Source organism: Salmo salar, chromosome ssa09 (genome assembly GCF_905237065.1).
Source record: "Salmo salar chromosome ssa09, Ssal_v3.1, whole genome shotgun sequence".
NCBI classification, from domain to species: domain Eukaryota; kingdom Metazoa; phylum Chordata; class Actinopteri; order Salmoniformes; family Salmonidae; genus Salmo; species Salmo salar.
This window is the reverse complement of record NC_059450.1, coordinates 28,535,664-28,607,752: the sequence shown is the minus strand read 5'-3', so window position 1 is coordinate 28,607,752 and position 72,089 is coordinate 28,535,664. Positions and strand designations below refer to the sequence as shown.

General features: G+C 43.4%; 2 protein-coding genes and 1 pseudogene across 2 annotated transcripts; 2 read left to right on the top strand and 1 right to left on the bottom strand.

The window, feature by feature from the left end:
• The first annotated feature begins 119 nt into the window (after window positions 1–119).
• On the top strand, window positions 120–734 carry LOC106611150 (G-protein coupled receptor 4-like). The gene has a single exon (XM_014211052.2). It carries the CDS (start codon window positions 120–122, stop codon window positions 732–734), a length of 615 nt encoding a protein of 204 aa, XP_014066527.1.
• A 14,800-nt stretch (window positions 735–15,534) lies between these two features.
• On the top strand, window positions 15,535–16,509 carry LOC106611149 (psychosine receptor-like). The gene has a single exon (XM_014211051.2). It carries the CDS (start codon window positions 15,535–15,537, stop codon window positions 16,507–16,509), a length of 975 nt encoding a protein of 324 aa, XP_014066526.2.
• Window positions 16,510–30,510: 14,001 nt separating this feature from the next.
• On the bottom strand, window positions 30,511–71,639 carry LOC106611147 (potassium channel subfamily K member 10-like; annotated as a pseudogene).
• Between the last annotated feature and the right edge of the window lie 450 nt (window positions 71,640–72,089).

Here is a 72,089-nt window from a genome sequence, read left to right as displayed (position 1 = left end):
CTGTCTGACTCTGCCTGCATTAAAAATGACTGGGTGGACGGGCACATGTCCCCATACTCCCTCTTCTTCATCGTGGCTTCCCAGCTAACTGCCTGTCTCTGTATGTGGCCTGGGTGTTAATGAGGAAAGGAAACAACTTGGCCGTGTACCTGGTGAATCTGTCCATCTCAGACCTCCTCTATACGGTCTCCCTGCCCGTATGGACTGAGCTGGCCCTGGGTCGGCCCGTAGGGGACACCCTCTGTAGCCTGGTGCCTGTGGTGATGTACAACAGCTTCTACACCGAGTCTGGTCTCCTCTGCTGCATCTCAGTGGATCGCTACCTGGCTGTGGTCTATCCTCTCTACTTCAACTGGGTGCGGCAGGTGCGTACTGCAGTGGCAGTTTGCGCTGCATTGTGGTGTGTAGAACTGTCTATCCACATCTATCTTCTTCACCAAACGGGGGCGCTGCAGGACTTCTCCTCCAGGCGGCTGTGTAAGGAGGGTATGCCCACGGCCCAGGCGGACGCCCACATTGCTCTGACCCGGGTGGCTCTGGGGTTCCTGCTCCCCCTTCTCATCATGATCTTCTGCTTCCATCAGATTGTTTTGGCACAGCGCGACAGTGCCTCCTTGCTGGCCCGGGAGCGGAGGAAAGTCAGCCTCCTGTTGCTGCTCCTCCTGGTGACATATGTGATGGCCTTCGCCCCCTTCCAGGCTGTTATGTTCCTCAGAGGGGTGCTGGAGCAGTGACGCTCAGGGACCCATACATGGTGCTGGTTGCCTGGACAACACTCAACAGCATGCTGGACCCTATTATCTACTGTCTCATCAGTCAGAGTGCCAAGAACAAGATGACTAAAGTGCTGCAAAGATGCAATAGATGTAGCAGTCGGTTAAAGAAGTGCAAAAACATTTACACAATTACATAAGCTAAGAAATGATTAATGATAAATCCATTAAAAGTATTTTACTGTGAAAATGTCATGTAAAAATTGCTTTATGCTATAATGCGTGTTAGAAGAAAAAAATTCTGAATTGGGACCTGTAACTAGCTGCTCTTGTATGAGTGACCTTACATTGTTAGTAGACAGTAGGCTCCATTATAGAGTACTGTAACTAACCTTATTTTCAATATATTCAATAGCCTTTGTGAGGCTATTATAGTACTGTTGTTTAACAATCCACTACTCTATAATCTTGTTAAAATGTTTTCTATGCAAATGTATATTCAGACCCTAACATATATTTCTGTGAAGGTACAATGCCTGAATTGTATCTGATAACAAAGTTATGGTATCCTATTTTCTATGGACAACCTACAGGAAATTGCCAAAAGAAAAGAAAACCAACATAACCTGTGTTAGTAGGGCATTGGGCCACCACGAGCTGCCAGAACAGCTTCAATGCGCCTTGGCATAGATTCTGCAAGTATTCTTCCAAGACAAATTCCATAATTTGGTGTTTTGTTAATGATGGAGGAAAACACTGTCTCAGGCGCCGCTGAAGAATCTCCTATAGGTGTCCAATTGGGTTGAGATCTGGTTACTCTCTCTCTCTCACACACACACACACACACACACACACACACACACACACACACACACACACACACACACACACACACACACACACACACACACACACTTTAAACCCCCTATGATCCTTTGAGACCACTCTTTCAAAGTCACAGATCTCTTCTAGCCAAAATATGGAGCAACTGGGCATTTTTATACATGATCCTAAGTATGATGGGATGTTAATTGCTTAATGAACTCAGGAACCACACCTGTGTAGAAGCACCTGCTTTCAATATACTTTGTATCCCTCATTTACTCAAGCGTTTCATTTATTTTGGCAGGTACCTGTAAGTACAGTGCCTTCAGAAAGTATTCACACCCCTGGACTTTTTCTACATTTTGTTGTGTTACAACCTGAATTTAAAATTGATTAAATTGAGAGTTTGTGTCACTGGCCTACACACAATACCCTATAACAGGGTTCCCCAAATAATAATTGATTAACTGTTTTATTGTTAGATATTATAGACTGTAAAAACACCAGGAATTCAGCTCCAAGTGATATTAATTTAAGAAATCTGTTCCCAAGTATTGCCACGCATAATAGCGAGACGTGACTGTATACAAATGTAAGCAAGGTTTTAAATTATTATGTTTTAGTCAAACATTATACAGTATCTGTTTAGGCTTCTTGCGGTCAATTTGCAATATACATATGTTTTGTAATTATGTTTACATTATACATTTTGTCATTTAGCAGACGGTCTTATCCAGAGCAACATACATGAGCAATTAGAGTTAAGTGCCATGTTCAAGGGCACATCTACAGATTTTTCACGTAGTTGGCTCGGGGATTCGAACCAGTGACCTTTCGATTACTTGCCCAATGCTTTTCATTGCTAGTCTACCTGCCTGTTACGGCCCCCCAACCACCCACTGAAGAAAAAAATTTGTCCAGTAGCTGAATCCAGTTGATGATCGCTGCCCTATAATGTCAACGTGGAATTTTCACAAATTAATTAAAAATTAAATTCAAATGTTATTTGTCACATGCGCCAAATACAACAGGTGTAGACCTTACAGTGAAATGCTTACTTATAAGCCCAACAAAGCCCAACAATTCAGTTAAGAAAAATAAGTGTTAAGTAAAAAATGACTATTAAAATAACAAATAATTAAAGAGCAGCAGTAAAATAACAGTAGCGAGGCTAAAAACAGGGGGTACCGGTACGGAGTCAATGTGCGGGGGCACAGGTTAGTCGAGGTAATTGAGGTAATATGTACATGTAGGTAGAGTTAACCTCTATGGGATCGGTGTCCCTATACCGGAACAGATGTTGGTAATGTGCGCTAATCAAATCAAACTTTATTTGTCACATGCGCCGAATACAACAAGTGTAGACTTCACCGGGAAATGCTTACTTTTTTTTATATATATTTTGTTATTTCACCTTTATTTAACCAGGTAGGCCAGTTGAGAACAAGTTCTCATTTACAACAGCGACCTGGCCAAGATAAAGCAAAGCAGTGCGACAAAAACAACAACACAGAGTTACACATGGGATAAACAGAGGTACAGTCAATAACGCAATAGAAAAATCTGTATACAGTGTGTGCAAACGAAGTAAGAAGGTAAGGCGATAAATAGGCCATAGTGGCGAAGTAATTACAATTTAGAAATTAACACTGGAGTGATATATGTGCAGATGAGGATGTGCAAGTAGAAATACTGGTGTGCAAAAGAGCAGGAAAACAAAAACAAATATGGGGATGAGGTACAGTGAGGGAAAAAAGTATTTGATCCCCTGCTGATTTTGTACCTTTGCCCACTGACAAAGAAATGATCAGTCTATAATTTTAATGGTAGGTTTATTTGAACAGTGAGAGACAGAATAACAACAAGAAAATTAAAAAAAACGCATGTCAAAAATGTTATAAATTGATTTGCATTTTAATGAGGGAAATAAGTATTTGACCCCTCTGCCAAACATGACTTAGTACTTGGTGGCAAAACCCTTGTTGGCAATTACAGAGGTCAGACGCTTCTTGTAATTGGACACCAGGTTTGCACACATCTCAGGAGGGATTTTGTCCCACTCCCTCTTTGCAGATCTTCTCCAAGTCATTAAGGTTTCGAGGCTGACGTTTGGCAACTCGAACCTTCAGCTCCCTCCACAGATTTTCTATGGGATTAAGGTCTGGAGACTGGCTAGGCCACTCCAGGACCATAATGTGCTTCTTCTTGAGCCACTCCTTTGTTGCCTTGGCTGTGTGTTTTGGGTCATTGTCATGCTGGAATACCCATCCATGACCCATTTTCAATGCCCTGGCTGAGGGAAGGATGTTGTCACCCAAGAATTGAAGGTACATGGCCCCGTCCATCGTCCCTTTGATGCGGTGAAGTTGTCCTGTCCCCTTAGCAGAAAAACACCCCCAAAGCATAATGTTTCCACCTCCATGTTTGACGGTGGGGATGGTGTTCTTGGGGTCATAGGCAGCATTCCTCCTCCAAACACGGCGAGTTGAGTTGATGCCAAAGAGCTCCATTTTGGTCTCATCTGACCACAACACTTTCACCCAGTTGTCCTCTGAATCATTCAGATATTCATTGGCAAACTTCAGACGGGCATGTATATGTGCTTTCTTGAGCAGGGGGACCTTGCGGGCGCTGCAGGATTTCAGTCCTTCACGGCGTAGTGTGTTACCAATTGTTTTCTTGGTGACTATGGTCCCAGCTGCCTTGAGATCATTGACAAGATCCTCCCGCGTAGTTCTGGGCTGATTCCTCACCGTTCTCATGATCATTGCAACTCCACGAGGTGAGATCTTGCATGGAGCCCCAGGCTGAGGGAGATTGGCAGTTCTTTTGTGTTTGTTCCATTTGCGAATAATTGCACCAACTGTTGTCACCTTCTCACCAAGCTGCTTGGCGATGGTCTTGTAGCCCATTCCAGCCTTGTGTAGGTCTACAATCTTGTCACTGACATCCTTGGAGAGCTCTTTGGTCTTGGCCATGGTGGAGAGTTTGGAATCTGATTGATTGATTGATTGATTGCTTCTGTGAACAGGTGTCTTTTATACAGGTAACAAGCTGCAGTTAGGAGCACTCCCTTTAAGAGTGTGCTCCTAATCTCAGCCTGTTACCTATATAAAAGACACCTGGGAGCCAGAAATCTTTCTGATTGAGAGGGGGTCAAATACTTATTTCCCTCATGTAAATGCAAATTCATTTATAACATTTTTGACATGTGTTTTTCTGGATTTTTTTGCTGTTATTCTGTCTCTCACTGTTCAAATAAACCTACCATTAAAAATATAGACTGATCAGTTCTTTGTCAGTGGGCAAACGTACAAAATCAGCAGGGGATGAAATACTTTTTTCCCTCACTGTAGTTAGTTGGGTGGGCTATTTACAGATGGCTGTGTACAGCTGCAGCGATCGGTAGCTGCTCTGGCAGCTGATGCTAAAAGTTAGTGAGGGAGATATAAGTCTCCAACTTAAGTGATTTTTGCAATTCATTCCAGTCATTGGCAGCAGAGAACTGGAAGGAAAGGTAGTCAAATAAGGTGTTGGCTTTGGGGATGACCAGTGAGATATACCTGCTGGAGCGCGTGCTACGGGTGGGTGTTGCTATGGAGACCAGTGAGCTGAAATAAGGCAGAGCTTTACCTAGCAAAGACTTATAGATGACCTGGAGCCAATGGGTTTGGCAACGAATATGTAGCGAGGACCAGCCAACGAGAGCATACATGTCGCAGTGGTGGGTAGTATATGGGGCTTTGGTGACAAAACGGATAGCATTGTGATAGACTGCATCCAATTTGCAGAGTAGAGTGTTGGAGGCTATTTTGTAAATGACATCGCCGAAGTCAAGGATCGCTAGGATAGTCAGAACCGTCCAGAGTGGTGATGCTAGTCGGGCAGGCGGCAGCGATCGGTTGAAGAGCATGCATTTCGTTTTACTTGCATTTAAGAGCAGTTGGAGACCACGGAAGGAGTGTTGTATGGCATTGAAGTTCGTTTGGAGGTTTGAACCTCTCTGGGATATGTGAGACGCTAGCATTCCACCCCGCCAACAGCCAGTGAAATAGCAGGGCGCCAAATTCAAAACAACAAAAATCTCATAATTAAAATTCCTCAAACATACAAGTATTATACACCATTTTAAATATGAACTTCTCATTAATCCAACCACAGTGTCCGATTTCAAAAAGCCTTTACGAAGAAAGCATACCTTGCGATTATGTTAGGTCAGGGCTTAGTCACAAGAAAACATACAGCCATTTTCCACCCTAAGAGAAGAGTCACAAAAAGCAGAAATAGAGATAAAATGAATCACTAACCTTTGATGATCTTCATCAGATGGCACTCATAGGACTTCATGTTACACAATACATGTATGTTTTGTTCGATAAAATTCATATTTATATCCCAAAATCTCAGTTTACATTGGCGCGTTATGTTCAGTAATGTTTTGCCTCCAAAATATCCAGTGATTTTGCAGGGAGCCACATCAATTTACAGAAATACTCATCATAAACATTGATATAAGATACAAGTGTTTTACATAGAATTAAAGATACCGCTGTGTCAGATTTCAAAAAAGCTTTACGGCAAAAACACACCATGCCATAATCTGAGTACAGTGCTCAGACACCAAAACAAGCCATACAGATACCCACCATGTTGTGGAGTCAACAGAAGTCACAAATAGCATTATAAATATTCACTTACCTTTGATGATCTTCATCAGAATGCACTCCCAGGAATCCCAGCTCCACAATAAATGTTTGTTTTGTTCGATAAAGTTCATCTTTATGTCCAAATACCTCCATTTTGTTTGCGCGTTTAGTCCAGCATTCCAAATTCACAAAGCACGCGCATTTAGTCCAGAAGAAAAGTCTAAATAATTCCCTTACAGTTCGTAGAAACATGTCAAACGATGTATAGAATCAATCTTTAGGATGTTTTTATCATAAATCTTCAATAATATTCCAACCGGACAATTTCTTTGTCTTCAGAAATGAAAAGGAACTCAGCTCGCTCTCACGGCCGTGCGCATGACTGAGGTCATGCCATTTTTCCAGACACCTGATTCCAATAGCTCTTATTCTCTCCCCATTCACAGTAGAAGCCTGAAACAACGCTCTAAAGACTGTTGACATCTAGTGGAAGCCTTAGGAAGTGCAATATGACCCCACAGACACTGTATATTGGATAGGCAATCATTTGAAAAACTACAAACCTCAGATTTCCCACTTCCTGGTTGGATTTTTCTCAGGTTTTTGCCTGCCATATGAGTTCTGTTATACTCACAGACATCATTCTTCAGAGTGTTTTCTATCCAAATCTACTAATAATATGCATATCCTAGCTTCTGGGCCTGAGTAACAGGCAGTTTACTCTGGGCACCTTATTCATCCAAACTACTCAATACTGCCCCCAGATCCCAAAGAAGTTAAGACAGTGTCCAAAGAAGGGTCAGATGTATACAGAATGGTGTTATCTGCGTAGAGGTGGATCAGAGAATCACCCGCAGCAAGAGCGACATCATTGATATATATAGAGAAAAGAGTCAGCCCGAGAATTGAACTTTGTGGCACCCCCATAGAGACTGCCAGAGGTCCGGACAACTTGGCCCTCCGATTTGACACACTGAACTATATCAGAGAAGTAGTTAGTGAACCAGGCAAGGCAGTCATTTGAGAAACCAAGGCTGTTGAGGCTGCCGATAAGAATGCGGTGATTGACAGAGTCGAAAGCCTTGGCCAGGTCAATGAAGACGGCTGCACAGTACTGTCTTTTATCGATGGCGGTTATGATATCGTTTAGTACTTTGAGCATGCCTTAGGTGCACCCGGTACCAGCTTGGAAACCGGATTGCATAGCGGAGAAGGTACAATGGGATTCGAAATGGTCGGTGATCTGTTTGTTCATTTGGCTTTCGAAGATTTTAGAAAGGCAGGGCAGGATGGATATAATCTGTAACAGCTTTGGTATAGAGTGTCTCCCCCTTTGAAGAGGGGGATGACCGCAGCCACTTTCCAATCTTTAGGAATCTCAGATGATATGAAAGAGAGGTTGAATAGACTAGTAATAGGGGTTGCAACATGGCGGCGGATCATTTTAGGAAGAGAGGGTCCAGATAGTCTAGCCCAGCTGATTTGTAGGGATCCATATTTTGCAGCTCTACCTTAAAATCAACTGTCTGGATTTGAGTGATGGAGAAGCGGGGGGGTTGGCGGGGGGGTTGGGGGCTTGGGCCAGTTGCTGCGGGGTGTGCGGAGCTGTTGGCCGGTGTAGCCAGATGGAAAGCATGGCCAGCCGTAGAGAAATTATTATTGAAATTCTCAATTTATCGGTGGTGACAGCATTTCCTAGCCTCAGTGCAGTGGGCAGCTGGGAGGAGGTGCTTTTATTCTCCATGGACTTTACAGTGTCCCACAACTTTTTGGAATTAGTGCTGCAGGATGCACATTTCTGTTTGAAAAGGCTAGCCTTTGCTTTCCTAACTGACTGAGTATATTGGTTCCTGACTTCCCTGAAAAGTTGCATTTCGCGGGGACTATTCGATGCTAGTGCAGTACGCCACAGGATGTTTTTGTGCTGGTCAAGGGCAGTCAAGTCTGGAGTGAAACAAGGGCTATATCTGTTCTTAGTTCTACATTTTTTAAATGGGCATGCCTATTTAAGATGTTGAGGAAAGAACTTAAAGAGCAACCAGGCATCCTCTACTGATGGGATGAGGTCAATATCCTTCCTTGATACCTGGGCCAGGTTGATTAGAAAGGACTGCTCGCAGAAGTGTTTTAGGGACCGTTTGACAGTGATGAGGGGTGGTCGTTTGACCGCGGACCCATTACGGAGTCAGGCAATGAGGTAGTGATAGCTGAGATTCTAGTTGAAAACAGCAGAGATGTATTTTGAGGGCAAGTTGGTCAGGATGATATCTATGAGGATGCCCATGTTTACGGATTTGTGTTTGTACCTGGTAGATTCCTTGATAATATGTGTGAGATTGAGGGCATCTAGTTTAGATTGTAGGACGGCCGGGGTGTTAGGCATATCCCAGTTTAGGCCACCTAACAGTACGAACTCTGACGATAGATGGGGGGAAATCAATTCACATATGGTGTCCAGGTCACAGCTGGGAGCTGAGGGGGGTCTATAACAAGCGGCAACCATGAGGGACTTATTTCTGGAGAGATGGATTTTTAAAAGTAGAAGCTCGAACTGTTTGGGCATAGACCTGGATAGTATGACAGAACTCTGCAAGCTCTCTCTACAGTAGATTGCAAGCCCGGTACCGAGTCAGTGTGCGAGGGTACAGGTTAGCTGACGTAATTTGTACATGTAGGTGGGGGTGAAGTGACTATGCATAGATAATAAACAGTGAGTAGCAGCAGTGTACAAAAGAGGGTGGGGTTAATTTTAAATTGTCCGGAGACAATTTTATTAGTTGTTCAGCAGTCTTATGGCTTGGGGGTAGAAGCTGTTGAGGAGCCTTTTGGTCCTAGACTTGGCTCTCCGGAACCGCCTGCCGTACGATAGCAGAGAAAACAGTCTATAACTTGGGTGACTGGAGTCTCTGACAATTTTATGGGCTTTCCTCTGACACCACCTATTATATAGGTCCTGGATGGCAGAAAGCTTTGCCCCAGTGATGTACTGGGCTGTTCACACTACCCTCTGTAGCGCCTTACGGTCAGATGCCAAGCAGTTGCCATACCAGGCGGTGATGCAACTGGTCAGGATGCTCTCGATGGTGCAGCTGTAGAACTGTTTGAGGATCTGGGGACCCATTCCAAATCTTTTCAGTCTCCTGAGGGGGAAAAGGTTTTGTTGTGCCCTCTTAACAACTGTCTTGGTATGTTTGGACCATGACAGTTTGTTGTTGATGTGGACACCAAGGAACTTGAAACTCTCGACCCGCTCCACTACAGCTGTTCGGACCGCCTTTTCCTGTAGTCCTGGATCAGCTCCTTTGTCTTCCTCACATTGAGGGAGAGGTTGTTGTCCTGGCACCGCACTGCCAGTTCTCTGACCTCCTCCCTATAGGCTCTCTCATCGTTGTCAGTGATCAGGCCTACCACTGTTGTGTCGTCAGCAAACTTAATGATGGTGTTGGAATCGTGTTTGGCCACGCAGTCATGGGTGAATAGGGAATACAGGAGGAGACTAAGTACACACCCCTGAGCGGCCCCGGTGTTAAGGATCAGCATAGAAGACGTGTTGTTGCCTACTCTTACCACCTTGGGGCGGCCCGTCAGGAAGTCCAGGATCCAGTTGCAGAGGGAGGTGTTTAGTCCCAGAGTCCTTCGCTTAGTAATGAGCTTCGTTGGCACTATGGTGCTGAACGCTGAGCTGTAGTCAATGAACAGCATTCTCACATAGGTGTTCCTTTTGTCCAGGTGAGAAAGGGCAGTGTGGAGTGCGATTGAGATTGCGTCATCTGTGAATCTGTTGGGGTGGTATACGATTTGCAGTGGGTCAAGGGTGTCCGGGAGGATGCTGTTGATGTGAGCCATGACCAGCCTTTCAAAGCACTTCATGGCTACCGATGTGAGTGCCACAGGGCGGTAATCATTTAGGCAGGTTACCTTCGCTTCCTTGGGCACAGGGACTATGGTGGTCTGCTTGAAGCATGTAGGTATTACAGACTCGGTCGGGAAAGGTTGAAAATGTCAGTGAAAACACTTGACAGTTGGTCTGCACATGCTTTGAGTACACGTCCTGGTAATCCGTCTGGCCCAGCGGCTTTGTGAATGTTGACCTGTTTAAAAGGTTTTGTTCACATCGACTGTGGAGAGCGTTGTCACACAGTTATCCAAAACAGCTGGTGCTCTCGTGCATGCTTCAGTGTTGCCTGCATCGAAGCAAACATAAAAGGCATTTAGCTCATCTGGCAGGCTCGCGTCACTGGGCAGCTCGCATCTGGGTTTCCCTTTGTAGTCCATAATAGTTTTCAAGCCCTGCCACATCCGAGCCGGTGTAGTAGGATTCAATCTTAATCTTGTATTGATGCTTTGCTTGTTTGATGGTTCGTTTGAGGGCATAGCGAGATTTCTTATAAGCGTCCGGATTAGTCTCCCACTCCTTGAATGCGGCAGCTCCAGCCTTTAGCTCGATGCAGATGTTGCCTGTAATCCATGACTTCTGGTTGGGATATGTACGTACAGTCACTGTGGGGACGACGTCGTCGATGCACTTATTGATGAAGCCGATGACTGAGGTGGTGTATTCCTCAATGCCATTGGATGAATCCTGGAACATATTCCAGTCTGGGCTAGCAAAACAATCCTGTAGTGTAGCATCCACGTCATCTGACCACTTCCGTATTGAGCAAGTCTCTGGGACCTTCTGCTTTTGTTTTTGCTTGTTAACATGAATCAGGAGGATAGAATTGTGGTCAGATTTGCCAAATGGAGGGCGGGGGAGAGCTTTGTGTGCATCTCTCTGTGTGGAGTAAAGGTAGTCTAGAGGTTTTTTTCCCTCTGGTTGCACATTTAATATGCTGGTAGAAATTAGGTAAAACACATGAGTTTCCCTGCATTAAAGTCTCCAGCCACTAGGAGCGCCGCCTCTGGATGAGCGTTTTCCTGTTTGCTCATGGCCGTAATTAACTAGGAAGCCGGGGCACCAAGGAAGAATGCTTATATAGCTGTTGTCTTCCGAATAAACTCTTAAAGACCTGGTAATCTTTTATATCAATAGCAGTCAATTATTAATCGTCACCTTATTCAGTCTCATCTGAACGTCGTAAAATTCTTGGTTATCTTCACAAACCCTGGCTAACAAGTTGAATCAGCAATACAAAATGTGGTTTAATTATTTATTTACTAAATAATCACATAGAATTACATATACACAGGATGGATCATACATTGATTACTAATTATGTCATAAAATAAAAACATCCTTAATGGACGAAACTGATATGACGGCTGGTTACACAAAGAAAGGGGGTTGGGTTTGAATGAAAGCGTGGGAAGACTGAGGAACAAAAGGATTGGGTTTCTATCGGACCTTATGAAGCTATGCCATCGTAAATACAGAATCTTATGCATTCTAAATAACCGCCCATTCGGAAAAGGAAAATGCAAAAAATACATTTACTCTGAGCTGCGCTTCAATAGGTTGGTCAAAGATGGAAGGCTGGGTTGACCAGCAGAGATCTCCCTTGTCCTTGGAAGAATATCTCTGGGCAGATACGTCGTAGTCGGTTGTGTGGTAGAATGGATACGTTGTAGAACCGTCATTCTGAAGAGATTGTCCGTCCTTTCCTAGGCCACGCACAACTCGACGTCTAAGATGTATCACTTCTTTAGTGAATAAGAGTTCCAAAGTTCATACCAAGTTGCCATACTATAAGCTCATGCTATATTCTGGCTGGTGTAGTCAAATTCATCCTTCCAGCATGGCGATCGTCACCTCCACCTTGAAATTTGCCCTTCTAAACAGATGGACATCAGTCCTCATGTCATTGGGAACACAATGTTAATTTCATTAGGTTGTAGTCATTCAATCATTCACAACCAGAGCTCACGCTGAGTTTGGCTTAGTTCGCCGTGTATTGGGTCACGGGGGCCCTTATAGAAATGTAGAAAAGGGGTTGGTTCATCATTTCCAACCAATTCACGTGGGCATGGCCACCGATTGAGCATATTCTTTCATATTCTCATTTTAAAAACTCCAATTTCATTTAATCTTTTCACAAATAGTTTCGTATTTAAACATTTAAATTGCACAACAATTCCATGTGAATCTGATAAGTAGAATGTGTAGACTTGCCAAGATACAGTTTGTCATCCAATCATCAGTAAAAATGTCTCAGACGACAACTGATCTGACATCATATTCTTTAAGTACCAACGGATACATTCAACTGGTTGGATTACTGAAATATTGTTCGGTTCACAACCTTTTGATGTTACCATACTCTCTCTATGTTAACAAAGGGCTTTCCAAGAGTCCATTCTGTAGAGTAGAGAGAGAAAAGAGGGAAAGGTATTTATGGGGTCATAAACCTCACCAACAGGGCAATGTCATGACAGTGGTCTACAGCTTATCATGAGATACTCTACCTCAGGCGAGCAAAACCTTGAGACTTCCTTAGATTTCGTGCACCAGATGTTGTTTACAAATATACACATGACCGCCACCCCTTGTCTTACCAGAGGCTGCTGTTATATCCTGTCGAAACAGCGTAAAACCTGCAAGCTGTATGTTATTCATGTCGTCGTTCAGCCACGACTTGGTGAAACATAAGATATTACAGTTCTTAATGACCCGTTGGTAGGATATATGTGATAATTTTCCATTGATTGTACGTTGGCTAATAGGACCGATGGTAAAGGGAGATTACCCGCTTGCCGCCGGATCCTTACAAGGCACCAGGACCTTTGTCCTCCATATATCCGTCTCTTTCTCCTGCGAATGACGGGGAGGAGGGCCTTGTCGGGCGTCTGAAGTAAATCCTTCCCATCCGTCTCGTTAAAGAAAAAGTATTCCTCCAGTAAGGGGTGAGTAATCGCTGTCCTGATATCTAGAAGCTCTTTCAGTCATAAGACACAGTGGCAGAAAAATTTGGTACAAAATAAGTTACAGATAACGCGAAAAAACACACACAGTAGCACACTTGATTAGGGGATTGTAAAACGGCAGCCATCTCCTCCGGGTGTGCAAAGCTCTTAGAGACTCACAGGTGTAATAGCTGCCAAAGGTGATTCTAACATGCATTGACTCAGGGGTGTGAATACTTACGTAAATTAGATTTTTCTGAATTTATTTTTCAATAAATTAGCTAACATTTCTAAAAACACATTTTCATTATGGGGTATTGCGTGTAGATGGGTGAGAAGAAAAAAAATCTATCTAATCCATTTTGAATTCAGGCTGTGTGGAATAAGTCAAGGGGTATAAATACTTTTTGAAGGCCCTGTATCTATATGTACACACTATGGATCATTATCCGTTGTTTGACTTTCATATAAAAGTCCAATTAGAATATAATGAGGATGTTCTCAATATGGCTTATTCATTCTCCTTTATCACACCCAAACAGTAATGTCAACACAAGCTAAAAATAATAACCAGTCTAAATTGTAAAACCAATACTGTAGGCACACAGACAGTTGAAGTTAATGGCTCAAATGGTGATTGTAACTAAAGCTACAGTGTAGTCCACCAGTCGACTAGCCCTCTCTCTCTCTTTGTTTGTCATGTTATTGGTTGTCACATCTTCATTGTAGTAAAGGTCTCACGAAGCAGTGGTTTCTTTCTTCCTGTTTTTTGGAGCTTGTTGTCCAAGCCTATGAATGACATTACATGTGTGTACCGAGTCTGTCCAGAGGGTTATCGTTTGGGAGAAACAAACTAATAATTGGATTTCTATAATCAATAACTAAAAAGTCTATTGAGTGCTCTCCTGTATACGGTCAACTGTGAGTACTGCTTTTTACACGTTACTGTATGGGCATAGAGTCAGGTCGAAAATTAGTGTCACCTTTGAAAAATATTAGCAAAAAAGACTATAAAATAAAAGCTATATTGTATGCTCCAAAAATATTGACAATTATACATTTTCTCAGAGAAATACACTTTGTTTAACAAGTAAGATATATTTTTCAAAAAACTACAGTGGTCAAAATTATTACCACCCCCGTTTTCAATCCCTCTCAATACCTCACCTTGCGAGGATAACAACATTGAGCCTTTTTCTAAAATGTTTTAGTAGAAAACATTGGGAGAGATGTTAGACCATTCCTCCATCCAGAATATTTCAAGATCCTTGATATCCATCTGTGCTTATGGACTGCACTTTGTAATTCAAGCCAAAGGTTTTCAATGGGGTTCAAGTCCTGACATGGCCATTGCAAAATGTTGATTTTGTGGTCAATTAACCATTTCTTTGTAGGTTTTGATATGTGCTTGGGGTTAATGTCTTGCTGGAAGATCCACACGCGGCCAAGTTTCAACTTCATGGCAGAGGCAACCAGATTTTTGACTAAAATGCCCTGGTACTGGGTAAAGTTCATAACGCCATTGACCTTAACAAGGTCCCCAGGACCAGTGGAATCAAAATAGCCCCATAACATCAAAGATCCACAACTATATTTTACAGTAGGTATGGGGTTGTTTTCTGCTTAATCCTTATTATGACACCAAACCCTTGTTAAACGCCAAACCCTTTAAAAAAAACTATAATTGAGCATACAATACAGCTCAGTATTCGTATTAGTTATTTTAAAATTCCCAGCGGAGTCAAGATTGTTAAATGTATCCTTTATTTAACTAGGCAAGTCAGTTAAGAAGAAATTCTTACTTACAACGACGGCCTACCCCTGCCAAACCCTAACAACGCTGGGCCAATTGTGCGCCTCCCTATGGGACTCCCAATCCCGGCCGGTTGTGATACAGCCTGGAATCGAATCAGGGTCTGTAGTGACGTCTCTAGCACTGAGATGCAGTGGCTTAGACCGCTGCGCCACTTACTGTGTTTTATAGACATATTTCCATATTATGAGATTGGAAAAGACTGCCTGAAATGAGTTAACAGACCAATAAGAAAGAGTTCCAAACATCTCTGCCAATAACAGCTATTTTTCAGTTTTCCACACCCCGCTCAGACTACTCCTGGACAGTCCTAGCAAAATTATTGCTTGAGAAAATAATCTTTATATATAGATGCCATTTTTGTTTCTTGTTGATCATTTTCATTTAAAAATAATTACAGTAAGGTACTTCATTTTTACCCAGACATTATTTGGTATTGAGATAAAAATGGCTCCATTCCACCTTTAGACGGTCTTTTTTGCTCATCTTTATCAAGGGTACCAATAGTTTTGGACCTGACTGTACTTGATATGGTACTTACTGTGGGTTACTTCAGCAAGATATCCAATAAGTGGATGTTTACTAATAAGTGGATGTTTTATGTTTAAATGATGCAGTCTTGAAATTATCTTTGCTACACTTCAGAAATCGAGTCATGTTGTGTTGTATTGCTTTGTTTCCCGAAAGGTGAGGGACCATGAACTCCACAGTTGGGATGGAGAATTTCAGCCTGAGCACCACATATGATCCAGACAAACTGTGTAATCCAGCTGACTACCCCAAAGAGAGGTGGCCCTTTCTCTTTATGTACCTGGTCATCATTATCATCGGGATTCCCTCCAACTCCTTTTTCCTCTATGTGTCCTGGCAGCACATCAAAAAGAGGAACACCCTGGGCATCTATCTGTTGAACCTGGCCCTGTCTGACCTCCTATTCACTGTGGGACTGTTTCTTTGGGTGGAATTTATGTGGCATGGTGTCTGGTTTCACGGGGATGCAGTGTGCATTCTCTCCGTCATAATCCTCTTTACTAACTTCTACACCAGCGATGGGCTGCTTTGCTGTATTGCCCTGAACCGTTACCTGGCTGTGGTCCACCCGCTAAAGTACCCCATCCTGAGGAGGCTCGACACGGCCGTGATGATCAGCGTGGCTATCTGGGTGCTGGTGGTCTCCTTCAAGGCCTCCACCATCATCTGGATCGACTCGTACAACTCAGAGGAGCAGAGAGCCATGTGTTTAGACATGTTCCCCTTGAGGGACAGTCTGCTACAGGTCAGCGTGGCTCGTTTCGTCCTGGGTTTCCTGTTTCCTGTCCTGCTGGTGTCGTTCTGCTGCCGGGGGATCTGTGTGGCAGTACGTGCCAACCAGGCCACAGAGGAGGAGGAGAGGAGACATGTGTCCCAACTCCTGGCGATGGTGCTGCTCTCCCTGGGGCTCTGCTTCGGACCCATCCACGTTATGATGCTCTTGCGGGGGCTGCTGGAGCACTGTGGGAGCCCCTCCTGGCTCTTCCTGCCCTATAAGCTCAGCATGGCGATATCAGCACTCAACAGCGTGGCTGACCCCTTCCTCTACTGTTTCATCACCAGGCTGGGCAAGGCAAATGTCACACAGGTGGTACACTACCTCCAGCAGAAAATAAAGGGGAATGGTCAGGAGGTGGTGTAATGTAGTAATGTAACCTCAAACCAGAACATTGGAGAGAGACAATCCCATTACTGCCCAGTTGATGGTCTCAGATACCTCAGTTTACATGCTGCTGTTCAGTCATTGTTACATTTCTAACATGATATAGCACAAATACTGGGACTGCATGAAGGTGGACAGTTAAACTTTGATTTGATTAGATTTTATCAAATAGCAATGCTGATGTAGTAAAGTGGTCAAGGTCTATTTTTGTGTGCTATTGGTATATTTCAGGTGTATTCAACCGGGGCAGCGGACCCCTGAGGTACTGCAGCAGGTGCGCGAAAATATCAATATATATATATGAACATTGCTAGCAACAGAAAACGCATATTTTTAATTACAGTAGAAAACTGGAGAACATCTTCTTTCTAATGTTGTCAGCTATATTTTTTAACTCCTAATATTGAACAAATTACACTAATTTAAGCTAATTACACTTACTGGAGTATTTAACATAGGCTTTGAAAAAGCACCCGCTAGTACCAGTCGCAGCAAGTGCACATGGCTAACAGCTGCTATTAGCGAAAATGTGTTTTGGAGTTACTTTTCTATCTAATAGGCTGTTAGAGTTTACACTTCCTCTTCATAATGTGGGGAGATCAAAATAATAAAAAACTATCTACCAAATCTATTCATTTTAAAACGTTGATTACTTTACATTGACGTTCACCTGATAATAAAACGTGAATTATAATTGTTTTGCTAACATATGATGGGGGTCCCTGCATTGCCGGTTTACCTGAGAGGGTGTTCCTGGGCAAGAAAAGGTTGAAGACCCCTGCTATAGTTGGTTACCTCTGAAACACTAGCCTGTAAATAAATGGCAAGACAAACCTGAAAGTAAAGAACTAAATTCATCCTTCTGTAGTGCCACAAGGAGGGATGAAATGACTAGTAAAAGGTTAATGTGATTGCTATCAGAAAATCATGTCTTAGTAATGATTTCCTGGCACAATGATCGAAACCACAACACAGTATGTGTCTTCTTGACAAAGCATGAGTCCATATCTGTCACTCACAATCAGAAAGCAGTGGGATCTCATTTTTGTTTCAATGTATTTGGCACCCTCTTCTGTTCTATATGTGCAGCCACTACACACTGGAACCAGACTAAAACAATCACTCCTCCTCTCTCTCTCAGCTTGCTGTAATACAAACACATAAAAATACCCATAGTGTAGTTGTATTGGCAGGCTTCTCTGTACAGTGTGCATTGGTTTCTATTTGAGGAGTGACTAGATGCCCAAACAAAAATAATTATTTCCTACTAATAAACGTTTAAATAAGAGTGATAACTCAGTTTTGCTCTAAATAAGAACTTGGTATGGATAATTAAACATGGAACATTAACAGAATATTTACAAGGATTTGTTTAGTCATTTCCATTACTTAGTTAATTAGCTATCTTCACTTTCCTTGTGTTGTATTAAATGATAGTAATAGCTCTATTTGTGTTGTTGCCCTTGGAGTTGTCTTTGCCTTCTTAAATTGTGTTGGGAAATGAAAGTGCACCAAGAAGAGGTCTATCACCTGCCAGAACTGCTTTTAGCATTGGCTGGCTGACTTAGCCTATTAACAGTGTCCTTTATCATTGCAGAAGAAGTTCCTGATCTTTCTGTTTGTGTAAGTTATCTCATAGGTTTGTATATAAAAGTGTCTGGTAGCCTACAGTTGTATGTACTTTACCAATACACACACACACTCATAACTCATTGGTCGTGCACAACCATTCCTTTTTTTTCTCGTTTTGGCGCCAAACATTTTGTCTGCAGCTCAAGCCGTACTTATCCATGCTATGTTATCTTCCCTTCATGCATTTGTTGATTAAAGGTATAATATCAAGGTGATCATGATTAAGAGTTAAGCTAAAGAAATGTAAATACATACTTTGTTTATCCTCATAATTGTATTGGGGTTGCTCCTGGATGGAGATTTTGTCAGTCAAAGTGAGATAGACTACAAGAGAGCGCCATGTTTTGACTGTGTTGTGGTTCATGCCAACCTATTGATTGTCCCGGGGGAGGATAATTGAGTAACATTAAAATGTGTAACTTAAGGCATGGTTTATGAGCTTGACTGCAGTGTTTGCTATTGGTAATATGTAGCCTATATTTATTGCCTACATATATTGATATTGTCAGAATGCCTATTTTGAATTAATTGGTCATTTGTGTAGGAATGGATTGTTCCATGGTGAAATTCACTGTGGGTAAAATGTATTTAAACCCACTCATTCCCTGTTGTGATTGACCAGTCATGGGGTCATGGCTATACTATGCTTGTGCATGCAAATTGTTATCAGGAATTATAGGCATGTGTTAGCCTGTCAGAGCATTGACCTGTGTTGCTCTTTGTCCTGTTTAATATTTTGTAAATATTATAAGTGCTTTCGGTCACTATTTATTCTTTACTATGCAAATAAAAGCATTTACCTTGGGCAGAAAAACTGCACTATCCTTATCTGCCTCTTTTCTGCACATCCACGTTTGTCCAAAAGACACCATTTGTTGTTAATTTCATAAAAATCACATGGCAGTGATGTATTGGTTTCCGACTGTAGCAAGGTTTATGTGTGTTCAGCTTGTATCTTTCCTCTCCATGCCTGCCAGACAGCGTGACAGGCAGGTCCCTCAGCAATCCTCCTGGTGAGCTGACCCCAGCTCTACTCGGCTCTACCCAGCTCTAGGCTACTCAGGGATCCAGTCTCAGTCTCAGAGGAACACTCCCTCTCACCTCTCTTAATCATTCATCCTTCCTGTGCTCCCAGCACTTTTACTGCACCTCTTCCTCCCATTCTTTAGCTATCCCGCAGAGTACTTTGAAGTATTTTGGTGGGGGAAAACATTTGAATAAAATTGTCAGTCTATTTCTGTCTGTGTTTCCTGCCTTCGGAGTAGCCTACTGTAACGTTTGGCAGAGGATGTTCCTGTTCTTGATCTTCGTTCACAATGTGTACCTGGCTGTCTATATTAATTACTACTTGTCTATTTCATTGCGAACTTCTTATACGATCATTATCAGCTCAGATTTATATGTTTCAAATAAGTTTAAAACCCAACCAGTCCTTCATTGTCTCTTATTTTCATCCTCGCAATGTTTTATTGACATAGTACATTTGAAACGACAGTTCAGAAAGGAAACACCACATAGAAATATGTTTAACCATTTATTATATCTTGGCGATATAGGCACTGCTCCTTCAGGGTAGCACACTGTCCAAGCAAAGCGTCAATATATAAAATGATCTACAAGCAGTGACCACGGTAAGCTATGCCAATCTCCCAAAACAGCAGAAACATACGCCAGATGACTTTGTGTAGCTACGACAGAAAGCATTGTTTACGTATGATCAAATAGACCAGTTAAAGTCATCTTGCCGTAACAAGACTGTATACTGTGTGTGAATATCAACCATGTGTAGATTTGTTTTGCGCCCCAAGTGGGATTCGAATTTATACCCAAGTGACAGTAGATGTCCACCTTACCACTGTGAGCTAACTGTCCAGAGCCATATTTTCTTGTGAAGCTCATCATTTTATTATCAGAGTGTGCCAGTGGACCTCTGATAAGTATGCTTTAGTGAGAAAGTGTTGGGATCAGGTACAACCATGTTTACCCACCCCCAAAATGAATATTTATGGGCATTTCCCCCCACCCACAACTTCTCACCTGAATGCATTTTTGGAAAATGTGGGTTTGGGCAAAGACTGAAATTGTGGTTGAGACCTCAGGAGGAATACCGTCCCATCCATCTACTACTTCACCCTCAAGATCATGGGCCCATGATCCTCTGCTGCTGCGACATTACATTTGATTGATTCTGAGATTGTGGCGCCTACCTCAGTTCCTGCAGTATTGCTGTCTGATCATGATTGTGTCAGCTCTATGATCCAGTAGCTATCTACGTTACATTGGTAGAATATCATATACCAAGATGACAGCTCATCCTGCCTCAGCGAAGCTACCCGGCGGTGCATTAATATTGCAGGTGGTTGGCTATGTTCATGGCAGGCGGGTTCATACTACTTACGGTTGCTTAGTTAGATAGGTAGAATATTTTCCATTTGCCAAGATGACAGCTCATCTTGCCCCTTTGCTATGAGACTCGAAATTGAGATCAGGTGCCTCCTGTTTCCATTGATCATCATTGGAATGTTTCTACAACTTGATTGGAGTCCACCTGTGGTAAATTCAATTGATTGGACATGCTTTGGAAAGGCACACACCTGTAAATATATACGGTCCCACAGTTAACATTGCAAGTCAGAGCAAAAACCAATCCATGATGTCGAAGGAATTTTCTGTAGAGATCCGAGACAGGATTGTGTCGAGGCACAGATCTGGGGAAGGGTACCAACAATTTTCTGCAGCATTGAAGGTCCTCAAGAGCACAGTGGCCTCCATCATTCTTAAATGGAAGAAGTTTGGAACCACCAAGACTCTTCCTAGAGCCCCCGCCCTGCCAAACTGAGTAAAAAGGGGAGGTCAGGGAGGTGACAAAGAACCCGGTGGTCACTCTGACAGAGCTCTAAAGTTTCTGTGGAGATGGGAGAACCTTCCAGGAGGGCAACCATCTCTGCAGCACTCCACCAATCAGGCCTTTATGGTAGTGCGGCCAGATGGAAACCACTCCTCAATAAAAGGCACATGACAGCCCTCTTGGAGTTTGCCGAAAGGCACCTAAAGACTTTCAGACCATGAGAAACAAGATTCTCTGGTCTGATGAAACCAAGACTGAACTCTTTGGCCTGAATGCAAAGTGTCATGTCTGGAGGAAACCTGGCACCATCCCTACGGTGAAGCATGGTGGTGGCAGCATTAGGCTGTGGGGATGTTTTTCAGCAGCAGGGACTGGGAGACTAGTCAGGATCGAGGCAAAGATGAATGGAGCAAAGTACAGAGTGATCTTTGATTAAAACCTGCTCCAAAGCAATAAAGGACCTCAGACTGTGGGCGAAGGTTCAACCTTCCAACAGGACAACGACCCTAAGCACACAGCCAAGACAACACAGCCAGAGCCCGGACTTGAACCCGATCGAACATCTCTGGAGAGACCTGAAAATAGCTGTGAAGCAACTCTCCCCATCCAACCTGAGAGAAGAATGGGACAAACTCTACAAATACAGGTGTGCCAAGCTTGCAGCGTCATACCCAAGAAGACTCATGGCTGTAATCGCTGCAATAGGTGCTACAACAAAGTACTGAGTTAAGGGTTTGAATACTTATGTAAATGTGATATTTCAGGTTTTTATTTTTAATAAATTAACACATTTCGAAAAAATCTGTTTTTGCTTTGTCATTATGGGGAATGGTGTGTAGATTGATTAAATTGTTTTTCCTCATCAATTTTAGAATAAGGCTGTAACATAACAAAATGTGGAAAAAGTCTAAAGGTCTGAATACTTTTCGAAGGCATTGTACTTGACTCTCTAAAGAACTCTCTCAGCTAAAACCCCACACATACTTTCTCTGCCTATGGGGGGTATAAGGGGATACACAAGAGATGGATGGGTGAGAAGGGGACTGATAAGCAACCTCGGTTGCTGGGTGGAATTGTCAATTTTTTTCTCAACGATCTACACAAAATACTCATGTCAGTGGAAGAAAAATTCCAAAATTCTGTAAAAAGATTCATGAAAAATAACACTATCTTCATTAGTTAAGTATTCAACCCGAGCCAATCATCTTTGGCAGCGATTGCAGCTGTAAGTCTCTAAGAGCTTTCCACACATGGATTGTGCAACATTTGCACATTATTCTTTTCAAAATTCTTCAAGCTCTGTCAAATTGGTTGGTGATTATTGCTGGACAACCATTTTCAGGTCATACCATAGATTTTCAAGTAGATTTAAGTCAAAACTGTAACTCGGCCACCAGGGGCGGAAATCCCAGGGGGGGACGGGGGGGACACGACCCCCCCATCCTGGGAAAAATATGATTTGTCCCCCCCAATATATCACTGTAAACATAACTATGTAATTTAAATAATATTAATAATACGCAATGAAAGCAATTGTGCTGATTATAGACACTTAATAGCGTGTTAAGTTTCAAAAGATTGCGACCCCCCACCCTTTGCCTCACAATGGTTTGATCCACTGCCAGTTCCTTAGTTGGCAAGGTAACAGAGGGTTCGTATCTACTGTCTGAAAGGCACTCAATGCACATAACTGACGTGAGGGTAATCGAGTCAATCGCGCCATAGCGATGTTTTGTTTTATGTTGGCAGGGTTCACACACACACTAGCTGAATTTGCAGAGCTAGCGCGCAAATATGAACTATTAAGCTAGCTACTACCTATTCCATTTATGTGGCGTCGTCAAAGATGGAATCTTTGCTATCGTCAATTTATTCCAAGTGCTTCAAAGTCCCTGTGATAAGGTTAGCGATAAACTTAAGTCCACACTGAACAGAACTACACTCTCTTCTACCATTGTCTTAAATATATTTAATGGTCTCGTTGCAAAATCTAAATTGTCGCAAGGGAACTTTTATTTATTTATTTTTTCACCTTTATTTAACCCGGGTAGCAAAGATTATAGCAAACACCACTGAAACGGAATTGGTGCTCGCTAGCTTTGCAAATTCAGCTTTTGTTGGAAGCCAGCCAATATGAAACAAACAAACGATTAAAATTACAAAAGGTTGCAGCATATGTTGTGTAAATGGTGATCTCATACAGCTGTCAACTCTTGTCACTGCAATCCGTTTCACATTTGCTAGCTACCTTTTAGATCGAAGCCCATATAGAATGATAGAAGATAAGATGATAGAAGCCCATCTCCTACTGTAAATAACCTACACATTGTGTGTGTGTGTGTGTAGCCAGCCAGGTAGAAAAATGGCAGAAAAAAGAAAAAAGACGGACATCAGAGTATTTTTCAGTACACCAAAACGCAAAGTAAGAACCCTAGTAGCCTAATATCTCAAAGACTAGTTGATAAAATGTTCATAAGAAAGAAGTGAAATGCTAATGGAAATGTTTCACAATGATGTCATTAGGCAGAGCAGGAAACAGATTACACACAGACAGCAGAGTTGGGGACAGATATGCAGGGACAGACTGGCAGAGTCAGGGAGTCTCAGGTAAGTTTGTTGAGTCTTTGTTTGGCAACATTATGAAAGGTTCTCAATTTTTTTGACTTGTAAAATAGGAACATAATTGGAAAATGCCATGGATACCCCCACTCTCAACTTAAACTGGTGACTGAACTAAGATTTGTTAAAGGCAATGGTATTGCTGTGATTAGTTGTGTAGTTTTGGGTACCGGTAGTTAGGAGTACGGCAAACACCTTATTTCTTTGGTTCCTCAATATACATTTACCATATTACAACGTAGTCTATGTGTTACAGCACTACTTTTGGTGTCCCCCTCAGGAATTGCTCTTTAGAAAATGTCATGTAATTGTCCCCTCCAAAGTTGATATCCGATTTTCGCCCCTTTCGGCCACTAACATTCACTGTCTTCTTGGTAAGCAACTCCAGTGTAGATTTGGCCTTGTGCTTTAGTTTACCGTCCTGCTGAAAGGTGGATTCATCTCCTAGTGTCTTGTGAAAAGCAGACTGATGCAGGTTTTCCTTTCCTCTGCTTAGCTCAATTACTTTTATTTTTTATCCTGAAAAACTCCCCAGTCCTTAACGATTACAAGCATACTCACAACATGATGCAGCCACCACTATGCTTGAAAATATGGAGAGTGGTCCTCAGTAATGTGTTGTTTTGGATTTTCCCCAAACATAACACTTTGTATTCAGGACAAAAAGTCATTTTTTGCAGTATTACTTGTTGCAAACAGGATGCATGTTTTTGATTTTTTTTGGTTCTATACAGGCTTCCTTTCACTCTGTCAATAAGGTTAGTATTGTGGAATAATTACAATGTTGTTTATCCATCATCAGTTTTCTTCTAAACACAACCATTCAACTCAGTAATTGTTTTAAAGTCACCATTGGCCTCATTGTGAAATCCCTGAGCGGTTTCCTTCCTCTCCAGCAATTGAATTAGGAAGGACACCTGTATCTTAGTTGTGAGGGGATGTATTGACACACCATTCAAAGTGTAACTTCACCATGCTCAAAGGGATATTCAATGTCCACTTCTACCAATAGGTACCTTTCTTTGAGAGGCATTAGAAAACCTCCCTGGTCTTTTTGGTTGAATCTCTGTTGAAAATGCAGTGCTTGACCGAGGGACCTTACAGATAATTGTATGTGTGGGGTACAGAGATGAGGTAGTCATTCAAAATTCATGTTAAACACTATTATTGCACACAGAGTGAGTCCATGCAACTTATTGTGTTACTTGTTAAGCACATTTTTTCCCCTGAACTTATTTAGGCTTGCCGTAACAGAGGGTTTGAATACTTATTGATGCAAGACATTTCAGCTTTTCATTTTTAATTAGTTTGTAAAAATGTAAGATATGTTTCCAAAATCATACTGCAAATGATGCGTTTCAATGTTCAACAAAACTCTCCTGGTCAGAAGATACTATCATCAGTATGTATGTATGTGTGACGGCCCCTCTCTGCTCTGTCTACTGGGTTTTGCTTCCTGCAGGAGATTGGTGGGCGGAGCTGGGAGAGTCGTCAGTGCTGATGGGTCACACCTGTGAAAGCTCAGCTGTGGCAAAAAGACACTGTTTCCCCATCCAGCAAGAGATTCCTCTCTCCATGCATACCTTTGGCAGTTCATGTTACCTGTTGGTGCTAGGGGGCAGTATTGAGAATTTTGAAAAAAATATGTGCCCATTTTTAACTGCCTCCTACACCAACTCAGAAGCTAGGATATGCATATTATTAACATATTTGGATAGAAAACACTCTGAATTTTCTAAAACTGTTTGAATGGTGTCTGTAAGTATAACAAAACTCATATGGCAGGCAAAAACCTGAGAAAAATACAACCAGGAAATGAGAATTTTGTGGCTGTATTATTTTTCGAGTCATTGCTAATAGATCACACAGTGACAAAGGATTCATTTCGCACTTCCTACGGCTTCCACTAGATGTCAACGATCTTTATAAAGTTGTTTGAAGCATCTATGATGATCAGAGACCGGATGACAAGGAAGAGAAGTTGACGTCCCTGGGATGTCGTCACTTCATTATTGCCCGCACCTGCGCATTCATGTGAGTTCATGTGAGGCGAGACATTTTTCAAAAACGTTTTTCAAGACACAGGAGAGGTCGGGTTGAAACATTACTGATGTTTCACGTTAAAAATGGCCCTAAAGATTGATGCTAAACAACGTTTGACATGTTTGAACGAACGTAAATAGATTTTTTTTTTACTTTTCGTCGGGACTTTCCCCCCCCCCCGCCCTACTTTTGAGTAGCCTACCGAAGCGCTAACAACATGGAACAACTTGGAGTTATTTGGACATAAATTATGAACTTTGTCTAAAGAAACCACATTTGTTGTGGACCTGGGATTCCTGGAAGTGCCAATGGATGAAGATAATCAAAGGTAAGGGATTATTGACAATAGTATTATTGATATTAGATGGTTACAAGATGGTGCTAACCTGTATATCCTAGCCCGTTTTTTGCAAAGTGTGATTTCCCAGTAAAGTTATTTTGAAATCTGGCAGTAGCATTTACGAAATGTTAAACTATAATTCTTTGAATGACAATATTATAATTTACCAATGTTTTCGAATAGTAATTTTGTAAATTGTAACGTTGATTCACCGGAAACATTTGAGGGGGAAAAAATTCTGAATTTCACCGCTACTGTAAAATGTTGTTTTTGGATATAAATATGAACTTGATGGAACAAAAAATGCATGTATTGTCTAACATAATGTCCTAGGAGTGTCATCTGAGGAAGATTGTCAAAGGTTAGTGCATAATTTTAGCTGGTTATCTGCTTTTGGTGACGCCTGTCTTTGAATTGACAAAACATTACACACAGCTATTTTCAATGTACTCTTCAAACATAACCTAACTTTATGCTTTCGCCGTAAAACCTCTTTGAAATCGGACAATGTGGTTGGATTTAGATGTTTATCTTTTAAATGGTGAAAAATAGTTGATTGTTTGAGAAATTGAAATTATTAGATTCTTGCAGTTTTGAATTTCCTGCCATGGTCTCTTGACAATAAATCCCAATACCGGGATCAGGTCCCCAACAGGTTAATTTACTGACCGTCATGCCTCATCTGATTGCTGCGAGTGTTTATTTATTTATGGAATAAATTCATTTTGTTATTCCTTTACTCTGTGTGTTTTCCCATTGTTTGTTACAATCTTGAGCCAGGTTGTAGTAAGTGGGGCCTCATCTGGGATCTCTGGAGTTAATCCCTGGAATTGCATTTGTTTGGTAGCATTTGCTAACTGGTTAAGGTGGTATTTCAAAGTAAAGTGCTTTGATTATTTCTTGGCTAACCCTTTTGTCTATGGGGTTATGTTGTGAGAATTATTGATTTGGAGTTACATACTGAGGTGCATGTACAAAGTATTTGACATTTGGATACTGCCTGTTGCTACTTAAGTTACACGCCTGTGGTTGGTGTTAAAGTAGTGTTGGTTTGTGCTGCAGTGGAGAAAGGAATGCATTTAATCTCCATTCCCTGTTCTGGTTGGAGATCCTGCTTTGCTCATTGTTGGGACATCAGGTTTGTGTTTGTGCAGTGCTAGTGTGGATTGGCTACCTGGACTCTTCTCCCCTGGTTGGGTTAGCGACGTGTGTCCCTTTCAACACGTTGGGCAGTGTTAGCTCTATTTATGGTGACCGTGGCTGGAGCAGTTGTCTCAGGAACACATCCATGGCTCAAAGTAATCCCCTTGCTGGGAGCTTTTTCAGTGACAGCGGGCTGAAGTGCATAAATACCCACCGCCAGAAACAGCAAGAAGACCACGGTTGAGCTGGTAACAGGTCTTGGAAGCGCCATTTGTATTTTTTTCCCCTCTCCTGTGGTTGACACTGCTTCTGTTTTTGTTTGGTCTCCATTATTTGTCTTTTGTTGTCTTTTTTTATTTAACTAGGCAAGTCCGTTAACAAATTCTTATTTTCAATGAGGGCATAAGAACAGTGGGTTCTGTTCAGGGGCAGAACGACAGATTTGAACCTCGTCAGCTTAGGGATTCGAACTTGCATTATGTCAACAGTCCTTTGAGGATGTTAACTCTTCTCATTACTGCTCCTGTGTTGGCCACTCCGCAGCAACCTTTTACACTGCAGGTGGGGGCCGGGGCGGTTCTGCTGCCGTCAGAGCCAGGAAATTGAGCATCCTGTGGCATACTTCTCCAAGAAGTTCAACAGTTATCAGCTACACTACTCTGTGGTGGAGAAGGAGGCTCTTGCACTGATCTGGTCTCTCCAACACTTCAATGTGGGTACGGGTGTAGTGCCTCTAGTTGTACATACTGATCACAACCCACTCACCTTTTTACACTCGATGCAGTGTCTGAACCAATGGTTGATGCGGTGGTGTCGGTACATTCAAGCTTTCCCCCTCGAGATTTGTCATCTTAAGGGGGCAGATGTGTTGTCCCGTGTGCCCTCTCCTTAGCCGTCCTGTTTAATACTGTTGTCTGTTCTCCAACAATTTGGTCTCGTCTCTCTTCCTCTCCTTTTCTTAATTTGCATCCAGGTGCCATGCTTGGTGTGGGTTGAGTAAGTGTTGGACCTGGGTGGTTGGCTGTTCAAGGAGTGCAAGTATATTTGGATTGTTTATTAAAACATCTTGGTTTTGTTTCGGGGACATGGGAGGTCCCTGTTTTTATGGATGGGGGTGTGACGGCCCATCCCCTGCTCTGTCTACTGGGTTTTGCTGTGCTTACTTCCTGCAGGAGATTGGTGGGCGGAGCTGGGAGAGTCGTCAGTGCTGATGGGTCACACCTGTGAAAGCTCAGCTGTGGCAAGACGACACTGTTTCCCCATTCAGCAAGAGATTCCTCTCTCCATGCATACCTTTGGTTGTTTCGTTGTGGCTTTGGCAGTTGACACCTAATTTACTGACCTTCATGCCTCATCTGATTGTTGCGAGTGTTTTACTTTATTTATGGAATAAATTAACTTTTATTCCTTTACTCAGTGTGTTTTCCCATTTTTACAATCTTGAGCCAGGTTCTAACATATGGGTTAGATGATTACCTGATAACAAGAAGATATATATACCCTGTGGAGACTGACATATGTCTGCATATTAGTGTCTGAAACAAGATCTTAACAGAATGTTTCCATTAAGGGCAATGAACTCTTGATCGCCAACAGCTGATCACCATGTGGGTGTCTAGCAAGCCCATGACATGCTAGGTAATGCTAGTATCAACAGCCAATACAACACAGCTGGAAGCTATAACTAGCCCTGGTTGGTCATTGCAATGCGATACAGCATCAGCTTCCCTACTAAGTTCAAAGGTGATAACCGAAATCTGATGAAAAAATATTAGGGTCAGTGGCAGCCCATCACTTAAGGCAGGTGGGGCAGAGCCCCACCAGTTTAGCCCCACATGTTTAGCAAAAATAAAACAGGCTTGCCAGTTTCGCATGTTATTTAGGCATTAATACGTGTCACATATCAGTTTGTAAAAAATATAATTGCGTTAACAAAGCCACATACAAACATGGTCTCTTTGTTTTCTTGAGTATGGCAGCTCGAAAATGCAGGTGTTTCAGCCTAGCTCAGTGCTTTCTGTGGTGGTGGGGCACGCCAGCAGAAAACACGGAGCGTTGCGTCATGATTGGCTCAGTGTTCTGTCACTCATGGGGACTTTATGTCACTGCCAAGTGTAAAATTCGAGCCCTTCAGCTACTGCCATAGAAGTGCCCATCCAAGAAGGCTCAAGGTCATTGGCCACAGATAAAATGTCAAATCCCGTTATAGCTACAGTAGCTTTGATTGGACTGATCATGTCAACATCATACTTTCACAATCTTAGCTAGCAGTCATCATCATGAATCAAGTCGACAATCTACTGGCAAATCTTTTTAATCCTTGTCATATGAAAATAAATTATAGATCAAACGTATCGGTGCTTATTGGACACAGACATTACACAAGTTGTTTATCACAAATTCAACAATGAGTGGTTTGGAAGGAATCCATGACAGTGTGTTCCCAAATCTGGGATTAAGGGGCTCTTTTCCAAATTTAAAATTATACATTCAGCATTGGTCATGCTGTCTACATTTGTGCCGTGCTCAAAACAACTTAACTCGGAGGCCCGCCGAGCACAATGTGAGTCCAAAAATATTTTGTGTGTTGCTTCATAAATGATGTAATATGTCAGGGAGAAATGTATACTGTAGCTAAGAAAGTAATACTTAGTGTATGTTGTGTAGTAAGATTTTAGTAGCCCATGTGCCTCATGCTAATGGTGTGGACAAGAAAAATCATATTCCATTTACTGTGAAAGAAAACATTAAACTGCAGGAATGGATACTACTGTACATACATAAATATGCTGTCTAAAATAATTCATAATCAAATAATCTTCAAGCAAAGAACAAAGTAACAAAATGTCATACTAATAAATCATTCTTATGATGTACAGAAATGAATTTGGTTCAATGGCCATCAAAACCTCAGAAGTAAAAATAGTTTAAATGTAATTGTTTTTAAACCCCAGCCCTTAAAATCCCTTACTTTTCTAGTAGTTCCACTTAAACAGTACTAAATTGTGAATGTAGTACATTTCATTTGGTTGAAATTATAACAGGACAGCTGGCCCTAAACTTTAAAGTTTCTATACTTCATATCGACAGCTTTAGAACACCAACTTAGTGTCAAAACCATACACAATCAGAGGGTTTTGTTATAAAAGACTAGTAGATTATCCTAGGGCTACATTTCATAACCAATGTACGAATAATTTTACACATCATTTCAGTAAATGCACACATTGTATATCGATCCAGTTCCCCCTCAAGTCATATTTGTTCAGCAGCCTGGGCAAAAAATAGCTGGTGTGAAATGAATAATAATAATAATAATAATAAGTGAAGATTTATATAGTTGGTGCCAATTTAATTGGGATGGTTCACTGGGTTCCTTGCTTACATAAGCCTCAGGTAACAAAGAGAAGATATATCCCACGTTGCATCTTTTTTGTTGGGATATTGTTAAAAAGGAAAGGAGATTCTGGTAGGTCCAGTACTATCCAAGAGAAAAGAGGTCTTCACCAAATTAGACCATAGCCTCTGTCTCTTTTCTCTCCACTTTACTAGGGCACAGTGACTGTTGATTTTGAACAGAACAGTCCTATTTACTCAGAACAGTCTAAGCATAGAAAAAACAGCAATTTGAGACATAAAAACAGGCTTCTTCTCTCTCACTCAGTCTCTGTATCTGCACACTCTAGCTGGGACTCAAGCTCTCTTCCTTCCAACATTCTATCGTTCTCCCTCTCTTTGGCCTGAGCCGGTACAAAACCGTTCAGTTTAATGCGCTCGTCTGCATATTCCAAATTTGTCAAGCTGGTGTTGCCCTTCTTCCTCTCGCCCCCTTCCTCCTCCTTCACGTCCTCCTCTCTCTTCTCCATTGCCTCACAGGCCCCCCGCACAACATCGGGAATGTTACTCTTCAGGTCACAGTTCTTGTGTCTCTTGGTTAGCTTGGTGAGGGAGCGGAAGCGGAGGTTGAAGAGCTTATCATCCTCTGATGAGGCCTGCTGGGTCTGCTCGCTGCCTCTCCACTGCTCATAACAAAGCTCCCCTGCCCCTCGCAACCTCAAGTTATTCAGCTTGGTGTCAATGCTCTCCTGGGAGGAGGTCTTGAAGCGGCCCTGGTCCAGGCTGACAAACATGGCCCTCTTCTCTGGGGAGAGCATGTCCGAGTGTGGGTCCTCTGCTCCAGGCCCAGCTGCCTGCGCTCCATGCTGCGGATGGTGGCGGCCCGCTGCAACTTTTCGTGGATCTCCACACTCAGTCGCCGACGCGTCTCCCGGAACTCGACCTGCACATTGGCCTTCCACTCAGCGGCGTGGACCTTGAACTCCCCCACCTGAAATCACACAAAGATGGAGATTGAGGCATGAGGGTGGAGGGGGTGCTTTGGAAATCTAATTGATTAGATCTTGTACAACTTCCCCCTCAGACAAAAGCAAGGCACCTTCCATGGAAAGTTAATATCACAGTATCCATCCATACTGTACTTACAGATAAATAGCTCAGTAAGCTCACTATTCACTCATCAGCCTAAACACTACCCACCGGGCAAAAACTGGTTGAATCAACGTTCTTTTCACGTCATTTCAACAAAAACATTTAATGTGATTTATGTTGAATCAATGTGGAAAACTGATTGGATTTTAAAAAGTCATCAACATAAGGGAATTTCATATTTTTTTTCACAACTTTTAACCTACAGTAAATACAATGACATGGTGACATGGTGGTTGAATTCACGTTAGTTGACAACTCAACCAAATGTTAATCAAAACTAGACGTTGAACTGACGTCTGTGCTCAGTGGGTAGTGGATATCTAACCACTTCTCCCACACAGCTGTCTGTCTGTCTGTCTGTCTGTCTGTCTGTCTGTCTGTCTGTCTGTCTGTCTGTCTGTCTGTCTGTCTGTCTGTCTGTCTGTCTGTCTGTCTGTCTGTCTGTCTGTCTGTCTGTCTGTCTGTCTCAGGGGCTCCAGACAGGGGCATCAACGAGACATAATAACAAAACAGTCACTGAAGGAAGGCAGGGGAGGGAAAGAGTGACCTTTTAGTTTCCACTGCTTTAGATAATGTAATGACAGGCACTTTAATTGAATGAGCAGCACCCACCTCCTCTTTGGTCTTTTTAGAAAGCACTCTGAGCCAGTCTCCGATCATGCTCAGGACCGCAGCGAAGTAGGCCAGACCGACCAGGATCCAGAACCAGACCAGGGGCTTGTACCACTTCATGTACTCGATCTTCCGATCCCCACCTGGGACAACAGTGGAAGAGTTGTTACATTGGATGCCAACTACTGGATTATCTATGTATATACATTGATGCCTGCTACTGCCAAATTATTGTCAACAATAAAAAATGTAGCACAATTATTATTTTTTTTAAATTAAAGCCAGATTAGTAGGACCAGGGAGGCGGAAAGTTTCAGTTTGACAAACACAAAGTTTGTAATTGGGTTTTGAATTATTTTGGATTAGTCTTTCTCTAATATTCCCCTAGGCAGTCAATTATAGCATCATTATTCACGGGATTATCAAATGCAATGACGACACAACAAAACAAGTACATAACCTCTTGGGTTGATGGAGACTCCATTAGCTCATTTCATAGAGATAATCTAATTTCACATTACATGGATTGAATGCAAATGCGAGAGAGGAGAAAATGGTGAGTCGAAACAGAGGACTAAACAAATGTATGTCTAAGGCACAGTACATTAACCTGTTACAACACTATCATACCTGCCACATAGTCCCCGATGCCAATCGTTGTTAGCGTGATGACAACAAAGTAGATAGCATCCAGAGTCGTCCATCCCTCGATATGTTTGAAAATCATCGCCGGGACACCGACGAAGACTATGCACCCGGCCAGGATGAAGAGTATGGTGGAGGTAAATCTGATTTTGGTCTGGCTTATTTGTTTCTGTTTTTGCTTCAGGACAAAAAAAGTCAACAAGAACTCAAAAGATAAAACTGTTTACTAAATACATATTAACTACATTTCTCGCTGAAAGACACAGTATGTTTGAAGAGAATTAGTTTAGTCAATGGCCCTATGCATCAATATCCATTAGCCAAATCACTCCAGAGACCAAAGAGAAAAGCATCCAAAACCACCCTCCATTAATCCAGTAGGAAAAGCCCGATTCCCAAATTCCCCCTTTGTCACAAAAACTCAGAGTAGGAGAGCTGATTTAGGATCAGTTTTAGCTTTTAGATCACAATAAATATGATTATATGGACAGGGATCAGCAGTCCTACTCTGAGACATTTGATACATACAGCCTGCTCACAGAATCTCAATCAGGTCCTGGCCCTCTACCTTCTCAGCCTCCATCAAACACCTCTGCCCTCACTACAAAGAGCACATCATAATCTCAGCCTCAGCTAGCCTGACTCATGTGTTAACTCCTTGGGGGGGAACAAGAGTTCAAATCCATTCACCGAGCCTGGCCTAATACCTGGATAACAGACGTATAGCCTTTACAGGGATAACTGTATCAAAGGCATTGTGCCGTTTACAATGAATAGGGTCATTATGGGGTGGAGGTAACATGCTTGGTTTTCACTGTGGGAAGCATATTGCCTCTTTAGAGTCAATGGAACATTTTATGTTATTATAGGTGCTATTATAGTTACTGCTCGGTTACATAGCAGGCGCCAAATACTCATTTTCAAATACCCTTTTCTTCACCAAATAATTCATCAAACATGGTGTGTCTAAATGAATTTAACATTCTGATCGAAAGTTGCTGATAGTTAACTTGAATCACCTCATAAAGCATCCTGTGCTCATCTGCAGTTTCAGTAAATTCCCATGTACATAACCTTAAATTCTCAAGTAATCCAATTTACCCTGTATATCTTCTCCACCCTCAAGACGCTCTTGACAAATATGGTCCCCAGCTGGTCTCCGATGCCAGCCAGGAGGAACCCAAACAGTGGGATGCCAAATAAGGAGTACAGGATGCAGAAGATCTTCCCTCCCTCCGTACTGGGAGCTATGTTCCCGTAACCTGTCACAGTGGTGTTTTGTTATGCAAGGCCTGTGTTATGTTCCAGGAGTTGGAGGTTAGAGGTAAATAAACACCAAGAGAGGAAATAATCAGGTTGGACTCAGAGAACATGACATTAATTACAACCTGCAGTGAACGGAGAGATTGAACATGGGCGGGGATGACTAGAGCACAGCTTCATCTGAACCAGCACGGTGGGATGTGTGTCCCTATCCACAGTGAGAGAAGCAGAGTAATTGTGTAAACAGATGAAATAGAATTCATATGCTCTGCTAAAAACACATCATAGTGACACGGTTCCTTCCCACCTCCTGATAGAAAGCTATTATCATCAGTAAATGATGTACTGTGAAGACACGCTGTGAGACTTGAACAGTAAACACACACACACACACATTAGCATGAAGTACATCCTGTGAACGATGCATTCTTTTTCCAGTCTTTCTTTTATCCATTTCCCTGCTAGCTGTCACGGCCTGACCAGCAGAGGGAGGTATTGTATCAGTTTTGGTCAGGATGTGGCAGGTTTTTTGTATGTTAAGGGTTTGTGTTGGGGATTGGACTCCCAATTGAAGGCAGGTGTGTTGAGTTGCCTTTGATTGGGAGTCCTATATAGAAGGGGTTGTTTTTCTTTCCACACTTATCCACATTCCCGCTGCGCCTTGGTCCATTCCTGAAGACAGCTGTTACAGAACTACCCACCACAAAAGGACCAAGCAGCGGAAGAGGAGGAAGCCACAAGAGAACAGCGTGGATGAATGGACATGGGAGGACATCCTGGATGGCAAGGGATGCTACACCTGGGAGGAGATCCTGGCCGGAAGGGATCGCCTCCCATGGGAACAGGTGGAGGCACTGAGAAGAGCGGGGCAGCAGGAGAAGGGAGCGAACGTTATGCTGGAACACGGCTGGCGAGGAAGCCGGAGAGGCACACCCAAGAAATGTTTTGGGGGGGGGCACACGGGTAGTTTGGCCAGGCCAAGGAAGAGCCGTAAGCCAGCTACCCGTGATTACAGGGAGGTGCGTATGAGGTGGAGGGCGCCATGTTACGCTGAGGTACGCACCATCTCGCCTATACGTACGCACAGGCCAATCCGCCCTGTACCAGCGCCCCGCATGTGCCAGGGTGAGGTGAGCATCGAGCCGGAAGGGGTGATGCCAACCCTGCGCTCAAGACCGCCAGTGCGCCTCGACGGTCCGGGGTTTCCCGCTATACGCACTAGCATGGAGATGCGTGTGTCTCCAGGCTGGCACGTCCAGTACCAGCCCCACGCATCAGGCGTCTAGTGCGTCAGTCCAGCCTCGCCAGTCAAGAGTCGCCAGAGCCGCCCACCAGTCAAGAGTCGCCAGAGCCGCCCGCCAGTCAGGAGTCGCCAGAGCCGCCCGCCAGTCAGGAGTCGCCAGAGCCGCCCGCCAGTCAGGAGTCGCCAGAGCCGCCCGCCAGTCAGGAGTCGCCAGAGCCGCCCGCCAGTCAGGAGTCGCCAGAGCCGCCCGCCAGTCAGGAGTCGCCAGAGCCGCCCACCAGTCAGGAGCCGCCAGAGCCGCCCACCTGCCCGCCTGCCCGGAGCCGCCAGAGCCGCCCGCCTGCCCGGAGCCGCCAGAGCGGCCCGCCTGCCCGGAGCCGCCAGAGCGGCCCGACTGCCCGGAGCCGCCAGAGCGGCCCGACTGCCCGGAGCCGCCAGAGAGGCCCGACTGCCCGGATCAGTTAGAGCGGCCCGACTGCCCGGATCTGCCAGGGTGCCCCGCTTGTCCTACGGCCCAGCCCGAGTGGCCCGCCTGTCTTCCGGCCCAGCCCGAGTGGCCCGCCTGTCCTCCGGCCCAGCCCGAGTGGCCCGCCTGTCCTCCGGCCCAGCCCGAGTGGCCCGCCTGTCCTCCGGCCCAGCCCGAGTGGCCCGCCTGTCCTCCGGCCCAGCCCGAGTGGCCCGCCTGTCCTCCGGTCCAGCCCGAGTAGCCCGCCTGTCCTCCGGTCCAGCCCGAGTGGCCCGCCTGTCTTCCGGCCCAGCCCGAGTGGCCCGCCTGTCCTCCGGTCCAGCCCGAGTGGCCCGCCTGTCCTCCGGCCCAGCCCGAGTGGCCCGCATGTCTTCCGGCCCAGCCAGAGTGGCCCGCATGTCTTCCGGCCCAGCCAGAGTGGTCAGTCTGCCAGGGTCAGCCCGAGTGGCCCATCTGCCCGGCGCAGCTATCGGCGCCACCGAAGTGGGCGACGCCGAAGGTGGAGCGAGGTCCACGTCCTGCACCTGAGCCATCTCCAAGATAGGTGGGTTGGGGAGGGAGGGTGTAGCACAGTGCCGTCGGTGACGGCAGCCACCCTCCCTTCCCTTCCTTAGTGTTTAGGGGTTATTGTTTATTGGTTTTGTTGGGGTATTGGGGATTTTTTTGTGTTTTCTTTTTTTAGGTGCATTCCGGGGTCTGCACCTTGAGGGGGGGTACTGTCACGTCCTGACCAGCAGAGGGAGGTATTGTGTCAGTTTTGGTCAGGATGTGGCAGGTTTTTTGTATGTTAAGGGTTTGTGTTGGGGATTGGACTCCCAATTGAAGGCAGGTGTGTTGAGTTGCCTTTGATTGGGAGTCCTATATATAAGGGTGTGTTTTTCTTTGGGATTGTGGGTAGTTGTTTTTGCACTGCGTTTGTATAGCCTGTAAAACTGTTGCTGTCTTGCTTATTGTTTTTCACCGTGGATGCTTTACTCTTTTTTTAATTAAACTATGAGTATCCACTTTCCCGCTGCGCCTTGGTCCATTCCTGAAGACAGCTGTTACACTAGCACACATTACATTACAGTTGTGTAACGTTGACAGAGCTGCACTTGAATACATTGAGTCACAGCACCTGTAGGTTACCTCATAGCCTACACGTCAAAGTAGACTAGTGCTATTGCTTTATTGTACTCAGTTAATCAGAGGAGCGAGTCACGAGTTAATAGGTTTGGTAGTGGAGGATACCTATCGTTGTGATCACGGTCCCAGCGAAGAAGAAGGCACTTCCCAGGTCCCAGTGACTGGAGTTGTAAGATGTGTCTCTGATCGGACTGACTCCTGCACTGACAGCGTCTATGGCATGCTGGGAAAGAGGACGAGAGAAACAGACAGAGCATAGAGTCAGTTATCTTAACCTGTTGAGGGTAGGGGGCAGTATTTGCACGGCCGGATAAAAAAACGTACCCGATTTAATCTGGTTATTACTACTGCCCAGAAACTAGAATATGCATATAATTATTGGCTTTGGATAGAAAACACCCTAAAGTTTCTAAAACTGTTTGAATGGTGTCTGTGAGTATAACAGAACTCAAATGGCAGGCAAAAACCTGAGAAGATTCTGTACAGGAAGTGCCCTCTCTGACCATTCCTTGGGCTTCTTGACTCTTTTTATTGAAAACTTAGGATCTTTGCTGTAACGTGACACTTCCTACGGCTCCCATAGGCTCTCAGAACCTGGGAAAAAGCTGAATGATGTCGAGGCAGCCCCTGGCTGAAAAACATTAGCGCCTTTGGTAAGTGGTCTATCAGAGGACAATGAGACTGAGGCGCCTGCACGAGGCGACCCCATGTTTTTATTTTCTCTCTCTTTGAACGTAAACACGGTTTCCCGGTCAGAATATTATCGCTTTTTTTACGAGAAAAATGGCATAAAAATTGATTTTAAACAGCGGTTGACATGCTTCGAAGTACGGTAATGGAATATTTAGATTTTTTTTGTCACGAAACGCGTCGGGCGCGTCACCCTTCTTTACACTTCGGATAGTGTCTTGAACGCACGAACAAAACAGAGGATATTTGAACATAACTATGGATTATTTTGAACCAAACCAACATTTGTTATTGAAGTAGAAGTCCTGGGAATGCATTCTGACGAAGAACAGCAAAGGTAATAACATTTTTCTTATAGTAAATCTGACTTTGGTGAGGGCTAAACTTGGTGGGTGTCTAAATAGCTAGCCCTGTGATGCCGGGCTATCTACTCAGAATATTGCAAAATGTGCTTTCACCGAAAAGCTATTTTAAAATCGGACATAGCGAGTGCATACAGGAGTTCTGTATCTATAATTCTTAAAATAATTGTTATGTTTTTTGTGAACGTTTATCATGAGTAATTTAGTAAATTCACCGGATGTTTGCGGGGGGTATGCTAGTTCTGAACGTCACATGCTAATGTAAAAAGCTGGTTTTTGATATAAATATGAACTTGATTGAACAAAACATGCATGTATTGTATAACATAATGTCCTAGGATTGTCATCTGATGAAGATCATCAAAGGTTAGTGCTGCATTTAGCTGTGGTTTGGGTTTATGTGACATTATATGCTAGCTTGAAAAATGGGTGTCTGATTATTTCTGGCTGGGTACTCTGCTGACATAATGTAATGTTTTGCTTTCGTTGTAAACGCCTTTTTCAAATCGGACAGTGTGGTTAGATTAACGAGAGTCTTGTCTTTAAAATGGTGTAAAATAGTCATATGTTTGAGAAATTGAAGTAATAGCATTTCTAAGGTATTTGAATATCGCGCCACGGGATTACACTCGCTGTTGCGTAGGTGGGACGATTTCGATACAGAACTCCTCTATGCACTCGATATGTCCGATTTTAAAATAGCTTTTTGGTGAAACCACATTTTGCAATATTCTAAGTACATAGCCCAGCCATCACGGGCTAGCTATTTAGACACCCGGCAAGTTTAGCCTTCACCAAAATCAGATTTACTATTATAAAAGTTTGATTACCTTTTGTTGTCTTCGTCAGAATGCACTCCCAGGACTGCTACTTCAATAACAAATGTTGGTTTGGTCCCAAATAATCCATCGTTATATCCTAATAGCGGCGTTTTGTTCGTGCGTTCCAAGACACTATCCGAAATGGTAAATCAGGGTCGCGCGCATGGCGCAATTCGTGACAAAAAAATTCTAAATATTCCATTACCGTACTTCGAAGCATGTCAACCGCTGTTTAAAATCAATTTTTATGCAATTTATCTCGTAAAAAAGCGATAATATTCCGACCGGGAATCTCCTTTTCGGGCAAACAGAGGAAAAATCACAAAGACGGGGGCGGCCAGGGCACGCGCCTAAGCCCACAGTCCCTTGATCGGCCACTTGACAAAGGCGATAATGTGTTTCAGCCTGGGATGACGACATTCAGGTTTTTCCCGGGCTCTGAGCGCCCATGGAAGACGTAGGAAGTGTCACGTTAGAGCAGAGATCCTTTGGAAAAGATAGAGATGGCAAAGAAGTTCAAGAAATGGTCAGACAGGCCACTTCCTGTAAAGGAATCTCTCAGGTTTTGACCTGCCATTTGAGTTCTGTTATACTCACAGACACCATTCAAACAGTTTTAGAAACTTTGGAGTGTTTTCTATCCAAAGCCAATAATTATATGCATATTCTAGTTACTGGGCAGGAGTAGTAACCAGATTAAATCGGGTACGTTTTTTATCCAGCCGTGAAAATACTGCCCCCTAGCCATATCAGGTTAAAATGCCTGTCTATGGGGAAATCAATGGAATACCTCCCAGATTGCAGTTCCTAGGGCTTCCAGCAGATGTCAACAGTCTTTAGAAAGATTTTCAGGCTTGTTTTTTGAAGAATTAGCGAGAATTTGTAGTTTTTCTAGGTGGCTCCCATTTTAGCTGATGTGTTGTTGCGCGCGTCAGTGAGGGCGCACACTTCATTATTTATCTCCGGTAATGAACATACTATTCTCCGTCTTAAATGTTAGCGTTTATTTACATATTAGGGTACCTGAGGATTGATTAGAAATGTTCTTTTACTTGTTTGGACGAAGTTTATTGGTAACTTCCGGGAAACCGGTGGATTACTGAGTCAAGCGCGCCAACTAAACTGACTTTTTTGGGATATAAAGGACTTTATCGAACAAAAGGACCATTTGTTATGTAGCTGGGACCCTTGTGATTGCAAACAGAAGAACATCTTCAAAGGTAAGTGATTTATTTTATCGCTATTTCTGACTTCCGTAATGCCTCTGCTTGGTTGGAAAATGTTGGTAATGCTTTTGTACGCGGGGCGCTGCCCTCAGATAATCGCATGGTGTGCTTTCACCGTAAAGCCTTTTGAAATCTGACAAAGAGGCTGGATTAACAAGAAGTTAAGCTTTTAAACAATGTAAGACACTTGTATTTTCATGAATGTTTAATATTACGAATTTTGTATTTTGAATTTCGCGTTCTGCAATTTCACCGGATGTTGGCCAGTCCCACCTAGCCCAAAGAGTTTTAACTGCCTTAGAATAAACGGCAGTTCTGCTGAAGTAGAGCCATTTCAGAGGAGGGAATCGTGGATTAGAATGAACATTCAAATTAAATTGCCTCAGCACTTGTAGCCTTCTTGATGGGAATATACAAATACAAGACCAAGACACGCCTGCTTAGTGAACACCTCACTTGTCCTTCATGCTGTCAAGTGGTGGTGATGTGTACTCCCTCATGAAATATGGATATATCTACCCTCCTGTCACAAATACGGAGCGAGATGGACTGAACCGCATATCTTCAGCAAAGGAGCATTACTTTCTACACATCACTGAACATGCCCTCTCATATACACTGAGTATACAAAACGTTAAGAACTCTGCTCTTTCAATGACAGACTTACCAGGTGAAAGCTATGATCCCTTATTGATGTCACTTGTTAAATCCACTTCAATTAGTGCAGATGAAGGGGAGGAGACAGGCTAAAGAAGGATTTTTAAGCCTTGATACAATTGAGATATGGATTGTGTACGTGCCATTCAAGTGCCTTTGAACGGGGTATGGTAGTAGGTGCCAGGTGCACCAAATTGTGTCAAGAACTGCAACGTTGCTGGGATTTTCACACTCAACAGTTTCCCATGTGTATCAAGAATGGTCCACCACCCAAAGAACAGCCAGCCAACTTGATACAACTGTGGGAAGCATTGGAGTCAACATGGCCAGCATCCCTGTGTAACGCTTTCGATATCTTCCAAGCCCCGACAACTTGAGGCTGTTCTAAGGGCAAAAGAGGGGGGTGGGGGGGTGCAACTCAATATTAAGAAGGTGCTCCTAATGTTGGTATTAAAAAGTAGGACATCAAGTACGGTGTGTGTATCTAATTGGGCTGTTTAACTGTTTATTTTATAAACCTGATTACCTGGATTGGTTGAATAGGGCCGTCGGTTTTGATAGCATGATAGAACATGCTGTTTTCAGGCATACGTGTACTGTTTTCCAATGAATCTGGAAATCACCTATACAGTTAACTGCTAAAATAAAGGAAACAACAAAGTGTCTTAATAGGAGGCGTATGGTACTGTTTTCATGCTCATCAACCCATTCAGTGACCACTCGTTCCCTGTGGATGCTGACACGGTGTACCCTCTACAACCACTGTGGTTCACCACTCTGCTTCACAGAGTTCAAGTAACAGACCCATCTCAACATCAACTGTTCAGAGGAGTGAATCAGGCCTTCATGGTCGAATTGCTGCAAAGAAACCACTACTGATTTATTTTGAATTCAAGGCACAATTACCCAGCATGGCTACCACAGCATTCTGCAGTGATTCGCCAACCCATCTTTTTTTGCGCTTAGTGGGACTTGCGCTTAGTGGGACTATGAATTCTAAATAAATCTCTGACAGTGTCACCAGAAAAGTACCCCCACACCATCACACCTCTTCCTCCATGCTTCACGGTGGGAACCACCCATTCAGCGATCATCCGTTCACCTACTCTGCGTCTCACAAAGACATGGCGGTTGGAACCAAAAATCTCAAATTTGCACTCAACAGACCAAAGGACAGATTTCCACCAGTGTAATGTCGATTGGAGTTCCTTCTGAGAAGCCGGAGGCGAGCGAGGAAACTCCCAATGCCTTCCATTCTGCTTGCTAATTGTTAGAAAATAAAATTGATGACCTACTATTAAGATTATCCTACCAACGGGACATTAAAAACTGTAACATCTTATGTTTCACCGAGACGTCGCTGAATTTAGAAAGGGACAATATAGAGGTGGTGGGATTTTCCATGCACCGGCAAAACAGCAACGCTACCTCTGGTAAGACGAGGGGTGGGGGTGTGTGTCTTTGTCAATAACAGCTGGTGCGCGAAGTGTAACATTAAAGAGGTCTCAAGGTATTGCTCACCTGAAGTAGAGTGCCTCAGGTGATGCAACGACAATCTACCAAGAGAGTTCTCATCTGTATTATTCGTAGCCGTCTATTTACCACCACAAAGCGAAGCTGGCACTAAGACCGCTCTCAACCAACTCAATAAGGCCTTTAACCTGTCTGGGCCAGTGTCCCACCCTAATCAACAGCCAGGGGAATCGCGTCGCGCGAAATGCAAAACCTCATAAATGCTATAACTTCAATTTCTCAAACATATGACTATTTTACACCGTTTTATAGATACACCTCTCCTGAATCGAACCACGTTGTCCGATTTAAAAAAGGCTTTACAGCAAAAGCAAAACATTAGATTATGTTAGGAGAGAACCCAGCCAGAAATAATCACACAGCCATTTTCAAAGCAACTAGATGCATCACAAATACCCAAAACACAGCTAAATGCAGCACTAACCTTTGACAATCTTCATCAGATGACAATCCTAGGACATCATGTTACACACTACATGCATTTTTTGTTCGATAAAGTTCATATTTATATATAAAAACAGCATTTTACATCGGCGCGTGATATTCAGAAAATCTTTTCCCTCAAATGCTTCCGGTGAATCAGCGCTACAATTTACAAAATAACTATTCGAAAACATTGTTAAAATGTAATATTGTCATTCAAAGACTTATAGATTAACATGTCTTGAATGCCACCGCTTTGCCAGATTTAAAAATAACTTTACTGGGAAATCACACTTTGCAATTAACGACGTGGTATGCCCAGCAACATAGGCTAGGCTATACATGTTGGAGCCATCTTGGAACAATCAACCATCAAAAATACTATTGTAAATAAAACCTTACCTTTGATTATCTTTATCAGAAAGCACTTCCAGGGATCCCAGGTCCATAACAAATGTAGTTTTGTTCGAAAAAGTTAATCATTTATGTCCCAATTGTTAGCGCGCTCCGAAGGCTACTGAAAATGTACCGTGGTGAGTCGGACTTGTCGTCACGAATGTACAAAAAAAATGTATTTAAGTTCGTTCAAACATGTCACACGTTGTATAACATAAATCTTTAGGGCCTTTTTCAACCAGAGCTTCAATAATATTCCATGGGGACGTTTGCATTGTCTTTCAAAAAGTTTCGAAAGGGAAGGGTAGCCATGGGCGGCCACGTAATAATGGTAAATGGCCCTCCACCTGTGACCACTTTCCACAGCCTCTCTTTCAGTCAGTTTTGATAGTAGGACACTCAAACCACTTTGTAAAGACCGGGGACATCTAGTGGAAGCCTTAGGAAGTGCTAAATGATTCATAAGCCCCTGTGTGTTTCAATGGCAAATGTTTGAAGTGATATCCACACATCAGATTTCAGTTTCCTGTCAGGATTTGTCTCAGGGTTTTGACTGTCATATGAGTTCTGTTATACTCACAGACACCATTCAGTTTTAGAAACTTTAGGGTGTTTTCTATCCAAATCAAACAATTATATGCATATTCTAGTTACTGGGCAGGAGTAGTAACCAGATTAAATCGGGTACGTTTTTTATCTGGCCGTGCAAATACTGCCCCCTATCCCCAACAGGTTTTAAGCAAAGAAGAAAATGCTCACCGAGAAGTGGCGCTCCTAGTGGCTGGAGACTTTAATGCAGGCAAACTTAAATCAGTTTTACCAAAATGTCACATTTATTTAACTAGGCAAGTCAATTTAGAACAAATTCTTATTTTCAGTGGCGGCCTAGGAACAGTGGTTTAACTGCCTTTTTCAGGGGAAAAAGAACAGATTTTTACCTTGTCAGCTCGGGGATTTGATCTTGCAACCTTTTGGTTACTAGTCCAATGCTCTAACCACTAGGCTACCCTGCCGCCCCATATGCAACCAGGGGGGAAAAAAATGCTAGACCACCTTCACTCCACACACAGAGATGCATACAAAGCTCTCCCCCGCCCTCCATTTGGCAAATCTGACCACAATTATATCCTCCTGATTCCTGCTTACAAGCAAAAACAAAAGCAGGAAGTACCAGTCACTTGCTCAATACGGAAGTGGTCAAATGACGTGGATGCTACACTACAGGACTATTTTGCTAGCACAGACTGGAATATGTTCTGGGATTCATCCAATGACATTGAGGAATACACCACCACAGTCATTGGCTTCATCAATAAGTGCATCGATGACGTTTTCCCCACAGTGACTGTACGTAAATATCCCAACCAGAAGCCATGGATTACAGGCAACATTCGCACTGAGCTAAAGGCTAGAGCTGCCGCTTTCAAGGGCGGGAGACTAATCCGGACACTTATAAGAAATCCCGCTATGCCCTCAGACGAACCATCAAACAAGCAAAGCGTCAATACAGGATTAAGATTGAATCCTACTACACCAGCTCTGATGCTCGTCGGATGTGGCAGGGCTTGAAAACTATTCCGGACTACAAAGGGGAAGCCAGACGCGAGCCTACCAGACAAGCTAAATGCCTTTTTATGCTCGCTTCGAGGCAAGCAACACTGAAGCATGCACGAGAGCACCAGCTGTTCTGGATAACTGTGTGATAACGCTCTCGGAGGCCAATGTGAACAAAATCTTTAAACAGGTCAACATTCAAAAAGCCGCTGTGCCAGATGGATTACCAGGACGTGTACTCAAAGCATGCGCAGACCAACTGTCAAGTGTCTTCACTGACATTTTCAACCTCTTCCTGACCGAGTCTGTAATACCTACATGTTTCAAGCAGACCACCATAGTCCCTGTGACCAAGGAAGCGAAGGTAGCCTGCCTACATGATTACAGCCCTGTGGCACTCACGTCGGTAGCCATGAAGTGCTTTGAAAGGCTGGTCATGGTTCACAGACAGCATCCTCCCAGACACCCTAGACACACTCCAATTCGCATACCGCCCCAACAGATCCACAGACGACGCAATCGCACTCTATACCGCCCTTTCTCAACTGGACAAAAGGAACACCTATGAGAGAATGCTGTTCATTGACTACACCATAGTGCCCACAAAGCTCATCACTAAGCTAAGGATCCTGTGACTAAACACCTCCCTCTGCAAATGGATCCTGGACTTCCTGACGGGCCGCCCCCAGGTGATAAGAATAGGCAACAACACGTCTGCCACACTGGTCCTTAACACTGGTGCCCCTCAGGGGTGTGTACTTAGTCCCCTTCTGTATTCCCTATTCACCCACGACTGCGTGCCCAAACACGACTCCAACACCATCATTAAGTTTGCTGACGACACAACAGTGGTAGGCCTGATCACCGACAACGATGAGACAGCCTATAGAGAGGAGGTCAGAGAACTGTCAGGACAACAACCTCTCCCTCAATGTGAGCAAGACAAAGTAGCTGATCGTGGACTACAGGAAAAGGTGGTTCGAACAGGCCCCCATTAACATCGACGGGGCTGTAGTGGAGCGGGTCGAGAGTTAAGTTCCTTGGTGTCGACATCACCAACGAACTATCATGGTCCAAACATACCAAGACAGTCATGAAGAGGGCACGACAAAACCTTTTCCCCCCCAAGGAGACTGAAAAGATTTGGCATGGGCCCCCAGATCCTCAAAAGGTTCTACAGCTGCATCATCGAGAGCATCCTGACTGGTTGCATCACCGCCTGGTATGGCAACTGCTTGGCATCTGACCGTAAGGCGCTACAGAGGGTAGTGCGAACGGCCCAGGACATCACTGGGACCAAGCTTCCTGCCATCCAGGACCTATATAATTGGTGGTGTCAAAGGAAAGCTCATAAAATTGTCAGAGACTCCTAACTGTTTTTTCTGCTACCGCACGGCAAGCGGTACCGGAGCACCAAGTCTAGGACCAAAAGGCTCCAACAGCTTTTACCCCCCTTGTAAACTGTTGCTACTCGCTGTTTGTTTGTTACCTATGCATAGTCACTTCGCCCCCACCTACATGTACAGATTACCTCAACTAGCCTGTACCTCTGCATACTGACTCGGTACCGGTGCCCCCTGTATACAGCCTCATTATTGTTATTCTTATTGTGTTACTTTTTCGTATTATTTTTTATTTTGACCTAAATATTTTCTTCTTCTTGAACTGCACTGTTGGTTAAGGGCTTGTAAGTAAGCATTTCACTGTAAAGTCGACACGTGTTGTATTCGGCGCATGTGGCAAATAAAGTTTGATTTGATTTGTTTTTCAACAGGACAATGACCCAAAACACACCACCAGGCTGTGTAAGAGCTATGTGACCAACTCTACCATTCCAATTTACAATATCATTTAAAAACAAAATACCCCTTTCAAACATCTTTTCCATAATTACTGGTATTTTATCAACCAGCACATTTGAGTTCAGCCATAATATCTGTTGAACATGAGTTTAATCAATTGCATATTTTGCTAATCAAATTAACAAATGACTAGTGCCACAAAGAGGTAGTGACTGCAACTTCACCAAGGTCATTGCAGGAGTGTGTTTGTGCATGCCTGCAGAAGGAATATCTTGAGAAGCTGGTAATACAACCCATTATAGTTGTGCAGTAAATTACAGCTTTTCCACCCGTTAAAGACAGTATAGGGCAAATAATATACTTGCTTACTATAAAAAACTGCCTCTGGACAGTTCAGAAGCTCTATTTTCGAGCTAAGAGCTGATATGAAAAACAACAGGTCTTGATTGGAGTGGATGACACCATGAAGTTACATTGTGCCAAACGCACTGAGTCATACCAACCCTTCCAGGCACTGCCAATTAGGCCCAACATCCCAGTGGGCACACAGTGGGTGGGCAGCAGAAACACTTCAGACACACACTCTGTTCTCAAAAGTGCCACATCGCAGCTGATGCCCACGTCAAACAGTTTGACAACATAGGAGGCTTGACACAACATTAATGGCCAGGATATAGAACCTGTTAGGGGAACAGATAAATCCCAGACATTTTGATGGAGTGCTTGTTTTAAAAGTGCACACCCCAAGGGCCATCTCTCAGGCGAGTACAGTTACTGGTTTTGCTGTAACTTCCTTTAGCTGCGCTTTGGAATATGGTTTGCTCTCTCAAATGAAGGCTGATATATGTATACGGGTTGTTATAAATTAAAGAAGCTGGACAAATGGCAAAATATCGATGGGTTCTTCGCTCTCAACATCAATTAAAGAGTGACAAACTGAACATCATCCAATTCACTGTTTTATAGAGTGGAGGGTGTTGAGAGGAGGACGGCTCATAATAACGGCTGTAACTAAGTGAATGGAATGGCATCAAACCATGTGGTTGATGTATTTGATATCATTCCACCTATTCCACTCCAGTCATTACCACGGGCCTGTCCTAGCTCGTGGTGCGACCAACCTCCTGTGGTTTTATACTGTAAAAAAAGAAGCAAAAAAGGCAAGAGTGCCACTTGTTCTAAATGCTTGATATCCCATGGATACTATGGAATTCACTTGAAAAAATAAACTAATGTTCTAGTTGCTCAATACCATAATAATCTAAAAGTAATGCTAGAGAATTGGCTCTGCTGGTTCAGCTGCTTATGGAGGAGTTCTGTGACTGGCGGGCCATGCAATGAATAATATATTCCCCAAGGAGCCCCTAGGCACAAAGGTTTTTATTTCAACCCCTCCTTCATGAAACACTGCCATGATTTCTACAAACACTGCAGTTGGTTGCAATAGCCTGTATTTTCCCTCTGAAATATCGGCCACCGCAGGGATAATGCTCCATTAATAGGAATGAAGCTTGGTGTGGGGATAAAAGAAAGAGGGAGAGAAAGAAAGAGGGCCACTCAGATATTCACTGGAGCAGTGTTGAAGATGCTACCATCAAATGGAGTCTAATGGAAACTGGAGCAAATCAAATGCTTTGGCTGCATGGGTCTTTGGGTTCATACCTGAATGCTGTGAAGCTTGCCTCTACCATTCTCATTCATCACATGAATTACACAGCTTGGCACTATATGCTTCTACAAGGCTCTGTAGGCTTGGTGCCCATTTCATAGTATGTTGGAGGTTGGATTCACATATAGTAGTAAACTGGCTGCCACGAGGGTTGGATCCACATACAGTTGAAGTCGGAAGTTTACATACACCTTAGCCAAATACATTTCAACTCAGTTATTCACAATTCCTGACATATAATCCTAGTAAAAAAATCCCTGTCTTAGGCCAGTTAGGATCACCACTTTATTTTAAGAACGTGAAATGTCAGAATAATAGTAGTGAGAATGATTTATTTCAGCTTTTATTTCTTTCATCACAATTCCAGTGGGTCAGAAGTTTGCATACACTCAATTAGTATCTGGTAGCATTGCCTTTAAATAGTTTAATTGGGGTCAAACGTTCCGGGTAACCTTCCACAAGCTTCCCACAATAAGTTGGGTGAATTTTGGCCCATTCCTGCTGACAGAGCTGGTGTAACTGAGTCAGGTTTGTAGGCATCCTTGCTCGCACATGCTTTTTCAGTTCTGCCCACACATTTTCTATAGGATTGAGGTTAGGGCTTTGTGATGGCCACTCCAATACCTTGACTTTGTTGTCCTTAAGCTATTTTGCTACAACTTTGGAAGGATGCTTGGGGTCATTGTCCATTTGGAAGACCCATTTGCGACCAAGCTGTAACTTCCTGACTGATGTCTTGAGATGTTGCTTCAATATATCCACATAATTTTCCTTCCTCAATTGGCCCAATGCCGTCCGGGTTAGGGGAGGGTTTGGCTGGCAGGGATGTCCTTGTTCCATCGCGCACTAGTGACTCCTGTGGCAGGCCGGGAGCAGTGCACGCTGACACGGTCACCAGGTGTACAGTGTTTCCTCCGACACATTGGTGTGGCTGGCTTCCGGGTTAAGTGGGTATTGTGTCAAGAAGCAGTGCGGCTTGGTTGGGTTGTGTTTCGGAGGATGCACGGCTCTCGACCTTCGCCTCTCCCGAGTCCGTACGGGAGTTGCAGCGATGAGACAAGACTAACTACCAATTGGATACGACAAAATTGGGGAGAAAAAGTGGGTAAAAAAATTATATATATAATTTTTTTTACCCACTTTTTCTCCCCAATTTCCTGGTATCCAATTTAAGTGGCACAATGCCCACTTAAACCATTAAGAGTGGATTCGGGAGATAGCCGCTCTATATAAAACGAATGCTTCCGTGGTTCCCCAGGTTATTAATGGTTTAATTGTTGTATGGTTTAATTCAATCACGTAATCAATTAAATGTTAGGTAATCGATTTGATAAAATAGCATGTCATCTCACTTAACCATAGTAAAGACACAATACTTGCTTCATATATGGAACCCTTTTATAGGGTTCTTTGATTTGAACCCTAGAGGTTCTTATTCACTGAACCCTGCATGGCTCCATACAGAACCCTGTATGGTGCCATTTATGAATTATGGTTACTACTATTAAATAGCAATATTTTGAGTTAAGAAAATAATTGAATAAACAATTAAATAATGGACAAAAGAATACAACCATTATACACACACATAGTTTGGAAATATGCACTGGTTGCCAGGGAAGTAGCTCTGTTTGAATGATGTCACAGTCAACTCTGGCTGACTTCTTTACAATATAATATACACTGAGTGTACAAAACATTAACAACACGTGCTCTTTCCATGACAGACTGACCAGGTGAAAGCTATGATCCCTTATAGATGTCACTTGTTAAATCCACTTCAAATCAGTGTAGTTGAAGGTGGTGGAGATGGGTTAAAGAAGGATTTTTAAGTCTTGAGACATGGATTGCGTACAGTATGTGTGCCATTCAGAACAGGGTATGGTAGTAGGTGCCAGGCATAGCGCTGTTGCGGTGACCGTATTACTGCCACAACAGCTGTCAGGAGTCATGAAGGCAGTCAAATTCCACATGACCGTTTTAGTCACAGGTAATTAGGCTTCTCCAAGCTCAGATACTGCTGCTGGTCATTAGTAGCCTACCAAACTTGCTAACTGCCAGGTATTCCACATTCTATTGTACCTCTAATCACTCTAACATCAATGCAAATGTTTTCAAAAATCTAATCAAACACTTTATGAGAGCCCATGAGCTCATGCCCCTGTTTCGATACAGGCGCATGATAATGGTCAATTCTAAATCAAAACAAATGTCACACTTATATTATTTAGTATATGTAAAGATTAAATCAAGAATAGTCTTATTGGTGACAATATTAGCCTATTACTTTTTAATAAAAGCATTACATGCATAATTGCATTTGCGGTCACTTTTGATAATGGTGTTTTTCACTAATGGAACATTTGCACTTATAGCCAACTACCACGTGCACATTGCTGCACTTCTAATGTGAAGAAATAGCCTAGTAGTTTATCAACATTTTAAACTAAAACGTTCTGATCTGTTGCATCAGCCACATTGCATTTTTTTTATGCTAGTGGTTGTATTCATTTGGGATCGATCACATCCCACAACTGTCCCAGACTGTTTGGAATATTTATTTCTCGCACAGAATTGGTCAACTTTTGTACTATGGGGGATAGTAGATTGACATATGCTAGTGCTTTTGCTGTTCGTTAGACCTGCTCATCTTGTTGGCTGATGAAAAGTAAATGTGAACAGTTCATCCAATATCTTCAATATGGGCCTCGGAGTTGGATAAGGACAAGCGCAGTTGCATCCCCGATGTGTCTGTCTTAACTTGTAGCCTGTGAGAAAGATGCGATGTGAGTGAGAGACGCTATGGATTGCTCAGCACACTTAGGGAGAAGGGCACAACGCAGCACTCCGGGCCACAAAAGGCATACATTTTTTTAGGGTGCATTACGGCCACAAAGGGAATGCCGCCATGGATTTCGAGGCATTATCAAGTGCTTGTCAAATTGTGAATGAGAGACTATTGGAGTGTGTACAGCCTGTGCAAAAAAACAAAGCAGAGCTCATGCCTTTCAAGATACTTTTTTTCAAATCATCATTAGAGTCTCATCATGCAGCCTTACAATGTATTAAAAATCTAAACATGTAGAACAACTAAAGTCACATTAATAACTCTAAATTAAGCATATAGGAGTACCTATTTATTTGTTAACCGCTCAACACAGAATAGCCGCCCGCATGTGCGCATTCCCTCAAAACGTTTGGAGAAAATATTTATATTTTATTCAGCTTAGTTCAATTGTATTCTTCCTACTATAAAATAATATAAAATGCCACAGAATTAAGCAAATATTGTCTGCTAAATGAACTAGTGTATCTCACATCCATTTAGCATAGCCACATCAGGGCCTAACAAAGACGTATCAGAGTATGCTATTCTTTTCTTCATATCATGCTTCTTTAGACCTGTCTAGAATAAATAATGGATTTATTGTGAAGGTGTAGGCTATATTACATGGATTTATTACACTTTTTAAAATGGCTTGTAGGCTATGTGTGGAAGCCAGGAGATGCTAAATGTGTTTGTTAATTAACGGTCAATTACCGTGAGACCGACAGTTATTTGCTTGACAATCACCGGCTGACAACATTTTGTGACCGCCACAGCCCTAGCCAGGCGCCCCAGTTTGTGTCAAGAACTGCAACGCTGCTGGGTTCACGCTCAACAGTTTCCTGTGTGTATCAAGAGCGCAACGTCGGCCAGCAGCCCTGTGGAATGCTTTCGACACCTTGTAGAGTCCATGGCCCAACGAATTGAGGCTGTTCTGAGGGCAATGAGGTGGGGGGGTTGAGCACAGGTTCAAGCTGCTGGATGGCGATCATGTTACAGGGTTAAGGACCTTGCTCAAGGGCCCAACAGTAGGGGAAGTTTTGAGGATGTGAACCCTCCAGTTGTTAGATCAATTCCACCCATTTTTCCCCCAGTGCCCGGCCCGGGATTCAAACCAGACACCTTTCTTTCACAGATCCAACTCCTGCAACAGCTCCAACTCCTTAGCCGGTGGGCTACCTGCTTGACTGGTTCCAGAGAATAATAAAAAATTAGCAAAAACATGAGTTTAGACAAAATGCAATGCAGACATATAATTATTATGACGTAGAAGAACAACTTCCATGCAGTTGTCAGCAACAAGCCAAAAGACAGATCCTCTGCCTCTGATAGTTCTGGGTTACTGCCAAACTGAGCAAAATAAGTCATGTAATGATTACAGTGGCTTGCGAAGGTATTCACCCCCCTTGGCATTTTTCCTATTTTGTTGCCTAACAACCTGGAACTAAAATAGATTTTTGGGGGGTTTGTATCATTTGATTTACACAACATGCATCCCACTTTGAAGATGCAAAATATTTAATTGTGAAACAAACAAGAAGTAAGACAAAAAAAAAACAGAACTTGAGCGTGCATAACTATTCACCCCCCACAAAGTCAATAATTTGTAGAGCCACCTTTTGCAGCAATTACAGCTGGAAGTCTCTTGGGATATGTCTCTATAAGCTTGGCACATTTAGCCACTGAGATTTTTGCCCATTCTTCAAGGCAAAACTGTTCCAGCTCCTTCAAGTTGGATGGGTTCCGCTGGTGTACAGCAATCTTTAAGTCATACCATAGATTCTCAATTAGATTGAGGTCTGGGCTTTGACTAGGCCATTCCAAGACATTTAAGAATGGCGCCAGAAGAAATGGCAGCAGTTTTACGGGAGCCCAACCAATTGTGCTATTATGTGTTTTTTTCGGGTTATTTGTAACTTATTTTGTACATAATGTTTCTGCAACCGTATCTTACGGCAAAAAAGGGCTTCTGGATATCAGGACAGTGATCACTCACCTCGGATTAGACAAAGATTTTTTCTTCAACAAACAAGACTTTCTCCAAACACCCAGCAGGGCCGACATCCACGTTATTTGCAAGAGCAAGCGACACAGGTACAGAGGACAAAGAGCCGGATGCCTGGTCAGGACCCGAAAAAGGCGAGTGGGAAAGCTGGCGTTACCGTCAATACTACTCGCCAACGTGCAATCATTGGACAATAAACTAGACCAGGTACGATCACGAATATCCTACCGACAGGACATCAAAAACTGTAATATCCTATGTTTCACAGAATCGTGGCTGAATGACGACATGGATATTCAACTAGCGGGATACACGCTGCACCGGCAAGAAAGAACGGCACACTCCGGGAAGACGAGTGGGGGAGGCCTGGGCATATTTGTAAACAACAGCTGGTGCACAAAATCTAAGGAAGTCTCTAGATTTTGTTTGCCTGAAGTAGAGTATATTGTGATAAATTGCAGGCCACACTACTTGCCTAGAGAGTTTTCAGCTACACTTTTCATGGCTGTTTATTTACCACCACAGACAGATGCTGGCACTAAGACCACACTCAGTCAGCTGTATAAGGAAATAAGCAAACAGGAAACCACTCACACAGAGGCTGCGCTCCTAGTGTCCGGAGACTTTCATGCAGGAAAACTTAAATCAGTTCTACCAAATTTCCATCAACATGTTAAATGTGCAACCAGAGGGAAAACAATTCTAGATCACCTGTACTCCACACACAGAGACGCGTACAAAGCTCTCCCTTGCGTAAATCCGACCACAACTCTATCCTCCTGATTCCTACTTACAAGCAAAAATTAAAGCAGGAAGCACCAGTGACTTGGCCTATAAAAAAAGTGGTCAGATGAAGCAGATGCTAAACTACAGGACTGTTTTGCTATCACAGACTGGAACATGTTCCGGGATTCTTCCAATGGCATTGAGGAGAACGCCGCATCAGTCACTGGCCTTATCAATAAGTGCATCAAGGATGTCGTCCCCACAGTGACTGTATGTACATACCCCAACCAGAAGCCATGGATTACAGGCAACATTCGCACTGAGCTAAAGGATAGAGCTGCCGCTTTCAAGGTGTGGGACTCTAACCCGGAAGCTTACAAGAAATCCTGCTATGCCCTGCGGTGAACCATCAAACAGGCAAAGCGTCAATACAGGGCAAAGACTGAATCATACTACACCGGCTCCGACGCTCGTCTTATGTGGCAGGGCTTGCAATCTATTACAGACTACAAAGGGAAGCACAGTCGCGAGCTGCCCCGTGACACGAGCCTACCAGACGAGCTAAATCACTTCTATGCTCGCGTCGAGGCATGCAACACTGAGGCATGCATGAGAGCATCAGCTGTTCCAGGCGACTGTGTGATCACGCTCTCTATAGCCGACATGAGTGAGACCTTTAAACAGGTCAACATGCACAAGGCTGCGGGGCCAGACGGAATACCAGGACTTGTGCTCCGGGCATGTGCTGACCAACTGGCAGGTGTCTTCACTGACATTTTCAACATGTCCCTGATTAAGTCTGTAATACCAACATGTTTCAAGCAGACCACCATAGTCCCTGTGCCCAAGAACACAAAGGCAACCTGCCTAAATGACTACAGACCCGTTGCACTCACATCTGTAGCCATGAAATGCTTTGAAAGGTTGGTAATGGCTCACATCAACACCATCATCCCAGAAACCCTAGACCCACTCCAATTTGCATACCGCCAAAACAGATCCACAGATGATACAATCTCTATTGCACTCCACACTGCCCTTTCCCACCTGGGGAATACAATAGGTAGGTAAAGAAATAAAACAACAGTAAAAAGACAGGCTATATACAGTAGCGAGGCTACATACAGACACTGGTTAGTCAGGCTGATTGGGGTAGTATGTATATGTAGATATGGTTAAAGTGACTATGCATATATGAACAGAGTAGCAGTAGCGTAAAAGAATCCCAAAAAACATTTCCACTGCATTTCAGCCCTGCCACATAAGGACCAGCTGACATCATGTCAGTGATTCTCTCGTTAACACAGGTGTGAGTGTTGATGAGGACAAGGCTGGAGATCACTCTGTCATGCTGATTGAGTTTGAATAACAGACTGGAAGCTTCAAAAGGAGGGTGGTGCTTGGAATCATTGTTCTTCCTCTGTCAACCATGGTTACCTGCAAGGAAACACGTGCCGTCATCATTGCTTTGCACAAAAAGGGCTTCACAGGCAAGGATATTGCTGCCAGTAAGATTGCACCTAAATCAGCCATTTATCAGATCATCAAGAACTTCAAGGAGAGCGGTTCAATTGTTGTGAAGAAGGCTTCAGGGTGCCCAAGAAAGTCCAGCAAGCGCCAGGACCGTCTCTTAAAGTTGATTCAGCTGCGGGATCGGGGCACCACCAGTACAGAGCTTGCTCATGAATGGCACCAGACAAGTGTGAGTGCATCTGCACGCACAGTGAGGCGAAGACTTTTGGAGGATGGCCTGGTGTCAAGAAGGGCAGCAAAGAAGCCACTTCTCTCCAGGAAAGACATCAGGGACAGACTGATATTCTGCAAAAGGTACAGGGATTGGACTGCTGAGGATTGGGGTGAAGTCATTTTCTCTGATGAATCCCCTTTCCGATTGTCTGGTGCATCCGGAAAAAAGACAAGGTGAGCGCTACCATCAGTCCTGTGTCATGCCAAACAGTAAAGCATCCTGAGACCATTCATGTGTGGGGTTGCTTCTCAACCAAGGGAGTGGGCTCACTCACAATTTTGCCTAAGAACACAGCCATAAATAAAGAATGGTACCAACACATCCTCCGAGAGCAACTTCTCCCAACCATCCAGGAACAGTTTGGTGACGAACAATGCCTTTTCCAGCATGATGGAGCACCTTGCCATAAGGCAAAAGTGATAACTAAGTGGCTCGGGGAACAAGACATCGATATTTTGGGTCCATGGCCAGGAAACTCCCCAGACCTTAATCTCATTGAGAACTTGTGGTCAATCCTCAAGAGGCGGGTGGACAAACAAAAACCCACAAATTCTGACAAACTCCAAGCAGTGATTATGCAAGAATGGGTTGCCATCAGTCAGGATGTGGCCCAGAAGTTAATTGACAGCATGCCAGGGTGGATTGCAGAGGTCTTGAAAAAGAAGGGTCAACACTGCAAATATTGACTCTTTGCATCAACTTCATGTAATTGTCAATAAAAGCCTTTGACACTTATGAAATGCTTGTAATTATACTTCAGTATTCCATTGTAACATCTGACAAAAATATCTAAAGACACTGAAGCAGCAAACTTTGTGGAAATTAACATTTGTGTCATTCTCAAAACTTTTGGCCACCACTGTATATATACTGAGATCATGTGACAGATCATGTGACACTTAGATTGCACACAGGTGGACTTTATTTAATTATGTGACTTCTGAAGGCAATTGGATGCACCAGATCTTATTTAGGGGCTTCATAGCAAAGGGGATGAATACATATGCACGGACCACAATTTTTTTTAAACATGTATTCTTTTCATTTCGCTTCACCAATTTTGACTAATTTGTGTATGGTCATTACATGAAATCCAAATAATAATCCATTTTAATTCCAGGTTGTAAGGCAACAAAATAGGAAAAATGCCAAGGAGGTGAATACTTTCGCAAGCCACTGTAACAAGGCTACTGAATCACCAAGACTTCTAGTTAAATTTATTATAAATACCTCCTCTCAGACAGCAACAGTCTTCTAACGGCTTCATGAAATATAGGCTAGTCCCTTCAAATGACTACACACTGAAATACTGAAATAAAACAAACAATTAGCTCATTTCAAATGTCTGGCTGGGTCTGTAGCTTTATTAGGCATATCCCATAAAAACAATTATGTATATTTGAAAGAGCTAGCTGGCTAGCTTGTAAAGTGGCAAATTAAAGTAGTTTAGCTAACTTTAGCTAAATTAGCTAGCTAACAATAGCTAGTTAGCTTACAAATATGCTCAAATTCTAATAATGTTTCAATTTATTTATCTATCCTATATCATATGACTTCGGCTTCATATATTTGAATTTATCAACAATAATAAAAAAACATTGCTTACCTTAATATATTGAAAAATAAAGCGCTGACTGGTAGGCTTGCAAGTTAGTTCAACCACGTCCTCGAGTTATCATGCTGGAATGGATTGGTTTTTGAATTAGAATGACAGATTTATAATTTACCAAAAGGTTCTATAGATGGAGTGAAAGGCCATACCCATTCACTAACATGATCCTAAGCGGGACAGCACGAAATGAGACGCAGAGACATGACTGTATTGGGTGTTTTTCTTTCCACTCTCCCCTAAACAAACAAACAAACAAAAACAACAACAACAACAACAACAACAACAACAACAAAACCAACAGCTTGAGTCGAACCTATAACAGAGAATCATAGTGCTGTGGAATTCGTAATCATTCTGCCTCTTTTTGCCCTTCAGTCAGGTCTTTAAGAGAGCACCAACAGCAATTAGTCAATTACCCTCAGGTGAGCTCATCAGTAGTGGCTGTACTGCGGCCCACCTCCAGGAGAGGGCGCAGTCGAACCACTTGATCGGGCTGATCCCTCACACATCACCCCCCTCAAGCCAGACACAGGGAGGCTCGCGCCAGCCGGACCCACCAGGTCTCGGCGAGAACGTGCATCCACATTACCGTGTAGTTTTCCGGGCTTGTGAAACACCTCAAATTTAAAATGGCTGCAGAGCTAGGAACCACCTCGTTATCCGGCTATTGTTGTCCCTCTGTCCCGTCATCCACTTGAGGGTGGCATGGTCGGTGACCAGGAGGAAACTTCTCCCCAGGAGGTAGTACCTCATAAACCCCAGCGCCCACTTAATCACCAACACCTCTCTCTCCAACGTAGCATAGTTTCGCTCCCTCGGGGACAGCTTATGGCTGATATACACAATGGGGTGTTTCCCCCCCCTGCGATGTGTCTATGAACACAGTAAAAGGCATGTTAAAGTCTGGCATCCTCAAAACAGTGTTTGTGCATAGCACAGTCTTAAGTTCATTAAACTCCTTTTCGGCCCTGTTGGTCCATACCACCTGCACTGGTTCTGATTTTCAGGTAAGGTCGGTCAGTGGCACTGCTATGGCGGAATAGTTTGGTATGAAGTGCCGGTAGTATCCTGTCAGGCCCAGGAAGGTGTGCACCGCCTTCTTGTTAGCGGGCCTAGGCCACTCCCGCACATGTGTGCCTGCGTTTTCTCCTTCTGGGGTTTGATGAGGCCACTGCCAATAGTGTACCCCAAGTATTCGGCTTCATTTAAGCCTAGGTGGCACTTCTTAGGATTGTCCGTAAGCACGGCCGCCTCCAGGCTCGCCAACACAGCTCGTACTTTGTTTAGGTGGTCGTCCCAGTCCTCCGTGTATATGACGGCATCGTCAATATAGGGGGCTGTGTAAGCCTGATGGGGTCTAAGCAGGTTATCCATCAGTCGTTGGAACGTTGCCGCCGCTCAATGTAGACCGACCGGCATCCAGACGTATTGGAAAAGCCCCTCCAGCGTGGCAAAGGAGGTCTTGTGGCGATCCTCTGGGACTAAAGGGACTTGCCAATAGCCCTTGGTTAGGTCTAAGGTGGAAATGTACTTAGCTTTCCCTAGCCGCTCTATGAGCTCGTTGGCACGTGGCATGGGGTAGACATCGAATAGGGAGATAGCATTTAGGGCCTTGAAGTCGTGACAACACCTTGTTGACTAGGTATGCACAATTTATCGGTGAACATATCGGAATCGAACGATATTAGCTAAAAATGTCTAGATTAACGCCGATGTTAAAAATCGATGTCAAACCTACGATGCATACCTATATAATGTAGGTACATGATGTAGTAACACCATGTAAAATGTTGCGCTACACATGCAACACGGTATTCCTAACCTAGCCCACAATGTCTGCTGTGTGGATCGAGCAGTCAACAAGTCGAGCAGTCATTTGAAAGAGTAAGAACATTTCAGCGAGACAACTCAAAGGCAAAATTCATTAACCTGTTAGGGCTAGGGGGCAGTATTTGCACGGCTGGATAAAAAAAATTTACCCGATTTAATCTGGTTACTAATCCTACCCAGTAACTAGAATATGCATATACTTATTATATATGGATAGAAAACACTCTAAAGTTTCTAAAACTGTTTGAATGGTGTCTGTGAGTATAACAGAACTCATTTGGCAGGCAAAACCCTGAGACATTTTCTGACAGGAAGTGGATACCTGATGTGTTGTATTACCTTTAAACCTATCCCATTGAAAAACACAGGGGCTGAGGAATATTTTGGCACTTCCTATTGCTTCCACTAGATGTCACCAGCCTTTACAAAGTGTTTTGAGTCTTCTGGAGGGAGATCTGACCGAACAAGAGCCATGGAACGATGATGGCCCATTAGACACCTGGCGCGCGAGTTCATGTTGGGTACCCTCGTTCCAATACGTTATAAAAGATTATGCATTCGTCCACCTTGAATATTATTCATGTTCTGGTTAAAAAAGGCCCTAATGATTTATGCTATACAACGTTTGACATGTTTGAACGAACGTAAATATATTTTTTCCCCTCGTTCATGACGAGAAGTCCGGCTGGCTTAGATCATGTGCTAACAAGACGGAGATTTTTGGACATAAATGATGAGCTTTTTTGAACAAAACTACATTCGTTATGGACCTGTGATACCTGGAAGTGACATCTGATGAAGAGAATCAAAGGTAATGGATTATTTACATAGTATTTTCGATTTTAGATCTCCCCAACATGACGTCTAGTCTGTATCGCAACGCGTATTTTTCTGGGCGCAGTGCTCAGATTATTGCAAAGTGTGATTTCCCAGTAAGGTTATTTTTAAATCTGGCAAGTTGATTGCGTTCAAGAGATGTAAATCTATAATTCTTTAAATGACAATATAATATTTTACCAATGTTTTCTAATTTTAATTATTTAATTTGTGGTGCTGACTTGACTGCCGGTTATTGGAGGGAAACGATTTCCTCAACATCAATGCCATAGTAAAACGCTGTTTTTGGATATAAATATGAACTTGATAGAACTAAAAATGCATGCATTGTCTAACATAATGTCCTAGGAGTGTCATCTGATGGAGATTGTAAAAGGTTAGTGCATCATTTTAGCTGGTTTTATGGTTTTGGTGACCCTGTCTTTGAATTGACAAAACATTACACACAACTCTTGTAAATGTACTGTCCTAACATACTCTAAATTTATGCTTTCGCTGTAAAACCTTTTTGAAATCGTAAAACGTGGTTAGATTAAGGAGATGTTTATCTTTCAAAGGGTGTAAAATAGTTGTATGTTTGAAAAATTTGAATTTTGACATTTATTAGGATTCAAATTTGCCGCTCTTGAAATGCACCTGCTGTTGATGGAGTGCACCACGGGGGGGACGCTAGCGTCCCACCTAGCCCATAGAGGTTAAAGCCAAGATAATGGAATTCATTGCCCATGACAATCAACCATTCTCTGTCGTGGGTGATGTTGGCTTTCGCCGACTGGTAGCTAGCCAGTTACTCAACCCAGTTGCCCAACATTATAAGCAGCCAGCTAGCTTCATCTGGCTAGTGAGGCTCGACTGGACTGGGTTATGTGTTGTGAAGCTAGCCACAATAAGGACTAGGCACAATAGTGGAATTTGCGGTTTGCCTTCAAAATAAAACTATGTAATTGACAGTGATGCAAATGAATACAAATTGGCATAATTATATTATTTGTATTAATTTGCATCACTGTCAATGACATACTTTTATTTTGAAGGCTAACCGCAAAGTCCACTATTGTGGCTAATCCTTATTGTGGCTAGCTTCACATAGATGGGTCCGACAACCATTAATAAAATAAGGACTGTCTTATGAATTAGGGTTATTTTAGATGATGACACCTAGCCATATAGTTAGCTAGCTAACTATACCTACTGAAACAGATTATGTCGTGTTATTTGACACGTCAAATAGTGTTATTTGACGTGTTTCTTTTTTGACATACAAAGACCCAAACGGCGTTCCGTAGAAATCCTGGTTGAGAATGAAATGACTGAACAAATGAACAACGAAACAGCACAGCAAGTAAGTGAAAGAAATACGTTTTCATTATGTTTTACTGCTAATGGGGTCATACGTAAATGCCAACAAAATTACTTTTTGGTGAGTGTGGTGTGTGTGTGTGTGTGTGTGTGTGTGTGTGTGTGTGTGTGTGTGTGTGTTGTGTAACCTTTATTTAACTAGGCAAGTCAGTTAAGAACAAATTCATATTTACAAGGACGGCCCAGACGACGCTGGGCCAATTGTGCGCCGCCATATGGGACTCCCAATCACGGCTGGATGTGATACAGCCTGGATTCGAACCAGGCACTGTAGTGACGCCTCTTGCACTGAGATGCAGTGCCTTAGACCGCTGCATCCATGTGTGTGTGTTAACTATTTAACTGTACTAGAATGCTTAAAATGCCGCAAAATTTCTTAATATCGGTATCGGGGTTTTTTGCCAAGGAAAATATCGGATATCGGGAACGGACAAAAATTTCATATTGATGCAACCTTATTGCTGACCCATCCGTGTTGGGCACCAGCACGATCGGGCTAGACCATGCACTTGTGGACGGCTCCACCACTCCTAGTTGTACCATTTCTCCCACTTCGGCATGCCTCATCTCTCTCCTAGCTTCGGGGATTCTATACGGCCTTAACCTTTCCGCATGTACCAACAAACAGGTGTGATCCTTATATAGTGGTCCCTGTTGCATACGATCAAACCGGTGTGTTTAGAACGCTTGATTAGAACGCTTATTTAGAATGTCCATTTTCGATTTGAGTCAACAATCAGCATTTGAGCTGGCAACACTTTTTTCCACAAACACAATCCTTACAAAGTTATGTCCAGAATGTGACCAGTTTACTTTTGGATGCAATGTTCAGCCATTCACAGAAGTAGCTACAGCATAACACAATCATCCAAACCGGAAAATGTAGGCTACATTTGTCCTAGCGCTAACTGAGGAAAGATTGACATAACACAAGCGCTAATATGTTTATAACTCTTGGCTGACAGAAACAACAATATGAATTAGCTAACAGCAATTACTATTTATAATTAATCACATCTCGGGTGAGCTCACCACCGGTCAAAATAATTGAGTAAAACACTTTCTAGAAATCGAAAGTAATCCGACAATGTGTAGTTTGTGCGCACCAGAATGTTTTTGTTGTTGTTTTATCAACCAAAGATAATAAGAGGCGACAAGATGAGTTTGGTCTGTTTATAGTATGCATGTTGAAGGGGGTGTGTCGTCTACGATCATCCACTTCCCTTCAAAGTTTACCCGAAAGATGAGTGAACCATTCCTTCACCTCATTATAACATCTTTGGTCTGACAGACGTGACACCCAGAATGCATTGTATAATGTCAACAAACATGGCGCCACAGGTAGCTGGCAAAAAGCTTATCTCATTATAATCAGTACAACCTTCAAAAAAGTATTTCACACACATCATAGGTGTCTATTACAATATATGCAAAACTCGGAATGCATTATTTGTCACCTGTACTTGTGAATAAAACTGTAAATATATTATGCTCCATACATACATACATACATACATACATACCATTTGCGCCTACAGTAGAAACGACAACACGATATACAGAAAATAAGGAACTTACTTTGATAGGAACGCACACGTGTCCAAAGTTATTATTTGTAAATAAAACAACAGGGTAGGCAAAGCGAGTTCCAGCAAGAAAATGTTCAATATCTTGCAAGAAACATCCCTTTTTAAGGACCCTGTCTTTCAAAGATAATTCGTAAAAATCCAAATAACTTCACAGATCTTCATTGTAAAGGGTTTAAACACGGTTTCCCATGCTTGTTCAATGAACCATAAACAATACATGAACATGCACCTGTGGAACGGTCGTTAAGACACTAACAGCTTACAGACGGTAGGCAATTAAGGTCACAGTTATGAAAACTTAGGACACTAAAGAGGCCTTTCTACTGAAGGCACCAAAATAAAGATGCTCAGGGTCCCTGCTCATCTGCAAGAACGTGCCTTAGGCATGCTGCAAGGAGGCATGAGGACTGTACTCTGGAGCGAGATCGATTTGGAGGTGGAGGGTCAGTCATGGTCTGGGGCGGTCTGTAACAGCATCATCGGACTGAGCTTGTTGTCATTGCAGGCAATCTCAATGCTGTGCGTTACAGGGAAGACATCCTCCTCCCTCATGTGGTACCCTTCCTGCAGGCTGAAAATAAATGCAGTTGACAGTGAGAGGAAGTTTATTTTTTGCTGAGTTCATATGCATACTTGATCTGCGCAAACATGAGTGAAGTGCTGTGGGCTCTCCTCAAAGAGAGAAGTTTATCCGGCTCAGTAAAACCCCAAAAATAAATTGTCTGCAATGCTGAATGTGAATCAATGAGGAGGCGGAACACACCTCAATTCAAACTGTTGTTAGAAAATACAACTTGTTAGAAAATAATTTGAAATTGACAAGTTGAAACATAGCCTATAGATAATTAGCCGGCAGCGCGTGGTAACTGTCCTGTTGCGTAATAATCACATTTTGGAACAGTGAGTGCATTCTGACATCATGTGCATAAAACAACTCACGCTGGAGGCGACCGTTAGAGATATTTGGAACTCACATGTGAAAAGGTTAAACATACTTTGGCCCCGGGGTCTGTCCTGATATGGTGCTGGATCAGCCTGTGCAGCCTGGCTCGCCCCATGTGTTTGTTAACCACTGGCCATATAGTGGCCATCCTAAGGACTATGTGATCGAACGAGCGGTAGGGATATGGTTGGTTCTCCCAGGCTTCTTTTGCTGAAATCCAAAATGCCTCTGTATGGTCGCCCGTACAATAATTTGAAGGGGGAGAACCCGGTAGAGGCTTGAGAAACTTTGCGCAGGGCAAACATAAGGTGGAGCAACAGCATGTCCCAATTTTTTCTGTCCTTATCCACTACACGTCTTAACATGCTCTTGATGGTTTTATTCAGCCTCTCGCACAGTCCCTCCATCTGGGGGTGATAAACACTCGTTCTAATCTGCTCTACACTCTACAGTTTACACAGGTCTATCATGAGCCGCGACATAAAGGGAGTGCCTTGATCTATTAGAATAGTCAAGGGTAATCCCACTCGCAAAAACAACATGATCAGCTCCATGGCTATGCCTTTTGTCGCCATGGTGCGTAATGGAATAGCCTTGGGATATTTGGTTGCATAGTCCACTACTTCGAGGATGTATTTGTGTTCTCAGGATGATAGTGGCACCAGCCACACTAGGTCCATAGCAATCCGTTCAAATGGTGTTTCTATAATGGGAAGAGGTATCAGGGGATTGTGAAAATGGGCCTTGGGGACCGTACGTTGACACCTATTGCATGACTTGCAATATTTGGCAACGTCCCTGGTCACCCACAGCCAGTAGAACCAATGTCCGCCTAAGACATGGGAGTGGGCCAAATGCAGCACAGTGTCTTGATATGACCTCGGTACTATCAACTCGCCCTCCCTTCTCCTAAATACCCAATATAATAGGCCGTTCTGAATGGCAAAATATGGGAAACGTAACTCACCCTCATCCTGTAGCCACTTCCCATCAATAACTGCCACTTTGGCCATAAGCCTTAGCACCTCCGGATCTTGCTGTTGGGCCGTGCCAAACTGACCCATACGGAAACTTCCGTAGCCTTCGGACGGGGTGGGGGGGGTGGTCTATGTCGCCGTCATTGGACTCCGTGCCAAACCCCGGCCAGGACTCCTCTGGTGTGGACTCAGCGAAGATCTGTCACAGCCGCTCTCTTTCCTCCTGACTCCTATCCTCACCCGACAGGCTGGCTCCCTCTTCGCCTTGGCTCTCGACTCCGTGGCACGTCTCATCACTGTACGGCTTTTCGAAGACCCGCCGCAGCTGTCATGTAGACTCCTCATCCTGCTTCTCCCTTTCCCCTAGTAGACCGTCTAGTTGCCCAGTGCGGTTTCTTTTCTTTCGCCGGAGTTTATGGCGGGCCACCGGGTTATGTGCCAGGCCCATGTGGCGCTGTGAGCTCCTCTTCTCTTGTCGGCCACACTCCTGCTTCTTCGCATTGGACCACAACCAATCGAAGAGTGGGCAGTCTCGGCCGAGGAGGACAGGAACTGACAAGTTTGGTGAAAGGCCCATCGCCATAGTGACTTTTCCCACGGATGTCGTCATCTTTACTCGGGCCCGGGGGTACCCTTGGACGCTGCAGTCTATGCACGATACCTTCACTTCACCTTCGAGCACTGTCCAATTGTCCTGTATATCCCTTTGGCTGAGGGAGACCATGCTGCCGGAGTCCAGGAATGAAAATGTTTAAATTCCTCCTATTCTCACCGGAACGCGCCGGGCGGGGGCCGTCTCTGCCTGGTAGCAGGGCACTTGAGGCATGTCCCTTGACTGGGAGGGGCCGGGGCTTGGGTTAGGGGACTCGGTGGGCATGGGCTCATCCATTTTCAGGCAGTGCCGTGCGATGTGCCCTAGGGCTTGACATTTAAAACCCTGGATCGTGCGGGGAATAGGTTTGTGTCTTGTTCTCTCCCTCTCTGGTGGCAGCTTCTCTCTCTTCCTCTCCACTCGTAGTAGGGCTTCTCGTGCCGGCTTCCCATGCCTACCGGCCTCTGCAAGGGACTCTGTAGCCCTACAGGTTTCAATAGCCCCGACTAGGGCATCCATTGTTTGGGGGTTGCTCTGGCTTATTGTTCTTAGTAGGCTCGGCCGCAGCTCTCTCAAGCACAGTAGTTCCGCTGCAGACCCCAGTCAGCCTTTCACTAGGTGGACTAACTGGAACGCTTGTTCTCTGGGTGATTCACCATCCCTGTAGATCCATCTGTGGAACCTCTGGGCTCTCTCGCGAGGGTTCAGGTTATACCAAGCCAACACCTCTGCCTTCAACTTGCCGTAGTCCAGCTCAGCTTCTTCGCCCAGGTCGTAGTATGCTGCCTGTCTAGGCCCTGATAGCAGGGGCGAGGTCAGCCCTGCCCACTCCCCTTCAGGCCAACCTTCTCACCTGGCCGTTCATTCAAAGGCCATGAAGTAGGCCTCGATGTCGTCCATGCACATTTGTGGGATCAGGCTGTTCATGCTCGGCGTGGCTCTCCTGGTGACAGGCCTCTCCTGTGCCCGGTCCTGTTGGATTGCGGCCAGTGATTGCACCTGTTGTACGCCGCATGCCGCAAGCTGGGCTAGAATGGCACTTCGCTTTCGTCTCTGCTATGGCGTGCGAGAGGTAGCGGGATCGATGCCCGCATTCTCTACCAATGTGAAAGGCCGTACCCATTCACTAACATGATCCAAGCGAGATAGCACGAAATGAGACGCAGAGATGGGACTTCAACAAAAAGAAGGAAACTGTATTGGGTGTTTTTCTTTGAACTCTCCCTCTACAAAGGCCTGTGTAAGGGCTATCTAAACAAACAAAACATTTAAAAACTACCAGTTGGTACTAAATGCCAAACCAACAGCTTGAGCATAACCTACAACAGGGGATCATAGTGCTGTGGAATTCGCCATGGCCTCCGGCTCATAATCATTCTGCCTCTTTTCAGGTCCTTAAGAGAGCACCAACAACAATTAGTCAATTGCCCTCATGTGAGCTCATCAGTAGTGGCTGTACTGCGACCCACCTCCAGGAGAGGGTGCAGTCGGACCACTTAATCTGGCTGATCCCTCACAATGGGTTAGCTGACAAAGTCACGAAAACGATGTGCACGCTTCACTGGGGCAGAAGTCCTTGGGTTGTTGTGATACTGGATGGCCAGATACATGTAGCTACCAACAATGACAAGACAACTGCCATGTGGGGAATCGTAAGTCACTCATTTCAGCTAGTTCTGTCTTGTTTTGAGGTGTTTTGACTGATTTTATGTCATTGCTAATATGGCTCAAATTCGCTAGCTAGCTAACCAACAACTGTAACAATATATTTGAGAGACAACAAGTACTCATTGTGCTCATTTATGTTTTTAATAAAACATTGGAGACAAATTATAGTTTACATGTAGTCAACAATCTAAGCCAGTGATCACCGACTGGTCGATCTCCAAGGCATTCCTAGTCGATCATCAAACACTTATGTAAAAAAAACTATGATAAAGCCTTACGTTCCTATTTTTTTATTTGTTTCAGCACAGTCAACACTTTGTACAACACATATAAGCTATAAAATGTGCATTCTCCCAACCAGCACTGCAGCTGCAATGAATGCGTATACCAAAGTGTTCTGATAAGCTTGCGTTGTTATTATTAGCAAGGAATATTTAACTTTCTCTGGTCATAGGAGTAATAACATGAATAGGTGCATGAGGCAGAAATAATGCAGTGAGACTTGAGTTTGCCATCAGCTGGACGACTGTGTTCCCTTTTCTCAGTGGAGGGAGGGAGAGCAGAGGGACTTTGAGTCAGGAGAGAGGCAGCCTCACCACTGCTACCTCCCTCCCTTCAGACTGACCACCAGATGCAGGCCATCAGTCCAGTAAAACAAATATATGGTATAGTATATTATATTACGCTCACTTAGCTGTGTATCACAAGTAATACAACAAATTATCTATTACCAGTGTGGTCATATACCTTCATTTTTTAAATATCATTTAAAAATGGTCTGAGAACAACAACATTGACAGGGCAATTCAACTTTCAAGTGATAATATATTTGGCCTATAGCCTACTGCGCAAACCTCATTGCTACAGAATTGTTTTAATTGGTTAATGTTGCATAGGCTTAAGTTTGTCATGTTTAAAAAAAAAATCTGAGCGTTGGATCTCGGCTTGCATTTTGACACAAAGTGATCTTGACTCAGAAAAGGTTGGTGACCACTGATCGAAGCCAACAGGGTCTGTTTTCCCCCCCTAGTTGCACACACTGTAACGAGTGCTCTGAGAGTCAGTAAACAAGTTCAAGGAGTGAGTGTTTTATTAAATAAAATAAACAATGAACACGAAACACAAACAACACACTGACATGAAAATAGAGTCAATAACACCTGAGGAAAGAACCAAGGGGAGTGACAGATATAGGGAAGATAATCAAGATAATCGCCAGATGGAGTCCAGGTGAGTGCAGGTGACAGGTGTGTGGGATAATCAGCAGCCTGATGACCTAGAGGCTGGAGAGGGAGTATATGTGACATGCTTCGGTTTTGTTGCTAAACAATCAACCTGTCTAGAACCCCTTTTTTATCTAAGAGTGTATGCTGTTTTTAAACACATTATTTCTACGTGCTTCTAGCTATCATTTAGTTTGTATGAGCCTTGCTGTTTGCCACTCAGACCTCGGCAACAATGTTTCAAAACATGAATTTGATCTTCTTGCCATAGAGAGCTAACGCCATCCGAAGTCAGCTAGCCATTTTTCTGACCAGGTGAAATCATGCAGCAGCATCCTTAATGGATATAAATGTCAATGGAAAACAGTTCAAACAAATGAAAAGGGAAAATTAGCTGTCATTTCAGAGCTTGATGTGACTTGGTCAGCTTTTGATTTCGAAAATCCCAATTACACTCTGATTGGTTGGTAGGTAGGTAGATCACTGAAAATGATCCAAACGATAGCCCTCGTTATCATTTTCCACTCTTTTTGTAGTTATCGTTGTAGTTTGATCGCTCCTGTTCACTAGAAATAGAAGGAAAAATATATATATTTATCCTTATAGTTATCGTTCTTTAGAGCCAGTCTGTGATTGGTATTTTCTGCTTGTTATTTTCACAAGTTCTGGCTCAGGAACTGAACGGTTCATGAGCCTAGGTTTTACTGGTCCTTGCAGAAAGAGGCCCAACCGACACATTTAATCAGTTTCTGTGTAGGTCACTGTTTACTAGAGGCAGTAAACATCATTCTAGCTTTAAATCAACTGCAGGTCCTCAGATCCAGGTTAATCTTAGAGACTAATTTGCATCATTGGTCAGTCTAAGGTATATTCTGGGAGGGTTGTGCTAGAGATGTGTGCTTACTGGTATGTACAATATAAACAATTTCTCATAGAGCATACTTCCAATAATACTCTGCCAATTGTTTACAATTTTTCCCTTTTTCCCACACAAACAAAGCTCTGTTTCTACAGCTTGTTGTTACATAAAAGAAACATGAACTCTGCCATGACCAGTGACCACCAGCTTATTTTCCTGATTTAGCAATGTGTGGGCGTCGTTAAAGAGCAACAAATCAATACATAGCCTTAATTATTCACAATATCAGGCCCAAGGACATTTCTAGAGGTCGCAGCAGTTCCAACCTTTTACGTAAGGCTGCATTTCTTTCCCAGACAATCAGCTATTAAGTTATTCCCCCAAGTCCTGTTTCTCCGCTAACAGTTATGTAACATAAGACTGCTGGTCACTTATGCCACTTAACTAACATGATGCCTGTGGATGTTTATATACATGATGTGTCATTGTTCATTATACTGTAGCTATCACGGTTAATTCCATGGCTACTGACAGACCCTGGGGCTCTTATCGTGTTTACTTTAAGAAGGGCACATGACATAAACATATTAATTAGAACACACAGCCGGCCAGTGTGTAGTCAGTGGGGTGTGTGTGTGTGTGTGTGTGTGTGTGTGTGTGTGTGTGTGTGTGTGTGTGTGTGTGTGTGTGTGTGTGTGTGTGTGTGTGTGTGTGTGTGTGTGTGTGTGTGTGTGTGTGTGTGTGTGTCCATGGTAGGTTCACAGGAAGGAAGTTCCTAGCTCATAACTCATCCTGACTCATGGGCACCACTGGAGGAACTCTATCAAGCTACTAAAGCAGGATTAATAGTGTAACATCTATACAAACAACCCTATTTGACATTTCACTAGCTGGGCATCTATATAACTCCTCAGATCTATGTACATCTGCACTACTGCTGCACATCTACAACTTTTGAGATGTGCCAATACCTAAGTCCATTTACTATGACATGGGTACTCAAAATTGCTCCAGAACATAGAATACAATTTCACTAAGAGGTTAGTGTTCATATAAACAGAAACTAAATATGCTTTTCTGCATCTATGCTCAGAACTCAAAGATTGTGAGTCTTATTGTCACGCCCTGACCTGAGAGAGCCGTTTTTCTCTGTTTGGTTAGGTCAGGGTGTGATATGGGGTGGGCATTCTATTTCTTTGTTTTGACCGAGTATGGTTTCCAATCAGAGGCAGCTGTCTATCGTTGTCTCTGATTGGGAATCATACTTAGGCAGCCTTTTCCCCACCTGTGTTTGTGGGTAATTATTATTTCTGTGTGTGTTTTGTATGCGGCTCAGTTGCGTCACGGTCTTTTCTTTTCCCCTGTTTATTGTTTTGTTCGGTTTATTCTAATTAAGTATGTGGAATTACAAGCACGCTGCGCCTTGGTTGATCTACGACAGGGAGTTCAAAGATAGCGAACGTGACACTTATTCAGTACATTTAGTTATTGTTTGCTTTTTAAAGTCTACCAACCATGCCAGCAGGCATGCCAGCTAAGATAATTAGACAAGCTAGCTACTCTAACTTGATTGATAACCTGAAATGGCTTCTTGGTATCTAGTTTTGAGGTTGGGAGATTGGAAACCTATCTAGTCTAGCTAAAGCCAACTTCATAAACTTGCTAGGTGGCTAGGTGTATTACAGAGAAAAACAAACAGGATAAATCTGAGGGGTCACATGCCCCTGTGCCCCTATGGGCATGACGCCTCTGATAACCATCACCATTCATCGTGCCACTCGCCATTGACCCACACGCACACACACAAATGCACACATTCACACACACCACCAGCAACACTCACCTTGATCAGTGCTTCCAGCTCAGCAGGCGTGACACATGGGTGCCTCCGCAGGAACAAAGCTTTTTCTAGGGTGATGCTGTCCATCTGGTTGCTCTTGAAGGGCTGCTCCAGGGCCCGGAAGGTCAGGCCGCCCCCCACCAAGAAGGCTACGACCACCACGAAAACCGCCACCACCGTCTTCCACTTCATCACGGAGTGGAGGGCTGAGAGGTCGCCGGTTGTGTCCATGCTGGCCACCACGCTGGTGGAGCGGGAGGAGACGGAGAGCCGGGGTAAGGGGTAGTGGCCATTGTCCCCCTTGGAATTACAGCCCATGGGGTTCTGCATGGCCGCCACACTGGCCTGGACAAGGCTAGACTGGATCATCCCTGATTTGACCTTCTTGGGAGGGGCCAAGTTGGTCTGGACCGCCACTAAACCGAAGTAGAGAGCGTATAAAGTATAAGTTAGCAAACTATTTTCATAATTAACGTCTAAGAATGTAGCTTTTAGGAGCTTAAATGCTGCCATTAACCTTTCCGTCCCTGAATAATACTCAAAAACAGCTACAGTATGGGGCATGGTCCTCTGTAACTTCAGTATCAAAGTCCTAGAAACTAACAGAGACACAGATGGGATAACTGTATCCATCTATCCCAGCAGATTAATGATACAAGTCATTTGTGTGCTACTCCAGCCTGTAGCCCTGGACAGATGCCCCATTCCATATAGCCTGGAGTAGCATTGCCAAGCACTTAAACACCTCAAAAGAGTTGAGCACAGGCTCAAGTTTTTTAAATGAACCTCAGACTCCTTTTATTTCATTTTGCATGATACTTCAAAAACATACAATTCTGAAACACTGTACCTAGGTTTGTTCTCTGTTGTTGCATAACTTTCTTTGTTTGCTGAAATCCATACTTTTTAATAAAACGTTAATCAAATACAACCCCTGACGGTTTACTTGTTGAGATTCATTTGGCACATGTGGATTAGCACTTGTTGCCATTTTAGAGCAACAGCAATGAGGAAACAGTCGGCGGTTGTATTTGATTAACGTTTACCAATGAATGGTGTAAATTTAGAGCTGTCCACCCAACAACAAAAAAATCTTGACCGAGTCTTCCATATATAGACACACTATGTGTGTTTTAATATCAAATCAAATGTATTTATAAAGAGATCAAGATCAACCAGAAGAAAAAAAACTGTTTCCAACCCCCCTCCTCATGGATGGCCTGTCTGCAATGAACTTGAAACACTAGCAAACTTGCAACATTGTATAAAATATTCTTGGCCCTCAGTTTTCTGCACATGTATGCAATTTGTGCACAGGAGAGAGA

Coding starts and splice junctions, on each gene's coding strand:
- LOC106611150 (XM_014211052.2), top strand. CDS start 120: ATGAGGAAAGGAAACAACTTGGCCGTGTACCTGGTGAATCTGTCCATC.
- LOC106611149 (XM_014211051.2), top strand. CDS start 15,535: ATGAACTCCACAGTTGGGATGGAGAATTTCAGCCTGAGCACCACATAT.